Source organism: Lactuca saligna, chromosome 1 (genome assembly GCF_052625555.1).
Source record: "Lactuca saligna cultivar CGN05327 chromosome 1, ASM5262555v1, whole genome shotgun sequence".
NCBI classification, from domain to species: Eukaryota; Viridiplantae; Streptophyta; class Magnoliopsida; order Asterales; family Asteraceae; genus Lactuca; species Lactuca saligna.
Window position 1 is genome coordinate 162668214 of NC_136417.1, and position 72089 is coordinate 162740302.

Sequence of the window (72089 nt, forward strand, 5' to 3'; positions counted from 1 at the left end):
CCAACGAATCTTTCATGGTTTATGGCAAGCCAACTAGTTTTGTTTCAGGAGGAGTTATTAATGCTGAAAGTTCTAACGTTTCTACTTCCCCTTAAGATCAATCCTTAGATCAGTTAAAGCACGGAGTTGAAGGATCTGTTTCTGATAACAAAACTGAGTCTGAACCTGAAGTTTTTGTTTCAAATAAAGAATTTATTGTTTCTGATGTTAAAAATGAAAATGTTTTTCATGATACTTCTGCATCTGCTGATACTGAATTAAACTTTTTTGAAGTGTTTGATGAATTGTTTGATAATTCTGATGTTTGTAATGCTTCTGATGAAAAAACACCAATTCCACAAGTTACAACATCTGATGCACCCTCACTTATCTCACAACCTGCTTCTTGTACATGTTTTGTGGGAAAATTAAAGATGTCAGGAAAGAAAATAAATCTGAGAAAACAATGCCAGTTTTAATAATAAACAGATTTGTTTTAATTGTGGTATTTGTGGACATATATATAGGAATTGTCCAAATAGGAGTTTTGTACATTATATGTCTCCAAGAGGAGAGGACGAATCTAGAGGAAGGTATTTAAATAGAAAGTCCTCCAGAACTCGTTCTCAGGATGATGATTGGAAGGATGATCGAAGTTGAAAAGGGAAGTTTTTCAAAAGAACAAAAAGGTTTTTCATGACAAAACCTCACAAACAGTTTGCCAAAACCGAACAAGGCTTCGCCAAGATCGGTTTCGTCGAAGAGCAGTTTCGGATCTTCAACCAATTCTGGTATAACATCTAAATGCTCAATGTAAACTGATAAGAAACCTATTTCAAAACCACCTATGACTATTAAGAAACCCAAATATCAGTGGATGCCCAAATTAACTGTCAATCAATCATTAGCATCCTCTGAAAAACTTAAAAATGATGACTTAAATTTAAAAATTTTAAAAGATCATTCAGAGAAAGTGAAGGGTCAACCAAGGAAAGTGATAACCTAGGTTCCCAAATCTAAATGATCGCACTCATTTTGCAGGGAAAGTTGCAGAGGAATGTCGTCAGACCTTGGTTCATCGACAGCGGCTGCTCCCGACATATGACAGGAGACATCTCCCAACTAAGCAACATCCAATCATTTAATGGGGGATATGTTTCCTTTTGCGGGTAGAGAAGGTGAATCACTCAGAGAGGAACTGTTACAAATGTAGTGCTAAGCTTTGAAAATGTCAACTTTACTCTCGAGTTAAAACACAGCTTGTTCAGTGTTTCACAATTTGTGACAAAGGATATTCTACTCATTTCACCGACAAAGAGTGTATGATTCTCAAGCCAGACATTTTCATCCCAGAAGAGTGGATTCTTGTCAAATCAAAGCGGGATGGAAATGCTTACATTATTGATGTGAACAACAACATTCGCGAACAAGTCACCTGCCCTTTTTCAAAGCTCTAGGAACAGAACGCAATGTTGTGGCACTAAAGACTCGGTCATGCTAATGCTAAGAACCTAAATCGTCTTGCACAGAATGAGATGGTTCGTGGTTTACCTGTCATAGATTTTGTAACCTTTGGAAAGTGTATGTCATGCACCCAGGGTAAACATCATAGAAAACCACACTTGCCAAAACAGGTTAACTCAATCAGTCAGGTGCTCCAATTATTACATATGGATTTATTTGGTCCAATCAACATCCTCAGCATCAACATAAATTCGTATTGTCTGGTCGTGATTGATGACTTCTCTCGTTTTACGTAGGTTTTCTTCTTATCCAACAAAGATAGGGTTGCTGATCTGATAAAGAAATTGATAGTGTTGATTGAGAACCAAACCAAAAAACAGCTGAAGGTGCTTTGCACTGATAATGGAACAGAATTCAAGAATGCTGTTCTTGATCATTTTTGCACAGAAAAGGCAATTATACGTCAATACAAATCGTCTCACACACCTCAACAAAATGGTGTTGCTGAGAGAAGAAATAGAACATTGAAAGACGCTGCGAGGACGATGCTATGTGACTCCTAGTTACCTGTTTTCTTTTGGGCTGAGGCGATTAACACTACTTTCTATGTTCAGAATCGTGTTTTAATCAACAATGCTTAGATGAAGACTCCGTACGAAATTCTATATGGTCATAAGCCTTCTATCAGTTATTTTCGCATATTTGGCTGCCCTTGCACCTTTCTTCACCTAGAGTCCAACCTAAAGTTCAATGCCAAAGCCGATGATTGTTATTTCGTAGGATATGCTGCATGCACCGCGTATAGGGTTTACAATAAGAAGACGAAGCAAATTGTAGAATCCTTCGACGTACGCTGGCTGGAGGAGAATGAAACGGATGCAACAGTGGGCACTGATTGGTTATTTGATTACACATCGCTCTTCAAGTCCGTTAATGTGTCTTCAGATGGTTCATCTGGGTCTTCCTCTGGTTCGAAGATTGTTTCTAAAGATGAAGATGAAGAAGTTGTTTACAGACCTCCAACAGAATCCTCCTCACCACTTGAGGGGGAGTCCTCTTCACGACCCGAGGGGGAGTCATCTACTTCACTTGAGTGGGAGTCATCTGTTCCACTTGGTAGTCCAAAATCTCCAGTTCAAAATGATACTTCTGATGCTGATGCTACACCACTTACTCCTGTTGAAAGAGAGTTCATGTCTAAAGATGCTTCCGCTGTCACTTCAACTTTTATGGAACTACTCTTTCCTGAAGAAATTGCTAATAATTTTGTAGCAGATTCATCTAATGTGGAACAATCAGCAAATGATGGAGGTTTCAACATTCACAATTTTCCTGTTTCACCCAATGATATCATCCAGGAGATACCCTCAAGAATTCAATGCGATCATCCGATCGAAAACGTCATTGGTCAGCTGGGCGATGGAGTTAAAAATAGAAGTCAGAATGGAGATTTTAATGCATGTTTCTATTCTTGCTTTATATCTCAAATAGAGACTAAGAAGATTGAAATGCATTTAATGAGCCCAGCTGGGTAGATGCTATGCATGAGGAGCTTAATCAATTTGAGAAGCTCAGGGTTTGGAAATTGGTTGAGTTACCGAAGGGCAAAAAGTCTCTTGACACACGCTGGGTTTATCGAAATAAGCAAGACGATTCCAGAGTCATAGTGCGGAATAAGGCAAGATTGGTGGTTCGTGGGTTTAGACAGATCGAGGGTCTTGACTACACTGAGGTTTATGCTCCAGTAGCTCGCTTGGAGGCTATTTGTATCTTCCTTGCATATGCTTCCTACATGAACTTCACGGTCTACCAAATGGACGTCAAGACAACCTTCTTGTATGGCAAGGTGAAGGAAGAAATCTACGTTGATTAGCCCCCTGGGTTCGTTAACTTGAAGTTTCCTAATCATGTCTACAAGTTGGACAAGGATTTGTATGGGTTGCATCAAGCTCCTCGAGCATGGTATACGACTCTCACAAAGCATTTTCTCGAGCATGGATACTCTCGTGGCACTATCGATCAAACTTTGTTCATAAAGCATGTGGGTAATGATCAGATTCTAGTACAGATCTACGTTGACAAGATTGTCTTTGGGTATACCAGTTCGTAGCTATGCAAAGAGTTTGAAGATGTTATGAAAAAGAAGTTTGAGATGAGTTCATCGGGTGAGATGACCATGTTTCTAGGGCTTCAGGTCAAACAAAATTCAACCGAAATCCTGCTACATCAAGCTAAGTATGTGGAGGATATTCTTGAAAAGTTCGGGCTTCAAGACGCAAAACCTACATCGATGCTGATGGTCGAAAGACCCCTACTGAATCCATATACAAATGGCGAATCCGTAGATCAGGCTCACTACAGATCGATAATCAGATCATTGATGTATCTGACTGCAAGTCGTCAAGAGATCATGTTTGCAGTGTGTCAATGTGCATGTTATCAGGCTAATCCTAATCTTTCACATCTTATTGTTGTCAAAAGAATCTTTCAATATATCAAAGGCAGCCCAAAATTGGGACTTTGGTATCCGAAAAATTTTGAATTTGATTTATATGCATTTGCTGATAGTAATTATGGAGGCTGTAAGCTTGACAAGAAATCTACTTTAGAGGGTGTTAATTCCTTGGAGACAGGCTAGTGTCGTGGCAGTGGAAGAAACAACACACTGTCTTAACCTCAACAGCAGAAGTGGAATACGTTGCTACCTTTGCTTGTTGCTTTCAAGTTATCTGGATCCAATATCAGCTGTTGGAATACGGTTTGAATTATCTAGAAACCCTATTTACTGTGATAATGAGGCTGCGATTCAAATTGCTAAAAATCCTGTCCAACATTACAAAACCAAGCACATCGATATCAAGATTCATTTTATTAGAGATTATTATGAGCGTTCGCTCATCCGACTAGAACAGGTTCCCACTGCTAATAATGTGGCGGATCTGTTCACCAGGCGTTTTAACAAAGCTCGATTCGATTTGCTTGTGGGATTTTCGAAAATGATTCGTTTTGAGGATTAACTTTTTGTTTTAGGTTAGGATAGTTTAAATTTGTGCATTTTAGTTTTTTCATTCTCTCCTATGCACAAATTTGGGGGGAGAAATAAACAAAAACCAAACAAAAAAAAAAATGAAATTTTCAAAAAATCAAAAAACATAAAAATCAGATAATCAAAAATATGTTGCTAATAGTTTTGGTTGTAGGTGATGTGCTGGGAAGTGATATTGTCAGGTGATAATAGGCAATCTGAATCCGCATAACATACCAAAATTAAATTGTCTACGCTCTGTGTTCGATGCGCTGGTAGGCACGAAAGTTTCTAAATGGACTTGACTAGGAAGAGTTGAACTTAAGAAATTCAAGGACTTGACAAATCTTGAACTAGTTAGATCCGTTTAGCTTGACAATACGACGCTCGAATAGGTTGAGCAGGGAGATATATATGGGAATCTACTGGTTACATTAAAAGAACCCGTATCTAGAACTTTGGATTAACTTTTCCTCGATGTGAGGATTCTATCCTTAATTCTGGTATTGATGGGGTTACTGGGAATTCCGATAAAATAGGTTTGTAAAAGGTTATTTGCTTTCTTTCTGTTTGTTAGTCATATGTTGCCTCCTCTGCGTGATCGAGAGATATGACCTGGACTGTAACATATGCAGCTCTATCTCTCTACATTTTCTTTCTATTCAATTCTTCCTATCTGTTATCCATATATTGTCTCATTTGCATTACTTAAAATCTGACCTGGTACACCGTATATGCATCATTCTTCTTCTCAATCCTTCTAAAACTTCAGTTAGTCATATGTTTCACCCTCTGCGTGATTGGAAGAGATCCGACCTGGGTGTATAGCATATGAATTCTAAATCTATCTTCTCTCTCAATAATTGTCTGCTCACCCAATGTAAGGAGTATTCTGGAAGTTCTTGATTAGTGGACCATATCAGGAAGCAGGAAACATGTTCTAGTACAATTAAAATTGAATAATTTTAGATTGTCTGTAGATCTCGCTGCTCAATTTTGGTGGACAACAATATCCCTGGGTCTCATCAGCTATTTGGTCTCTAGAAAATTTATCTAAGAATATAGGATCAAAACTGCCTTTTCTTTATTAGCTTGTCCAAATTTATCACAATTTTTTGTGTTTAAGTGGATCACAATACCAACGATCGACCAGACATAGACATGAAGGTGAAGGTACTGACAAGTGGATTAAGGTTGTCCAACAACTTTGATCCCTGTGTCACAAAATTATATTCAGTGATTGTTGATGTAAGTTTAGTCTTCTTGTACTTGTTTTATTTATTTATTTATATTTATTTATTTATTTTTATAATTGTCAAAATTTTAAATTTTAATTTTTTAGAAATTATTTTATTTTTGTTTTTATTTTTATTTTTAGCTTTTGTTATTTTTAATTTTAATTTTTTAAATCCTCAAAAAGTTTTATATTTTAAATATTTGGGATTTGGATTGTGCATTATACTGTGTGGAAGACAAGTAAAATTGAATAGGGTATAAATTAAGAGTTTACAGCTGGAATCTCCTCCATTCCTCATTATTCTATTTCCGGCCGCAAACCCTCCCTCTTTTTTCTCATCTTCGAATTATTTTTTCTTGTTTTTGTGAAATTGCTTAGTGAATCTCGAAGATAGGTCAAAACCGACCATGAATATGTGATTATCTCATCAAATCGATGGATTTTGGGGCTTTAATCGAAGAAAAACTGATTGTCGGAGCTTACGGCTAGGGAGCTTACGACCGTAAACTTCATTTGCAGCCCTGAGCATACGACCATGGGTTTAGGGCCGTAAACCCTAGGTTGACCGTAAACTCCAGTTTGGTCAAAATGATTTTTAGGGCCAAAATTAAATCGATTAATTAAGAAAACTTAAAACATTAATTGCTCAAATATCTTTGTTTTCTTGCTTGGCTCGTTTTAGTGCAGATTAAATGGCAAACTTGAAATTTGCAGATAGATATAACTTGGCTATCGTGCTGGTTGATCCGCCTGCAACACATGGAGAATTCAAGTCAATGATCCATAGGCTGAGAGAATGCTGCTTGACTTATGCTATCACTCTGAATCCCGTGGTTTATCAGAATATAATCAGGGAATTCTGGCAGACCGCTAAAATGAAAATAGATGATAATGGAGCAGCCACTGTTGACGCAGTTGTGAAAGGATGCAAGATTGTGATTACTAAACAATTTATCAGACAAGCGCTACTAATTGATGACCAACCTAATTTTCCTACTGAAATTGGGATAGAAGTTGCCCAGAAGGTACTTAAGAAGATGGGTTACGAAGGCAATTTTCCTCCTACAATGAAGAAGCTTCTGCCACCATATTGGAGATTCTTGGCTCATGTCTTTGTTAGCTGCATTTCTGGCAGGAGGTCTGGCGCTGATGAGATCTATCTAAGGAACAATGGAGCCATTGTGTTGCTCACTACAGGGATAAACTTCAACTTTTCGAGGTTTATCCAGGATAAGTTCGTGCTGAACATTAATGTAATAACCCGAGATACTTTTTTTGATGTATCCGAGGTTCATCCAAATGTTTATTAACATTCAATTTCCTGAGATGGTCAAGGAGGGTGAAACCCTAGATATGAAGTCACTAGGCCCTCACACTGTTGGAATTATAAAGCAAAACCGTAAGGGTAAAGTCATTTTCTAAGGATTGCACCTGCTTGTAAAGTTTGGAAAATTTTAGAAATTAAACGAAAGCTCTAAGTCTCATGGATCGTCTGATAAAATATCCTCTGAGCCTGCTTCTTCAGAAAGGATGATTTCAGAAGATGAAGTTATCACAATGTCAGAACATCACGAAGAAAGAGAAGATACAACAGTCCCCATTGCAGCTGTGGCTGAGGAACATGACCTGACATCAGTTCCAGTACAAAGTGATTACAATGAAGGGTCTTCAAAGAGTGTGACTGAAACTGACTTGTATGAAGATCTTGATCTCACTGGCTTCGATAAGGATGAAATTCCAGTGAATTTTGAAAGCAATGAAGATTACTTGTCAACTGAAAATCTCAACTCGCTACTTGACACTATCAATGATGTTGCTCATCCAACAACGGAGATACGGGACTCCGATGATGTTCTTGAATCAAAGCCTCCTACTACCAAAGAAGTGGTTAAAACAACAACTCCTATGGTGACGGTGTCAAGGAATCCTCCCCTTGATATTGTTTCTCCTACTATAGAACCACATCAAAGTGATCATACAACAACCCAATCCTCTCAACCTCCTCTGAAAAGAAGAAGACGTGATCCCATGTAGGGAATTCTTGATTCTAATATAGTTCAAGACCTCTAAATTCATCCAACCACTACTCCTGTTATTGTCTCATTAGAACCTATCAGTGAAGGCCCTAGCACCACACATGAAGCTGGCGGATCTTCTGCTCCAACAATATCCTCTCCTTCCCGGCCAGATCTTGATGCTGCCTCCTTGAGGTTGGCCTTGCATTTGGCTTAGGAACAAGGTTTAGTGCCTTCTCCTAGAGCCAAAGGAATTTCTTTTAGGGAAGGTATCACAGGAGAAGACAATCCTTCTATTGTTGAGATTTAAAAGGAAATAAGTGTGCTAAATCAAAAGAACATTGAGGTTGACATTAAGGGGACTGATCTTATCAGTGAAAATATCATGCTCAAGTCTCAAGTGTTTGATCTTGAAGAAGATAAGAATTTAAAGACTAATCAGATCTCCAATTTTCAGACTCACTTTGGTCTCCTCACAACTTGTTATTTTGACTTGAAAAAGAAACTGACAGAAGAACTTGGTGACAAGTTTAAGTCCACTGTTGATGAATCGAGTATGTTTCTACCATATCAAGATCCTCCGGTCATTCCACCATATTCTTAATCATCCCACATTGTAGATCATTTTGAGGTAGAGCCTGTTCAAGCTCCTAATGTCGTGGCTCTTAAATATGCTAGACTTGTTGAATCTGCTGAGAAGGGACAACTTTTGTTTAAGAAGAGCTCGAATCTAAAATGCACCTGGGAATCAACCAAAAATCATTGTTACTGATCTCGAAGAAAAACGTTTTAGAGATACATACGGTGATAGGTCCGTAATTATCTCTTGGGGGTTTCATGACACGTTAAACATGTGGATTGTGAGAAGAAAGAGTGGCAACACAGAACTGTACAAAGACTATCATGACTTCCATTGCTGGAATAGGGTTGATCTTTTAGAGTTATCTCAAGCTTCTTTTGCTAATCCCCCACAAGATCTAAAGGCAACTCACTTCAATCTCTTCTTGGAAGACCAAGTGAAGAAAGGCTTTCCGGCAATGAAGATTGCAGAGTCTATTATCAAGGAATATCCTGATGTGATTGATCTTAAGACTGGCCATCCACTTCAAGTTGTGATGTGGCCTGCTACCAGTCAGGTTAAGAAAATCCCGGTGCTTCAAAACTATCCAGATGGATGCTTAAGAAAATCCCGATGCTTCAAAACTATCTATATGGATCCTTAAGCTCCATACTTTACTAGGTGTTTGACGAAACAACAACGTCCGCTGTCATCAAGCTTAAAGATGGATGCATTCATCTATATGACCGGAGAGATCTGTTCAAGTTTGGGAAATGGGATATCCATCAACTGAGTATTCATCAGGTTAAATTTGCCGTGGAAATTTTTGAGCAAGCTGCCAAAGAGTATACCTCAATGGTTGTTGATATTATCAAAAAACGAATTTGGAACAGACCAATGGGAAAGTCAGGCGTGCTGGTGGTCGACAAAGATTGAATCCAAGCTAGCTCCAAACCTAGGGGGAGATTGAAGGGCTTAATTAATGGTTTGGTCTAGGCTTTCTATTGTAATAGTTCTTTTGAGTATTTTTGGTGTAATATTAGGTCAAATTAGGGTTCACGGTTTTGTGGTGAGTTTAAGGCCGTAAATTAGTTTACGACCGTAAACCCTGTTTTCGGCCCTTGTCCTATTTGCGGTCATTGTCTATTATAAATAGAGGTTGTGTAGGTCATTATCGGTTGTTGATACCACAAAGAGTTCATGGCTATAGAGAAAAAGTTGTACTAGACGTTTTAAGCAATAAAAGCATGTGCAAGCTTGTTTCAGTTCTGTTTCTACTCTGATTCTTATTCTATTTGATTGTTTGTTTGCTTGATCATTGGTAAAGATTCGTTTTAGGACCTTACACCAACCTTGTTAAGTCCAAGTTAGTGTGTCGATTAACCACACACACTCCACTAACGACTTAATCAAAGTGCAAAGTGTAATTTCATGGATTAGCACATTGTTCACATTTTACCCAAAGTAACTAAGATTGGGAATTAATAAAACATTTAATTACTTTATAATAATAATTATACTTTTAGTGAGAATTTTTAAGTCATTGTCCTACCTGTTCAGCTTAAGACGCTCCACCAGTCAAGGAAGCAGTGGGTGAGAGTGGACACCCGGCTTCGTGAATGAGGCCTACTAACGGTAAAATGACTTGATCTTATATATGTATATATTATTAAATTATAATATTATAAAATATAAGGGTTGAATTTTAACTTTTGAAATGCCAAGGGTTGGAACTAAAGTTTATTAGATGACTTTATATATTCTGAAACTTGAGGGCAAGTTTTGTAACATTACAAAACCTTTCAATTCATAACTTATGAGTTATTAAAAATGAATACTCTTTATTTTTGTAACTTATGTGTTCTTTTAATGGATTTAATACTAAGTGAATTTTGGTTATCCATAACTTGAGGACAAGTTATGGACTCCATTAAAACACATAAAGATCATGAATTAAGCATTAAACAAGTAATTCCTATGATCTATCAAGAACTCATAAGAACGTGAATATACATATCAAAATTTCAAGAACATATGAACACATATAAACATGTAATTTTTATATTAGCCATTTTAAAAGGATTATAACTACCATTACACCATCTAAAACAAGTTTTAAAACACCAAAACAGTTTAGGGTAATGTTTCTAGTCCATTTCCAGCAGCAAAAATCGAAAAACTGCACTCTACATGGCCAACTTGCCGAGTGCGATAACCCTCTCGCCGAGTTGGTTGAAGAATCACTTGGACTCGTCGAGTCCCCCCATGGACTCGGCTAGTCCCCTATGCAGAAAGCAAGATAATCGATTTTTTCCACTATTTTGCATCAAGTATCAAACAAACTAGCCTAGTCTCTAATACCACTGTAGGGTTTTGAGCATTCTAACACTCCTAGGTGTACATGCAACCCTAGAAAACCTTGGATCTATGTTTGTCTAAAATACATGCAAAATACTTTTTCCAAGGTTCATAATCCTATCTAGCATACATAGGGAACTTTAAACATAAGACATGGCTAGAATTACATACCTTGTAGTTGATTTGGTTCCTTGAAAACCTTGTGAGCCTAGCACCCCAAGTGTGATGCCTCAAATGTCTCACACAACACCAAGTACACTTGGAAATACTTTGAAAGAATGTATAACACTTCTAAAATCGGCTAGCCCTCATTTGTTCTTCTAGTGGCCGATTTTGGTGAGCTTCATATCCTTTATATAGTGTGTTACATCTAGGGTTACACCATGTAAACCCTAATGTGACATGACTCTTCATTTCCATGACCCATGGGTTTGTAACTCCGATGGAGCATCTTATGAGCCTTAGCCCAACTTGATAATCCATGGAGCATTAAGCCCACTATACAAGTATGAGTGATTTACTAAATCAACCCATATATTTAATTAGTCACCTTTTTGATCACTTAATTAATACTAGATTAATTCTTGATCAATACTAAATAAATAATATTATTAATATGTTAGAACTTATAATATATTAATAAGCCCTAAGTGTTATTTCTCTCATTTTGGTCTATCCAAATGCGTAATGCCGTGCAACCTAAATGGACCATGCCAAACCGGGTTAAGTACATACCGGAAATAGTTATGGACTTAAACACCTTATCCAACACTTGAAGGTTGAGGCATTGGAAACATATGAACTTCGTGTGTTGAGGACCACGCCAAATCATGAAGAATGATAGAAATGGACTCTTTACTGAACAAAACTTAAGCCGATTTGAAAGAAACGTTTGTTATGTGATGATGTATCTCGAGTGTGTTCGAAAATGTACTCTTTGTATCTTTTCTAGCGTTTTCTGTTTTTCCCTAGATGTTAACACTTCTACGTATCATACCGCAATGAGTGAGTACATACAGTGAAAGTGCTTTGATAACTAGTGTCGATAATTTATACTAAAATCCTTCTCGGTACCACTATGATCGCCTATCATATACAAGTCATGAATAATCAAGATGAATTAGACAGTCGACTGAGTAACTCTGCCTCAAATCCACAACCGAATAAGGAACAAGAATTAAGGAGGAATCATTCACTCTAAGTCTGTAAAATCTTAGTTAAGCACAACCCTGATGTACATACTAAGCCATCATAGCTTCTCTGAACGGATCTTTTAGTTTTTTTGAATACTTTGACTTGTTTCAATAAGTGAGTTATTATAGTTACTTTTAAGTGTTTTCCCGATGTTTTAATCTTATATAAATATAAATTAGGGATAATGACTTACAGGGTAATATATTTTTCGATTTGTGCACATTAGGTCAGTGAGTTTTTTCCATCCACATTTACCCCTTTAACGTGTTAAACTGTACACATCCAGTCCTTATGACCGGTTACTCTAGGTTAGCCGGGAAAAATGACTTACTAAGGTAATATATCTCTCATTTTATACACATTTAGTCCTTAATATTTTTGTACACATTTAGTCCTTAATATTTTTTTTGTTTCAAAATAAGTCAATTTTTGGTTTTGTACAAATTCAGTACTTATAAATTATTTATTTAGGGTTTTTCTCATGACATCTAACATGAGACTATCATTGATGATAGGGACGGTTCTCTTTGGGTGCCCGCAGTGGCACCGACAACCCATGCTTTGTCTATACACAGTGTAAATTTTTCGATATTTTTTTTCTTGTTTCTACTTACCGGTAACACCTACTACAGACCGGCAACACCTACGACCAAATCCTGCGCCCGTCCCTGCTTGATGAGGTGTTTGGGTCTATTGATGCTTATGTCCATCGTAATCTCGACGGATTGGTTACATAGGTCTTGTGGTTTGGCTTAGGTTTTGAATTCCAAATGTCGTAAATTCTTCATATGATATCTGATTTTAACGATCATTATATCTCGTGTTCGTTTTTTAAGTCTGCTATAACTTTCGTTAAGATTACTCTCGTTAAATTATAATATGTTTTTACTTACGATTTTATAAAAAAAACACCCATACATGCATTCAGAAAAAATGTATGGATATAAAGATTGTAATTAAAAAATATATTAATTTTTAACAGGAGTAATATAAATGAAAGTTATAGTAGACTGAAATACAAACACATAGATATAAAGATCGTTAAAATCCGAGATAGTATGAAAAAGTTATGACGTTCAAAATACATGACCAAAGCAACCAAGTAGTCGATATCGCGATGGACATAAGCATCAAAAGCCTAAAACAAAAAAATTAAGGACTAAATGTGTACAAAAATATTAAGGACTAAATGGGTACACAATGAGAAATATATTACCCTATTAAGACATTTTTACTGGTTAACCTGAAATAACTGGTCATATGGACTGAATGTGTATAGTTTAACAAGTTAAAGGGGTAAATGTGAACAAAAAATAAACCCAGTGACCAAATGTGTACAAATCGAAGAATATATTATCCTTTTAAGTCATTATCCCTGTAAATTAATTTTTAAAGTTATTACTATTTCACAAACGAACCGCTGCTTGCTGGCGACTCCAGGGTTGATTCTCCTACGGTGATCATCAGAATTCGTCCATCCGCTCCTGAGTTCTTTGTTATCGGGCAGTCCCTCTGGTAGTGTCCAGTATCACCACAACCATAGCAGGCTTGGTTTTATTCTACTTCGGGGACTTGGGAGATCGGTTAAGCCGGTGCCTTGCAGAAACGGACTGTGTGTCCCTTTCTGTGGTAGTTCAGATAATGCATCTCCTGACATATTCCAGTGTGGTGATGGTTGCAATTTCCACACTTCAAGAGGGTTCTAGCATACCGACTGGTAGGTGATGGAGCAGCAGGCATTGTAACGGCGTACATAGTACTCGTTTGTTGCTCTTACGGGGATTCTTGTGTTGTTCACTTCTTCTTCCTCTTGTTCCCCAACTTTAGTTTATAGTCCTCTCCCATTGATGGCTCGGGTACGGGGACTTCTACACCATGGTGGACTCCATGGTCAATGAATCTCTGAGCCAGGCGTTTGGCGCTATCGAATGTGGTTGGGTTAGAAGACATCACATCTCCTTGGATCGGGGTAGATAAACCCCATATGTACCTTTCTATATTCTTACTCTATGGAGTAACCATCTCAAGGCATAGTGCTTCCAGGTCGCTAAACTTGTTAGTGTAGGTCAGTATGTCTGAGGTAACCATGGTATGCTTCGATAGTTCTTGTTCTTGTTTTTGAACTTCGCCCCTCGGGCAGTATTCTTCCAGCATCGTGTCTTTTAGGTTCTCCCAACCTATTGAGTTAGCCATTGATACGGTCAGTGACTTAACATGGCTATTCCACCATGTTAGGGCACAAATAGATTGTGAAGACTGAATATGTTTTCTTGAACCATCGCATTAGAGCGATGATCCACTACTTCCATTAAAGGATTTGGGTTTGCAGCTCATGAAGTCCTTGTACGAACACTCCCTGGGGTGTTCGTGGGTAAGTGTTCGTGGGTAACTCCAGGGTTGGCTAAGTAGGTACCGCTACCAGATCTGAAGGTACCACTTTCGCCGAAGTGAGCTAGAGCAGTTGCCACTGCGGAAGATATCGTTGCTTGGAGAGAAGCAGTGTTGATTGTGGCGGAGGTAGTGGCGGTTAAGTTGGAGTTATCGGAGTAGTGCATCTTTTCGATCTGCGAGGAGGCATCTTTGCTAAAAGAATACAAAGATGACATGGAATAAGTCTATAACAATGGATAAAAGCCGAAAGTTGAAAGACAAAGTTATCCTAGTTCTAAGTTTATCAAGTCCTGACTTTATAGGGTTCTGGAAACGATTCATAAAACAGTCTATTCCTAATAAACTTTATGAATTAGAAGTGGCTATCCTCAAATGAATATCTGTGACCTGAATAACTGTTACCAGTTGCATGTAAAGAAAGTAATCCTAACACATAGGTTGAGCAATATTTCCACTAACTCATTAATTTAACCAAGATTATTATTTATTAGTGTGACGCATAAGATGTTTTGGTTACTTTGGTTGATCCTTCTTTGAGAACTTCTCATGAACTTGCTCTTGTTCCTCCTTGACTCTTCTGTTGACCGCTCTGGGGAAGTGGTTACATCATCTCACCCTCTCATGGTCGGGGCGCAGGGCACAACTCCTCACAAGACACTAAAATAGACAAGTTAATGGGTGTCGTTAGTCATTTGGCAACCACAATCAAGCATTTTAAAAAGAAAATTGACAGATAGGAAAACTAAAGACAATTTGGTGTGCATGATTTCGGTTATGTGGATGGCCAGGATGAAAAATTTTTGGTGGTTTGGATAAAGAGTCACCCAATACGTATGTGTAGACACCACCATTTGTTGTTGATATTAACAATAACACAAAACACCGGTTAAGGTTACACCGAAAAAGAGGGGGGAGATGAATTCGAAGTATTATAAGGAGTCTTACGTATAGGTATTAAGTAAATTAATTTATATTTATGAATTATATCGTCTAAAAAAATTAATTAACATTTTGATTTTATAGGTTCCGTCCACAGAACTAGTGAAGAAAAAAAGGAAGAAAACCGAAGACGGGTGATACTTTGGAGAGTGTACAATTGCTATTGGACCGTTACATGCCTACTGATGAAGATTTTTGGAAATTATGAGGGAAAGAACAAGACAACACTTTTTTGGGAAGATAAGTGTTATAAAGGTTTTTTGATAAACTGGTTATTTAGGGAAACTTTACTTGGCATGTATAGGTCTGGATGGTTGGACTCTGAGGTAAGATTTATCCCTAATTTTAATTCACAAACCATTTTGGATAATTAATTGTACAAAATTTATGTTTTGATCTTATAACACGCAACATTTGGTAATATGGGCAGAGTTGCTCAATGAAATTAATCCCACGACTGCTAGGTGGACGATTATTAATCCTCATGGCACCGTTTTGGAAGCTGGGAAGAATCTTTATTCGAGGTGAATAGCATCAGGAAGTTTGGCAGACCTCATTGGAAGGATATTGATCGGGTTAGTATATATATATATATATATATATATATATATATATATATGTATGTATATATCATATAATTATATATATATATATATATATATATATATATATGTATATATCATATAATTATATATATATATATATAATTTTATATATACAATTTAACTTATTATGCGGGTTTTAATTCCTATCAACGTCTCACAAATTCATTGGTTTTTGACGAAGTTAAATCTCATTACATGGATAGTGGTCATATAGGATTCAGCTAAATGGTGTGGTTGCTTCAAAGAATATAAGGAAAACGGTTGTTTTTGCAACCATGGGTGATAGTATTCTAAGTGAACTACACAAAATTTCATATTGGAAGCATTTTCCCGATAGATAGAAACCTACTTCGGTGGAATTCGTTGAAGATGAAAACGTCCCGCAGCATGAAAATGGGGATAGAGGAGATTATGGAGTATATGTGTGCATGTTCATGGAAATGCTTGCATCGGGTGTGGAAGTGGAGATAGACAAGCCTGCTCGAGATATGACATTTAATTATCATAGTAGTATGGCAGAAATTATTTGGGCAACTAGAGGTTGATTGTGTTGTTGGACAGTGTTATTTTATTACTTTTTTAAAACTAACCGATTGTTTTATGATTAAATTAGTGGTTCATTTCTAGTAGAGTGAATTTCATAAAATAACTTAAAGTCGACAATAATAGGTATAACAAACCAAAAACACAAAATAAACGTATAACAACATTAATTAACTTATGGGAACTGTAACAGCCTGGAATTTCAGGTATTGTCATAATATTGTTTTTGGGGTGTTTTAGGAGGGGACTCGGCGAGTTGGAGCCAGACTCGCCGAGTAGGACCACAGACTTGGTCGCGGGTTCGCGACTGGACTCGACGAGTCCAGATAGGACTCGGCGAGTCTGCGCTGTTCAGCGGAAACCCTAGCCGTTTGGTTTTGGAACGTATATAATGAACTTATAGGCCGTCATTGTCCGTCTTTAGCCTACTGAGAAGAACCCTAATCGGTTGTGTGCATCTGGAGCAAGGATTGAAGGCCATTGGTGATCTTGAAGAAGTTATTGTGTAAGGAAGAGAAGGGTTGGTTAAAGGAACAGCAAGGGAATCAAGTTCTGAGGATTGGGGACACAGAGAGTGCATTATTTAGGTAACAATTCGGATTATAATCTGCTGTGTTGATGTGTGCATGGATTTAGGGTTTATGGAACCCTTTTGTGACTAGATTGATTGTTATCTTTGTTTCCCAAACGATTATAACCATGTATTAGGACCTTTAGAGGTCCAGAATGTCCCATGCCTGTGTATTTCGGGAATTAAGAGAGGTTTTGGATTGGAATCCTTATGCATTAGGTCAAAATGTAAATTATAGGCCTTGGGGTGTAGCATGAGCACCTAAATGAAGGCCTTACGTGTTATACCAGCTTAGGAGGACCAAACCTATGAATGGTCGGGACAATACTGATCTCAGGAAGCAGTTTGATCGACTGCATGGCATGGACTCGGCGAGTAGCTTGAAGATTAACTGGGACTCGTCGAGCTGTTCTTCAGACTCGGCGAGTGGAGTCGGGGTGGCCCCGCGATTCTTCCACGAGGAACTCGTCGAGTCAAGAGGGATACTCGACGAGTAGAAAGGGAACATCAGGATTTGGTGAGGACGTCTAGACTCGCCGAGTCGCCTTAGCACTCGCCGAGTCCGGTCAAGTTGACCGTTGACCAGAGTTGACCTACAAGTGATTTCTTAGGGTCAGTTGTCTTGAAAGATAAAATTATTAATAAGAGATATATGATATTATAGGGAGTCTGCAGCTCGGCGGATCGAGTGCGAGTGATTTCAGGAGTCGCTAGCTTTCATTACCCACGAGGTGAGTCTTCTCACTATACTGTACCCGGAAGGGTTTGACTGTGTGACCGGAAGGTCGGATATGATATGTGTTATAAGTGCTATAAATGGAAAGGTAATTGCTATGCATGCTATGTATGTTTATATGGGCCGGAAGGCAATGTGTTATGTGACCGAAAGGTCGGATATGATATATGATATATGTGCTAAATGTGCTAGGATAAATGTATTATGTGCTGTGTATGTTTATGGGCCGGAAGGCAATATGTTATGGGCCGGAAGGCAATATGTTATGGGCCGGAAGGCGAATATGTTATGGGCCGGAAGGCGATTATGTTACGGGCCGGAAGGCGTTGTGTTGTAGACCGGAAGGTTAGGGCCTGGAAAGGCGTATATGTGTAAGTAGTATACTGGGGAACTCACTAAGCATTTATGCTTACAGTTGTTATGTATGTGTTTCAGGTACTAGCGAGGACCGTGGGAAGGCACCGGCGTGATGTGTACACACTGTTGTTATTTTGAGATCTTGGGGATTTTATGATTGTATTTTGATATGAAACTTGGAATAATTATATTTAGTTGAATAAAATCACTTTATTTTAAATGAAAATTTTGTTTGAAAATTTGCATTGTTACAATTGGTATCAGAGCCTTGGTTTGAGGGATTCGGGTGTACCTTCGGGTGTAACTGAACTCAAACCGAGGATTTGAGGAAAATCTTTTAAAAATAACAAAGGCATAAACTTTTATAAATGGTAAAGTGGTAAACAAGAAAGAAGCAGTGTGTACGATCAGCCAACGCCCGAACGGTAAAGATCCCCAGAATACCTTACAGTGTTATGTTATGCAATGAATTATGAATTGTTATGCATGCTAGAAGACTAGGTATTCATGATAGGACTAGAGTGGCCTGATTTGTGATGCCTTAGTCTATGGAGTTTGCCGATATGAGATATTTGGTAGCGTGCAGGTAGATAGTGCATATCAAAAGTAGAGTACTCACTATTCGGGGTTTGGGGAGGAAGATTTGGGACGAATGCTGATACGGTGTGGTCGGTAGTATTGGGCCCGTACTACCGAAGACACCGGGTCGGTGGAAGACCCAAGTAAGAATTCCTGGATATCGGAGACTGAGTAGGGTTGCGTTATCGAGTACAATTGTACTTGATGGAGTCTCTGGTAATTTTATGTTGTATTTCAGAGACATCATGGTTACCACACGCCACGGGGCGAGTTCGAGCAGTGTGAGCGACGAGGATATTCGTCAGATGATTCAGGAGGAGGTAGCTGCAGCGATCCGGGCTGAGATCCCGGAGATGTTTGGGTCTATTAAGACCACTCTGATGGAGACGTTCGAAGAACGGTACGCCGCACTGACTGAGGCTGCAGCCGCTGCCGCTACCGCAGCCGTGGCCGCTGCCAGGCCGCAAGGGGGCGATTCGCTGCTATTCCGGGAATTCAGCAACACGAAACCCCCTGAGTTCGATGGGACGCAGGATCCGATTGCTGCGATGAGGTGGATCGCCGACATTGAAGGGTGCTTCTACACTTGCTCATGCCCGGAGCACCTGAGGGAACGGTTCGCTTTGAACCAGCTCCGTCTGGGAGCGAAGGATTGGTGGAAGTTCGTGACGGCGAACTTCACTCTGGCGGAGATTACAGCAGTGACATGGGAGAGGTTTACTGACATGTTCAGGGACGAGTACGTTCCCCCAGTGGAGAGGGAACGATTGATTCAGGAGTTCTTGACCCTTAAGCAGGGTACTGATTCGGTTGCGGTGGTCACACGGAAGTTTCATGAGAGGGCGATGTTCTGCCCCGAGCTGGTGTCTACAGAGCAGTCACGGATGAGCTGGTACTTAGGCGTTTTGAGGAGGGGTATCCGGGAGTTTGTGTCAAACTCCACCTATCGTACTTTCACTGAGCTTAAGGCGAATGCCAGGAAGCGCGAGATCGAGTTGGAGACCCAGGCCAGGGAGGAGGCCGAGTCTCGGTGGGTGGACCGGCGGCCGGCTCAGTCTCAGCCGGCAGCCAAGCGGACCAAGTCCGCTGATTTGAGGACGGGAGGTCCGAAGGGCCGCACTTGCGGAAAGTGCGGCAAGGGTCATGAGGGGGCGTGCCGAGCTGGTGGTGCTACAAGTGTGGCAAGGAAGGACACATTGCCAGGGATTGTCCTAAGGGGTTTATGGTTTGTTTTCATTGCAACCAGACAGGCCATCGGAAGGCCGAGTGCCCGCAGCTTCGTCAGGGATCTACACCTACTACCAGGACTACTGAGACTCGACCAGCGAAGGTTGAGGCCCCGAGGGCTCGCGGGAGAGCCTTTCAGCTGACTGCGGAGGAGGTCCGCACTGCGCCTGATGTTGTGGCAGGTATGCTGTAATTAATGTATTTATTTAAAGTCGAAATGTTATGCTTATGTTAATATATGTGTAGGTACTTTTCTTGTGAACTCTATGCCTGCTCTAGTGTTATTTGACTCGGGTGCGAGTAGGTCCTTTGTATCTTTAGCTTTTAGTCAGCATATCAGCAGTAGTCGTGAGCTGTTAAGTCGGCCTCTGAGCGTTTCTATAGCGGCCGAGAAGGTGATTGGTGCCATGGAGGCTCTTCGGGGGTGCGTACTAGAGATTTTCGGGGTTGAGTTTCCGATTGACCTAATTCATATTGCGATGGGTGATGTCTGTGTCATCGTGAGCATGGATTGGTTGAGTCGATTCAGCGCTGTCATCGACTATGAGCGCCAGCTGGTGACTATACGAGACCCTAGTGAGGGAGTTCTTACGGTGTACGGCGAGGGTACCCGTTCGGGATCAGCTTTTTGTTCGGCCGCTAGGGCGAGGCAATGTCTACAGCAGGGATGTAAGGGTTTTGTGGCATATGTGATGGATACGCGGGAGGCTTCCGAGAGACCGAGGTCAGTGGAAGAGGTCCCAGTGGTGCGCGAGTTTCCAGATGTTTTTCCCGAGGAGCTACCGGGAGTACCTCCTGCGAGGCAAGTAGAGTTTGGTATCGACTTGATTCCGGGGGCTGCGCCTATTGCGAAGGTGCCTTATCGTCTCGCACCTCCAGAGATGCAAGAGTTGTCCTCGCAACTCCAGGAGCTGCTGGGGAAGGGATTTATTCGGCCGAGCAGCTCGCCGTGGGGAGCACCGATCCTGTTCGTCAAGAAGAAGGATGGTTCACACCGGATGTGCATTGATTAGCGGGAGTTGAACAAAGTGACGGTCAAGAACCGCTATCCGTTACCAAGGATCGATGATTTATTCGATCAGTTGCAAGGGGCATCTTGGTTCTCCAAGATCGATCTGAGGTCAGGGTACCATCAGGTAAGAGTGCGGGATGAGGACGTCCAGAAGACAGCATTTAGGACGCGATATGGACATTACGAGTTTGTGGTGATGCCTTTCGGGCTCGCCAATGCCCCGACGGTGTTCATGGACCTCATGAACAGGGTATGCAGGCCGATGTTAGATCGGTCAGTGATTGTATTTATCGACGACATCTTAGTGTATTCGCGATCTAGAGAGCAGCATGAGGGACATTTGAGGGAGGTCCTTGAGGTACTGAGGTCGGAGAAGCTATATGCAAAATTCTCCAAATGTGACTTCTGGTTGCGGGAGGTCCAATTCCTTGGACATGTTGTTAATCAGGCAGGGATATTGGTCGATCAGGCCAAGGTTGAGGCAGTGATGAGTTGGGAGGTACCGAAGTCACCTTCCGAGATCAGGAGTTTCCTTGGGTTGGCAGGGTACTATCGGAGGTTTATTAGGGACTTCTCCAAGATCGCAGTACCGCTCACCAGATTGACCCGGAAGGGTGTTGCATTCTCATGGGGACCCGAGCAACAAACTTCTTTCGAGACACTTCGCCAGAAGTTGTGCGATGCCCCGGTATTAGCTCTCCCGGAAGGGATGGAAGATTTTGTCGTATATTGCGACGCATCGATTTCGGGACTGGGTGCAGTGTTGATGCAGAGAGGTCATGTGATAGCTTATGCATCGAGGCAGCTAAAGCCTCACGAGGCGAGATATCCCACGCATGACCTAGAGTTGGGGGCAGTAGTGTTCGCTCTCAAGATTTGGCGTCACTACCTGTATGGGGTTCGATGCACGATATACACGGACCATAAGAGTTTGAAGTATTTGATGGATCAACCCAACCTAAATATGCGCCAGAGGAGATGGTTGGATGTGGTCAAGGATTTGTTGGATTAATGTCTAAGTCCATAACTATAATTGGTAAGATTTGACCCGACCCGGCATGGTCCATTTGGGTTGCATGGCATCATGCACTTGGATAGACTATAATGAGAGAAATAAGACACTTATGGTTATTAATATATTATAAGTTCTAGTATATTAATAATAAGAATAATAAGATTATTTAATTAGTATTGATCAAGAATTAATCTAGGATTAATTAAGTGATCAAATGAAGACTAATTAAATATATGGGTTGATTGTGTAAATCATCCATACTTGTATAGTGGGCTAATGCTCCATGGATTATCTAGTTGGGCCAAAACCCATATGATGCTCCTTGGATGCTCCATGGTGTATTTGTACCCATGGATCCAAGGAAATGGAAAGTCATGACAATTAGGGTTTGCCCTAATTGTAACACTATATAAAGATCTTATTCTTGACAAAAATCGGCCACTAGATTATTCTAGAGAGGGCTAGCCGATTTTATGAAGTGTAGAATTCTCTCAAGTTATTCCAAGTGTATTTGGTGTTGTGTGAACCATTTGAGGTGTCACACTTGGGGCACTAGGCACTCAAGCTTCATGAAGACATTCTACATCAAAGAGGTATGTATTCTATCTTGTTATATTGATAGTTTTGTATGCTAGATTAGGATAATACCTTGGATGTTCATATTTGCATGTATAATAGAGAAAACATAGATCCAAGGTATTTAGGGTTGCATGTACACTTAGGAGTGTTAGAATGCTCATAACCCAACAGTGGTATCAGAGCCTAGGCTTGTTTTCTTGTTATACCTGCAATAGAAGCTGAAAAATCGAGTTTTGATGCTGTCAGCCCAGCTGACTCGCCGAGTCCATGAAGGGACTCGACGAGTCCAAGGCAAAATGCATCCAACTCGCCGAGTTGTGTTCATGAACTCGACGAGTTGGACCCCAGACAGCATACTTTCGAGGTTTTTGGCTAGAAATGGACTAGGAACATTACCCTAAGTTGTTTTTGAACTTATAAACTTGTTTTTAATGTGGTAATGTTCATGCTAATCCATTTTCAAAGATAATTGTCAATAGATTCATGTTTTGTATTAGTTTAAAGGTTAGACTAATTACATGAAAATTTTTGATTTGAATTATCTTGTTCTTATGAGTTGCTTAGATTAATAGAAAAGTTGAGTGGAAAAGTTGTTTTCAATCCAAATTAATCTAAGAGTTGAGTATAAAATGTGTTTGTGTAACTTATCCTCAAGTTACATGAAGAGTCACATTAAAGACTCATAAAACTCATAAAGTTGGCAAAGGTTACAAAAAATGAAGAGTCTAGTTCTAATTAATTGGAGTTATGACTCCATAATTTGTCCTCAAGTTATGGAGGACCAAGAGTCTTTTCATTAAATAAATATATAAAAAAAAATAATAATAATAATGTAACCTTAATTAATTTCATAAGTTATAAAATAAAGAAAAAGTTAATTCTTTATTAGTTTAAAGTCTTCCATAATTTGTCCTCAGGTTATGGAACTTGAAGAGTTTTTGGATTAAAACTACTTTAAACACATAAGTTATGAAATTAATTAGTTTTGAATAGTTTCAAAACTTGCCCTCAAGTTTTGGAATTTGTAAAGTTTTCTCTTATGAATACTTTAATTCCAAGTTAGCCCTTAGAATTTTAAAAGTTAAAATTCAACCCTTATACTTTATAATATTATATGTTAATAATATTTATATATATGTATAAGATTAAAGTCGGTCTTACCGCTAGTACGCCTCATTCACGAAGCCGGTCTATAAGGTGGGTATAAGGTTGTTGCCTATAAAATGGCAACTTAATGGGTGTCCACTCTCACCCACCGCTTGCTTGACTGGTGGAGGGTCGTTAGCCGAACGGGTTTGACAGGACTATAATTTTCCCTTCATTAAAAGTATTAATGATAAATACTAAGTAACTAAACTTTTAATAATACCCAATCTTAGTTACTTAGGAAAATGTGAATAAGGTGCTAATCCATGAAATTTCACTTTGCACTTTGTTTAAGTCGGTTAGTGGAGCGTGTGTGGTTAACCGGCACACTAACTCATATTTAACAAGGTAGGCAAAGGGTAACTTAATGTTTATCATAGTATCGATGGAGCGTGTGTGGTTAACCGGCACATCGATTGAGGGGTAAACACTTAAGGGTACCAAGAAATTTGCATGGTTACTTCACACCTTGTTTTGTGATCCTCGGCATCCCAGTCACAAAACCTGAAGGGCACACTCGAGATTGAAACATGCCATTGAACAGTTCAATGAATCTCAAAAGATCTAGGAGTTTCAAAACCAATTAAAACCTAATAATACATTTCGTTTATCTTGGTGGAAATTGGTGAATCGTCATTCACCTACCTTCAAATTGTTTTATAGCTTGGATTACGGCATACCTCTTCTAAGTTATAAAATAGTTTGTTGGGTCCTAGCCTTAATATTTCATATTGGGTGTCATATTAAGGACTTTAAGATCAACTATCTTGAATATCTCCCATAACATGTCTGTTTTAGACATTTATGATCTTCCCAAATCTCTTGAAACAAGCATTCCTAATGAAGATGATGTCCCATGGATATCATACTTCTTTCTCCTCCTCCAATTATTCTCCCTAACCCACAAGTTCTTGAAAAGTTTAAGATCACTCAAGCCCCATTGCCAAGGCAAGGTCTAGGTGTGATCACATCTTGGAGACGTAGTCACATATTGACAAGCCGGGAGAGAAGGGTGTCAAAGTCTTGAGAAAGTTGGTGGTTCAATCACTTTCTAAGTCACATAGTGAGTTCTTTTGGGACACCTATGAAATAGACTATGACAAGACCCTTAATGATCTTATCTATTGTTAAGATCAACTTCCTGAAACTTTATGGACATTGACAATGGTGACACTGGAATACAGAAAAAGCATTCTCTTCCCAATGGAAAGGGATCGGCCATAGTCAACTCGGTTGAACAAATGGTAAAGAGAAAAGCTAAGTCTGTGATAGTCCTGTGTACCATTATCAAAGGGTCCATATGTTTATATTGCCAAAGAAAGGGTCATTATTTGCGAAGCTGCCAAATTTACCTAAGGGTGTTAAAGTCAATAAGGTTGACTCTACTTCAGGTAAAGTCCACTACTCTAACTCTATTAAGTTTCTATTCTGAGATTCTTGATGCATGATGTGACTGGGTCACATGGTGATGTTTTAAGAGTCAAAGAAAAGTGAAGAAACTTAAAGAAAGAATATGCTGAATCTGATCGCGTAGATGGATTTCTATTGCGTAGTTTGAAAATCGGATTCTTGAGCTACTTCTTAGGAGTTATGAGATATTGCTAAGGAATAGATAACAACAGGTTTTCATATGGATTGTAAGGATAAGTTTTTTCCGCATAGTTTTAAAATAAAAGAAAATTTTTTATTTTAGTTATTTTAAAATATCCTTACAATGGCATTTCAGGAAAAATTGTTGCTTATATGATTCCATTAATAGCAAGAGTGGAAGTATGAAATTGATTCTTTCATCTGTGGTAATGTCTAAATTTATCAAATAAAGGAAACATTCTCATCACCCAAGTCTCAATTGGACCGGGACTTGGAATCATGCAAGTTGTATAGCATGATGAATGAGAACTTCCAAGTATTGGAAAAATTAAGACTAATTACTTGTTCACATGGATGTGTGAGTCAAGTAATGGACTAAGGGATCGAGTACATAGTCATGTGCACTGATTAAGTCCACCACAAAAGATGTAAGGCTATTCGTCATAGTTTACTAAAGCTCAGTAAATATGATTATACTTACAAGCTTAAGTGTAACTCTGAGACATTGGAAAAGGTTCCAATGCATGGCAGAGCGAATAAAAGGAATCAAATTAGGCAGAAGGATAAAAGTTTCTCAAATCTGAAAAGATGGGAGAGTACTTTAGTATCAGTTTTGTGATCATCTTAATGATTAAGAAACCATATCAAAATTAGTTCTCTAAGGAAGTCTTAGTTCATTCTTATGACTAAGAAGAAGGGATCTTGAATTGTTGAAATGGTTAAATCAAGAAGATGAGTCATACTTCGTTCCAATACAAGTCTTAGAGTCATACTCCAAGATTGTAATTTGAGTGACATGTCTTAAAGAAGGTTTAAAACACTTGACAAATGTAAGAGTAAAAGTTTTCTACTCTTGTACATTTGAAATTGGTAAGTTGTGATGTTTTGGATAAAACAAAGACCAACTTCGGCCAATTTTGTGAAGTGTTTGTCTTGATTAGAATCCACACTATCTCTTGGATGTTTGACAAGGGAGTCTTATAGGTCAAGAGGACAGTGGGAGTCTTAAAGGTCTTGAAAGTCTCAAGAACTAATCAAGAATGAAACCTGAAGTTCTTCACTAGCACACGACTTGAGGTTTATAACCTATCGTGTTGACATATTCTGTGCCCATTCTAGTTAAAGTTGGCTTTGCATATGAGTTCTTAGAGTTCTCAATGTGTTGCACAACAACTTGGAAGCAATGGTAGGCCCTTGAGCTGCCAGGTGGCAAGAAGTTAAGATTGAGTTTAATCCATATGAGTTTGGATTTGTCATAATTCTTGTCTTGTGATTATGGTTTTGACAAATTCATATGGGTAGGAACTCATACACCAATAAATCTAAGTGTCATAAGGTTTCTCTCTGATTCATGAAAATGATGGTGAGGAAACACTTCCACTAAGTAGATTTTAGCTAGATAGCAATTAGGATATTTGCATTCTCAAAGTCGTTAGTGGAGCGTGTGTGGTTTACCGGCACACTAACTTGGACTTGTGAGAAGTGGAAAAAAGGTCTAACCATTATGATTACGGCATCCCTCTTCATAATTGTTTAGACACACAAATGTGCTATCTAAGGGAAGGCGTATGTTTTTTGATAAAGTCTTATCAAAACAATCTAGTATCAAAAATCTGAACTTTGGTCAGAAAGTCAATAAAGTATTGATTTCTAGAAGTCGAGCTTTCTGAGTACATGTCAAAGCTAGTGGGAGCATAAGTGTTATGCTAATAATCATATGTTAGTGGGAGCATGATAATTATGATAAGTATTGAAAGTTATCAATATTAATTATAGAAAACAAAAGGTTTTAATTGGGAAAAAGTTGTTTTGCTATAATTAAGGGAGAGGAAATTATACTTCATCTCAAATCTATAAGCTTAGATCGTGAGGTTTTAATCATTTAGTCAAGGATATATATGAATTTCATGTTGGAATGGCTCAACATAAGGAAATTCTGTATATGGTTCCATTATTTGCGTTCTAAAATTCGATTATGATTACGGCATCCCTTTTCATAATATGAATTATGAGAACTTGGCAAATAGAAATGGAAATGTTATAGCAAAAGACTGGTTTAGTCTTTATGTGAGACATCATGAATCGTGTCCCATATGCTTTGGATATAGGATCGATTACATGCGCTATATTCATCCTTTCTAAAATTTTCCGAATGCCTAGGGCATTAAGAAGGGAAAAGGTTTAGAACTGGATATGACTAAAAGGATTAAACAATTGTCGAGGAAAATCTAAGGTTTACCAAAGATTGGTTGCTCAAGGACATTTGGAAGTATAGTGATAATTTTGGAAGGACCATATTGACATAATCTGTAAGGAGGCAACTCTTGTTCAGAAGTGATAGTCAAAATGGAATCTGGAAATGTTTCAAAGTTAGAATTTTCAATCTGTGTAAGATTAAGGAAACTTAATGCAAGAAGGATGTTTCCAAGGAATTGATCTCCTTTGGAATACTCTGTAATGATTGTTTCCAAGTCTTTTTGACTTTGTGCATAATCATTACAAGAGGATCAATGCATATAAGTTTAGAATCTAACAGATTTCAGTAAATGACATGAATTTGGAATTCTTGTATTTACAGTAAGGATTTGAGAGTGTGAAAAGAGAATCATTGAAGTTATGTTCAATTGATCTAGTTCACAAAGTTAAGATCATAGACAAACATAGTATGCATACTTGGTGTATGGCATGACTAGTGTTTAGAAACATAGTGTACATGCTTGGAGTATGGGACAACTATTGTTTTAAATTCAAGAATAAAGTTGATAGCTGAAACAGTATACAATGCATAATGTGTAATCATATGGTGATAAATAAAAGGTGTTTTATTTATGATCATAGGTTTTGATACCATATTGGATTCAGTTATTATTGTGTTTCACTTTGCATGTTTTAACTTCCCGAATAAACTAGGTTATTCTTCCGGAATGACTAAGTTATTCAAACCATCCACAGTCGGTCATATGTTCGAAGTAGATATGAATTAAGACTGTCATGGGTTGGCTTGTAGAGGTCTAAGGTGTTGGACAAATGGCTACAACACTCATGAGTGCTCATAAGTTCTGAGTATTGGATTCAACCCGCGCTCATTGGAATCACTTCATGGGTTTTATTACGAGTGATCATGAGACGATAATATCTTATATTCTTCAAACCTAGAGATATGAGTTGTTACTATGAGTTGATAGTACATTGATTACACGAAACGCATTGGTAACTCGATGTTATAAAACGTGTCTTTGTGTATGATTCAACAAGTAGTAGAACAAGCCATATGAGTCGAAGTTTATCCATTCCTTTTACCTTCGGGATAAAAGCGATATCTGTGGGCCCCTCGATGATTTGATGATGACAAATGGAAGTGCTCGGTCGGGCCAGGACTGATTTGATTTGTTCAATTAGTCAGTCGTCATAAATCGGAAATCAGGAAACAACAAATGGACAGAGAGAATGATTATAATCCATGTCTCAGTCCATACGATATCTAGAATGGAGGAATATATGATCCCTTATCTAATGGACAAGTCATTGACAAGATCAGAGTTCATCTACAAGGTCAGAGTTCGACAGAAGCTTTTGAGAGCTACGATTGCCAGTTGGTTCCTGAAGTCATACGCAAAATAGTTTTAGACTTATCCAAGTGGGAGACTGTTGGATTAATGTCTAAGTCCATAACTATAATTGGTAAGACTTGACCCGACCCTGTATGGTCCATTTGGGTTGCATGGCATAATGCACTTGGATAGACTATAATGAGAGAAATAAGACACTTATGGTTATTAATATATTATAAGTTCTAGTATATTAATAATAAGAATAATAAGATTATTTAATTAGTATTGATCAAGAATTAATCTAGGATTAATTAAGTGATCAAAAGAAGACTAATTAAATATATGGGTTGATTGTGTAAATCATCCATACTTGTATAGTGGGCTAATGCTCCATGGATTATCTAGTTGGGCCAAAACCCATATGATGCTCCTTGGATGCTCCATGGTGTATTTGTACCCATGGATCCAAGGAAATGGAAAGTCATGACAATTAGGGTTTGCCTTAATTGTAACACTATATAAAGATCTTATTCTTGACAAAAATCGGCCACTAGATTATTCTAGAGAGGGCTAGCCGATTTTATGAAGTGTAGAATTCTCTCAAGTTATTCCAAGTGTATTTGGTGTTATGTGAACCATTTGAGGTGTCACACTTGGGGCACTAGGCACTCAAGCTTCATGAAGACATTCTACATCAAAGAGGTATGTATTCTATCTTGTTATATTGATAGTTTTGTATGCTAGATTAGGATAATACCTTGGATGTTCATATTTGCATGTATAATAGAGAAAACATAGATCCAAGGTATTTAGGGTTGCATGTACACTTAGGAGTGTTAGAATGCTCATAACCCAACAGGATTATGACTGTGAAATCCTATACCACCCGGGCAAGGCTAATGTGGTAGCCGATGCATTGAGCCGCAGGGCGGAGAGCACTCCATTGCGAGATGTATGTCTGAGACTAACGGTGATGACTCCGGTATTGGATGCTATTCGTGGGGCGGAGGCCGAGGCTGTGAGATCCGAGATGCAGAAGAAAGAGCGGGTCATTGGGTTAATCTTAGAGTTCGTTAAGGATGGACGAGGACTTCTGACGTTTCAGGGTCGGATTTGGGTACCGTTCATGGGCGGTACGCGTGCTACTTTGATGGAAGAGGCTCACAGATCGAAATTCTCGATTCATCCCGGTGCTACAAAGATGTATTTGGACTTGAGGAAGGAATACTGGTGACCTTGTATGAAGAGAGACGTCGCCTGGTTCGTTGAGAGGTGTTTGACCTGCCGTAGGGTTAAGGCCGAGCACCAGAGACCGCATGGCAAGTTGCAGCCTTTGGAGATTCCTGAGTGGAAGTGGGAACAGATTACTATGGATTTCATCACCAAATTGCCGAGAACTGCCAGGGGAGTCGATGCAATTTGGGTGATTGTGGATAGGTTGACGAAGAGTGCACATTTCCTTGCCATCAGCGAGAGTTCATCAGCGGAGAAGCTGGCGGAGATATACGTGAGGGAAGTAGTATCTCAGCATGGAGTGCTGATCTCGATTGTTTCGGACCGTGATGTACGCTTCACTTCCAGGTTCTGGAAGAAATTCCATGAGGAGCTGGGTACTAAACTGCATTTTAGTACCGCATACCATCCCCAGACAGACGGTCAGAGCGAGCGGACGATTCAGACATTGGAGGACATGCTTCGAGCGTGTGTGTTAGACTTCGGGGGTAGCTGGGATGCGCATTTACCCTTGCCAGAGTTTTCCTACAACAACAGCCATCATTCGAGCATTGGTATGCCACCTTTTGAGTTGTTGTATGGTAGGAGGTGTCGGACCCCCATTTGCTGGGGAGAGGTGGGACAGAGAGTGATGGGCAGTATGGAGATCGTACTTTAGACGACAGAGCAGATTCAGCAGGTTAGACAGAGGTTATTGACCGCCCAGAGCCGACAGAAGAGTTATGCGGACAGATGCCGGTCCGAGCTTGAATTTCAGGTTGGCGACTTCGTTCTCCTGAAGGTTTCTCCTTGGAAGGGAGTGATCCGGTTCAGGAAGAGGGGCAAGTTGGGGCCCCGGTTTATAGGCCCATTTCGTGTGATTGCAAGGGTAGGCCGGGTAGCTTATCGGTTGGAGTTGCCAGCAGAGTTGGGACAGATCCACAATACTTTTCACGTATCGCAGTTGAGGAAGTGTATAGCTGATGAATCGGCAGTGGTTCCATTAGAGGATATTCAGGTGGATGCGAGCTTGAATTACGCCGAGAGACCAGTAGCCATCAGGGATCGGAAGATCAAGGTTCTGAGGAACAAGGAGGTACCTCTGGTGTTGGTTCAGTAGCAACACCGGAAAGGATCGGAGATGACTTGGGAGCCGGAGCGTGAGATGCGGGAGCAACATCCGGAGTTATTTGCAGAGTGAGACTTCGAGGGCGAAGTCTCGTCCTAGTGGAGGAGAGTTGTAACAGCTTGGAATTTCAGGTATTGTCATAATATTGTTTTTGGGGTGTTTTAGGAGGGGACTCGGCGAGTTGGAGCCAGACTCGCCGAGTAGGACCACAGACTTGGTCGCGGGTTCGCGACTGGACTCGACGAGTCCAGATAGGACTCGGCGAGTCTGCGTTGTTCAGCGGAAACCCTAGCCGTTTGGTTTTGGAACGTATATAATGAACTTATAGGCCGTCATTGTCCGTCTTTAGCCTACTGAGAAGAACCCTAATCGGTTGTGTGCATCTGGAGCAAGGATTGAAGGCCATTGGTGATCTTGAAGAAGTTATTGTGCAAGGAAGAGAAGGTTTGGTTAAAGGAATAGCAAGGGAATCAAGTTCTGAGGATTGGGGACACAGAGAGTGCATTATTCAGGTAACAATTTGGATTATAATCTGCTGTGTTGATGTGTGCATGGATTTAGGGTTTATGGAACCCTTTTGTGACTAGATTGATTGTTATCCTTGTTTCCCAAACGATTATAACCCTGTATTAGGACCTTTAGAGGTCCATAATGTCCCATGCCTGTGTATTTCGGGAATTAAGAGAGGTTTTGGATTGGAATCCTTATGCCTTAGGTCAAAATGTAAATTATAGGCCTTGGGGTGTAGCATGAGCACCTAAATGAAGGCCTTACGTGTTATACCAGCTTAGGAGGACCAAACCTATGAATGGTCGGGACAATACTGATCTCAGGAAGCAGTTTGATCGACTGCATGGCATGGACTCGCCGAGTCCAATGAACAGACTCGGCGAGTAGCTTGAAGATTAACTGGGACTCGTCGAGCTGTTCTTTAGACTCGGCGAGTGGAGTCGGGGTGGCCCCGCGATTCTTCCACGAGGAACTCATCGAGTCAAGAGGGATACTCGACGAGTAGAAAGGGAACATCAGGATTTGGTGAGGACGTCTAGACTCGCCGAGTCGCCTTAGCACTCGCCGAGTCCGGTCAAGTTGACCGTTGACCAGAGTTGACCTACAAGTGATTTCTTAGGGTCAGTTGTCTTGAAAGATAAAATTATTAATAAGAGATATATGATATTATAGGGAGTCTGCAGCTCGGCGGATCGAGTGCGAGTGATTTCAGGAGTCGCTAGCTTTCATTACCCACGAGGTGAGTCTTCTCACTATACTGTACCCGGAAGGGTTTGACTGTGTGACCGGAAGGTCGGATATGATATGTGTTATAAGTGCTATAAATGGAAAGGTAATTGCTATGCATATTTATATGGGCCGGAAGGCAATGTGTTATGTAACTGAAAGGTTGGATATGATGTATGATATATGTGCTAAATGTGCTAGGATAAATGTATTATGTGCTGTGTATGTTTATGGGCCGGAAGGCAATATGTTATGGGCCGGAAGGCAATATGTTATGGGCCGGAAGGCGAATATGTTATGGGCCGGAAGGCGATTATGTTACGGGCCGGAAGGCGTTGTGTTGTAGACCGGAAGGTCAGGGCCTGGAAAGGCGTATATGTGTAAGTAGTATACTGGGGAACTCACTAAGCATTTATGCTTACAGTTGTTATGTATGTGTTTCAGGTACTAGCGAGGACCGTGGGAAGGCGCCGGCGTGATGTGTACACACTGTTGTTATTTTGAGATCTTGGGGATTTTATGATTGTATTTTGATATGAAACTTGGAATAATTATATTTAGTTGAATAAAATCACTTTATTTTAAATGAAAATTTTGTTTGAAAATTTGCGTTGTTACAGGAACTACAATGGATAGTTATCTTTCTTCATTGTTATATAGTTGTCCCTAATTCTTATGTTATCTTCAAAATGATCCTTTTGCCACCCAAGATCTATCATTTCTGCATCCTTCTTGGCAAGCCATTTTCAATTATTTTCATACTCTTCTTAGTCTCTTTTATTCATTCTTCATGTTCTTTGATATTATTTTATTAATCTGCATCCTTTTCTCAGCCTCTTTGCACTCTGCGGAAATGACGTCATGAAGTTCAGTGAAAGCCTGAGATGACTCTTTATCTTTTTTTTGTTGTTCTTCAGCCCATTGCAATTGCTGCAAAGTATCATCAAACATATATGGCCCTCTCATGTTTGGTGACGGTGCAAGAAAAGGGTCTATCGGATCACAATAGTAACAATCAACTTTGTCGCACGAGCAAATATTGAAATTTGAAGATCAACTCATTAAAATTCTAAAAAAATGTAACTCTTTACGAAAAATTCAACAATCATCTATGACTATTTATACACGCTTAAGGTCCGCAGTGTAGTTTGTTAGTCTGCAGAGCTGTTTGTTAATCTGCGGAGCTGTTTGTTAGTACGTAGAGGTTTTTGTCAGTCCGCAGAGCTGTGTTTAACCAATAATTTTCATTCATATATTACACTTATTTATTAAAAGATAAATGTTCTTTATTAAAAGATAACTTCGCCAACATACCAAAACTAAGGTTAACATAGAACTAAATACAAACTAATATTTGTTGTGATCCATACATTACAATTCAACTAACTTGTCGTGGAGGTAAGGCGACAACACTTTCAACTGGTATTTACCAATACATAAGGTTTGGAATAGGATTCGTTGTCTCAGTTTGATAAGCATTTCGATACACAACAGTAGTTAACATTAAATTTACCATAAGTTGGATTTCTTCAATTTCAAGCCTTTATAGTGATGCTATAGCGTGATGACAAGGTATACCTCACTTTTTCCATTTCCCGCAACTACAAATGTCACGTTCTAATTGCACGGACTCGGTGGTTAAATACTTACTCACTTCATATCAGTCGCCAACATTATGTCTGACCATACGATGAAAATCCACTGTGAAATTAACTGCATCATCAAATAAAAATTATGATTCGATAATTTAGATTAAAACATTTCATTATTACCTCCGAGTTCATCATGTTGAACATACACTCCTTGCATGGAGTCATGGACCATCTGAATGATTGTTGTAATTGGTAACTCATTCCCGTTTGTTCTTAGCCAATTGACGACATCAGGAATGTCAATGAATTTCACATTGAAACGTACTTTAGGGAAAAAAGCCCTTACCCATTTTGCAATGGCAATATTGTCAAGCTAGTGAAGATCATTCTCATTCACCCCATTTTGTAAGTTGTTCAAACTCACATAAAAATCAGATACATTATACATTTTGCATGTCTTCCAAAACAACTGCTCCACAACTGTATCGTTTCCGGTGGAAGCCCATATTTTCTCAGCTATATTTTTACAATGATAGTTATGATATGAATCAGGGTAGACTCTCTGCACTGCAAAGTCTATGGAGCAGACATATGGCTTATGAAACCAACTTCCATACTGTCACCTACACATTCTTTCAGCCTCCTCATGAACCATACCCATAACTAGTCAGAGTTTATGGTTCCCAAAGAAAATGCTATGAGTAGGGGCTCATGATTATCATCTAAAGCAACCACAATGTACATGGATGTTATGTAAGTCCCAATTCGAGGTATTTGACCAATGAATATGATTGGTATCGTAGACGAGATAAAATTACGAATCCGCAAGAAAATATAAGAATATTAGCCATTTAACAACTTCAAATAACAAAAAATTTAGTATAAAGAATTTCATACCACACATCCCAATGCCACAAAACAAAATTGGAAATGATAGTACGAATCTTTTTTAATGCACGTGAAGGTGTTAGGATTGGCTCTTTGCAGATTATAAAAGAAAATCGGTACGTTGGAGAAACTTTTTTAGACACCTCATTGAATGAACTCATTTTCACAACTTCCACAACTTCTAAAAATTAAAATGGTTATCCAATTTAAACGGAATCTGTATTCGTTATTCCAATGAACTATTTACGAATCCGCAGAGTTGTTTTGTCAGTCTGCAGAGCTATTTCTCAGCCTACAAAGCTTGTTGTCAATCCACATAACTATTTGTTGGATTAGTGTCTAAGACTGTAACTATATTTGGTAAGTACTTGACCCGGTTGTGAATGGTCCTTTTGGGTTGCCATCACCATAGCAACTTGACAGGATGATTTGTAAAGAGAGAAGAGATATTATTGTTAATATATTATGAGAATAATATATTAAAGGAATAATAATATTATTTGATTAATATAAGTCATATATTAATTAAGAATTAATTTGGTGACTTAAAGAGATTAATTGAATAAAGGGGCATAAACTGCCAAATGTGTGATAACTGTGTTTTGGGCTATGAATCCTTATGGATATAAGGGTGGACGATTTTTAGGATTTGGATATCTTAAAATCATCCAAGCCTAATATCTAGGAGGATCTTTGGATTGCTTAGGGCCTAAGTTATTCGATTAGGGTTAAGGGTGAAACCCTAATAGCTCATAGTATAAATAGATCCCTTGGGTGAGGGAAATCTGCACTCATGAAAGGCAAGAAACCCTAGGGCTGATTTCCCACCCTCCCCACTCTCTCTCAATATCATCCTCTTGCTAGTTAGTGTTTGTAATCCATTAGAGGAGTGACAATTGTGAATCTAAGTTCCAAGAACAAGAAGTTTCAAGCAAGCAACTTAAGGTCCAGAGTTTAGTGATGGTACACTAATAAATCTAGATGAACCTAATAGTTATAAGGAAGCCATGGCAGGCCCAGAGTCTGCAAAATGGAAAGAGGCAATGGACAGCGAGATTCAGTCCATGTATGACAACCAAGTTTAGAATTTGGTTGACAATGTGCCCGGACGTAAGACGTTGGGTGCAACTAGATCTTCAAGAAGAAACCCAAAGTGGATGGGAATGTGCACAAGTATAAGGCACGATTGGTGGCGAAGGGCTTTACTCAAACTCCCAGAGTTGACTATGATGAGACCTTCTCACTAGTTGCTAAAATAAAGTCTATTAGGGTAATGCTAGCCATTGCTGCATTTCATGATTATGAGATATGGCAAATGGATGTAAAGACCTCTTTCCTTAATGAGAAGTTGGCTGAGGATGTTAACATGGCTCAGCCAGAAGGTTTTGTCGATCCGAAGCATCCCAATAGAGTGTACAAGCTTGAGAAGTCCATTTATGGATTTAAGCAAGCATCTCGTACATGGAATCTTTGATTTGATGAGAAAGTCAAAGAGTTTGGATTTGTACGAATTAAAGATGAATCATGTGTGTATGTCAAGGTCAATGGGAGTATATTTAGCTTCCTCGTTTTGTATGTCGATGACATACTGCTCATAGGAAACGACATCCCGACTCTACAGGAGGTTAAATCCTGGCTCGGGAAGTGCTTCGCTATGAAGGACCTCGGAGAGGCTTCCTATATTTTGGGAATAAGGATAGTGAGAGAACGAAGTAAGAGACTAATATGACTTAGTTAGAATAATTATTTGGATAAGGTACTAAAATGTTTTAGTATGGAAAACTCGAAGAAGGGAGAACTACTGATACAGAGTAATGTCAAATTGAGTAAGACTCAAAGTCCAAGTACAGAAGCCGAGATAGCTGAGATGAGTCGAGTACCCTACGCTTCCGCATTTGGCTCAATCATGTACGGTATGACTTGTACTCGCCCTGATGTGGCCTTTGCTTTGAGCATGGTCAGTTGATATCAAGGGAACCCTGGCCGAGCTCATTGGATTGCGGTCAAGAATATACTTAAGTACCTTCGCAGGACCAAGGAAAGGTTTTTGGTCCTCGGAGGGAGTGATGACTTAAAGGTACAACGGTATAGTGATGCAAGCTTCCAGACCAATAGGGACAACTACCGTTCGCAGTCGGGCTGGGTCTTTACCCTTAATGGAGGAGTAGTGACTTGGAAAAGTTCCAAGCAAGTGACCATAGCTGATTCAACGTGCCAATCAGAGTACATTGCAGTGAGCGAAGCGTCAAAGGAGGCAATGTGGTTGAAGAACTTCATTGGTGACCTTGGAGTTGTGCCTGCCATAAAGGAGCCTATAGAAATTTTCTGTGATAATGAAGGATCGATTGCCTTGACCAAGGAACCTAGGGATCATGGTAGATCTCGGCATATCGAGAGAAAATATCACTTTATTAGACATCAAGTAGAAGAAGGACACCTCATAGTAAAGAGGGTATCGTTAGAGGATAACCCAGCAGATCCGCTTACGAAGGGACTGAGTAGGGTTAAGTATTTGCAGCACGCTAGGTGCATTGGGCTGAGAGACGATATTAGTTTAGATTAGATAGTTTGGAAACATGTAATAGATAAATGTGATTGACATTTGATGATTAAATAAAAGGAGTATTATTTATAAGTAAAGCTACTGTCTTATGTTAATTGTTTAACTATTATTTCACTTTGCATGTTTTGACTTCCTGAAAAATTGAGTTATTAAGAATAATCAAATCATTCGAATGGTCCACAATCATTCATATGTTGGAAGTAGGTATGAATGAAGATTGTCATGAATTGGTGTGTAGATTGTCTAAAAGGTATTAGACATAGAAAAAGGTTTACTGCAACGTTCATGAGTGCTTATGAACAAGTTTTGAGGATTGGAATAAACCCGCACTTGCTAGAATCACTTTATGGAACGTAACACAAGTGATCGCAAGACAATAATATCATATGGTCTTAAAACCAAGATATATGGTTTATTGTTTATTAATTGGTTGTACATTGACAATGCGAAACCGCATCAGTAAATTGGTGTCATAAAACGCATTGTTGTGTATAATTGATTAGTAAATAGTAAATGCATATAAGTCGAAGTTTATTTGTTACTTTTATCCTACGAGGGTAAAAGCGATATCAGGGCCCCTCGATGATTTGATTTGACTTATGTGCGGGGTCCGGTCAGGACTGAACTGATGTGTTCAATTAAGTTCTATGTCAAATGAATCTGAGATCGAGAAACCAACTGTTGGACAAAAGGTTCCATGAGATTGTCCGCATTATATCTAAACAGAGGATTATACAATCCCTTATCTAAAGGACAAGATAATGAGAAGATCAGAGTTTGACAACGTCTTTGAAGAGCTACGATTGCTAATCGGATTGTCTTTGCATATATAGTTACTAGACTTATCCAAGTGGGAGACTGTTAGATTAGTGTCTAAGGTTGTAACTATATTTGGTAAGTACTTGACCCGGTTGTGCATGGTCCTTTTTGGTTGCCTTCACCATAGCAACTTAACAGGATGATTTGTAAAGAGAGAAGAGATATTATTGCTAATATATTATGAGAATAATATATTAAAGGAATAATAATATTATTTGATTAATATAAGTCACATATTAATTAAGAATTAATTTGGTGACTTAAAGAGATTAATTGAATAAAGGGTCATAAACTGTCAAATGTGTGATAGTTGTGTTTTGGGCTATGAATCCTTATGGATATAAGGGTGGATGATTTTTAGGATTTGGATATCTTAAAATCATCCAAGCCTAATATCTAGGAGGATCTTTGGATTGCATAGGGCCTAAGTTATTCAATTAGGGCTAAGGGTGAAACCCAAATCACTCATAGTATAAATAGATCCCTTGGGTGAGGGAAATCGACACTCATGGAAGGCAAGAAACCCTAGGGCCGATTTCTCGCCCTCCCCACTCTCTCACAATATCACCCTCTTGCTAGTTGGTGTTTGTAAGCCATTAGAGGAGTGACAATTGTGACACTAAGCTCCAAGAACAAGAACTTTCAAGCAAGCAACTTAAGGTATTCTTATAGATCTGTTTTATACGATATGATTCAATTGTTTACACTAGATCTAGAATTGTAAGCCTTGGATACATTGCATGTTCAGTTAGAGAAACCTAGATCCAAGCATTAGGGTTTGCATGCACACATAGGAAAGTTCTTATGGCTCAAACCCATCACTATTTACGAATCCACAAAGTTGTTTTTCATTTCACAGAGATATTTTGTCAGTCAGTAGAGCTGTTTCTTAGTCTGCAGTGTTTTTTGTCAGTCCGTAGAGATGTTTCTCATTCCACAGAGCTGTTTATCAATTCCGCAGAGTTGTTTCAATAGTCATTTTTCTGATTTAAGTAATCATTCATTCTTCAATAAACTCACACCTTTAATCGGAAATGGGCACTAATGTACCAACTTCTTCAAATGCAGTGACATCGGCCGATGCTCCACATCCATGGATGAAAATTGTGACATCCCCATTTTCACGACCAGAAAAGACCGATTTTGTTTATGCTTTATAAAAATCAGAGTACCTCTTTTAATAAAAATGTTGCGGAATTTGTTCCCAATAAAACATGATAAATACATTATCAAGGCATTTCCGAAAAAAAGTATTTTTATTCATTTTAAAACATTTAGGATGTCATCATCAATACAGAAACATAAGCATAAACAGAACTTACATTCATTATCACTAGCTATTTATATCTCCTTAATCTCTCAGTGTAATGTGACTTCATATCAACACCTGTGATATAAATAAACTGAGGGGGTCGGGTTGGGAAACCTAGTGAGTACATAGGATTTTCAACCCACAATAATATAATTATTATGTTTAATCTTTAAACAATTAATCAACCCAATTACCCATCCCCATTATATTCTTTACTCTTAAGGATGTACCTTCAAAATCAGCTATTCGTCGTTAATTTATTCCTAAGGATTATCCTAAGGAATTGGCATCAAGTCCACTATCACCGGGTTTAGGCACTAAGTCTGCATAGTCGCCAGGGTTGATACAACAGGCACTAAGTCCGCATAGTCGCTAGGGTTGGGGTACTAAGTCTGCATAGTCACCAGGGTTTAGGCATCAAGTCTGCATGATCGCCAAGGTTTAGGCACTAAGTCTGCATAGTCGCCAAGGTTGAGAGTACACCGGGTGAGCAAGTCGTTCACAACACCTACAAGTTGCGAGCCCGCTAGTGTTCCACTGGACAGTCTAGAATAGTCTGTGGTTGTCATCCATACTCTGCTAGATGACGGGTCCATCATTTGGGTAAAAGGCTTCTCTCATTGTTCACCTCTCACCCTTATCTCATGGTCTATATCACCTCTCATCTCATCACCCGACTCATATTTCATCTACCCATGTTTTACTCAACATATTTTGTAGATATAACATACATATACTGTTTAATTCATTTGAAGAATGTATAAAATCGTTCATCCAGCATAGACAACAAGTATTCAGATAATATGCACACATAGTGCGTAATTTATATATAATATTTTGTATCTATGTGTAAGATGAAAGTAACTATGTACTGACCTAATAAGGTGGTGATGTGGTTCTCGGACAACACTTTGTTTACTTTAAAACAATTTCCTTCAACAAAACCTAGTACCATTACCACTAGAGTTTAGTCTAAAGTTTTACCAAGACTAATTAATAGTCTAGCTATTATTACTATTATATAAGCGTTAAACAATACTCTTCACCCACTATATACAGATAGGGGCCATACATGAAACATTGGAGTGCATGATCATTTTGGCATATAACAATTCTGAATCCAGCAACCCAAGCGGCCCTCCAAACCAGATTCCTGGTACCACGAGTGGTTAAAAAGATATTACAAAAACACTTATATAACCCATAATAATAGCCCAAATAATTACCATAAGGTCCTAATACTGTTACTATAATTAATTAAAAGCTATAATAAAAATAGCGTAGGCGTAACTCAATTACAGCAGGATTTCTCGAAAACCGGGCTTCGCTTGGACTAGCGTTTCCGAACCTAAAGACCCTTTTTCTCGGGACTAGCCTCGTGGCTTCATTCGGGTGCTAGGGGTTTACCAAGGCTTAGGGGGATAAGGTCTTAGAGAGAGAAAGTAGAGATAGAAAGAGAGGCTGAAAGGTGTGAGAAATATGAATGATTCACCCTTTATTTATAAGGCTTTTATCGTAGAGTATTCTCTAAGTTTCATCCGTATCTTCCGTGTACAACCTCCATTTTCTACGTTCTTTATATCCATGCATTGGTATTTACAAATACTACAACTTTCATTTAGACCCCATCGGCTAATTCTCATTGTAGCTCAGATTTACAAAACTGCATTGAATTCGCCGCGCTTGAAGAGTAGAGACTAAGTTTCATCCATATCTTTCACATATGAGTTCTATTTTCGATGTTCTTTATATCCATACATTGGTATTTATGAGTACTACAAGTTTCATTTAGACCTCGTCGGCCAATTCTTATTCTATCTAAGATTTACAAATCTGCATCGAATTCGCCGCGCGTGAAGAGTAAAGACTAAGCTTCGTCCATATCTTTTGCATACGGGCTCTATTTTTGACCGTCTTTTTATCCTTTAACTCCTATTAACAGTATCATCATTTCTCGTTTAGATTATTTTAGCTAAAAATCGACCGATCAAAAATTCGAATTTCCAGGCTGTTTACTATTATGCTAAATCTTAGAAAGATCATAACTTCCTCATACGAAGTCAGATTTGGACGTTCTTTTTATGCACGCCATCATTTTAACATATACTGCGACTTTCGTCTAGATCTATAAAGCCAGAAAGTATTTTATCGTAAATTCACTTTTTACGATTCCGAGTGTCGTGCCAATTTTGTCGTATAACTTCGACGGGTCATAACTTCTTCGTTATAACTCGGATTTCGGTGTTCTTTATATGTACTATAACTTGGTTAAGATTATTTATTCCAAATAATCTTCTCTAAATAATATTCTATTAAAAAGTCATTTTTGATACTTATTGTCACTAAATTAACTAGCCCGAATCTGCACGCGTTACAAAAATAGAGGTGATGGTCCTAACACGATGTTGGATGAACATTTACGAGGGTGTAACACCAATAGCCCCCCATCATTTCCTTGTATGTGATGAATGAACCTGCATAACAGGTTTGTTCAACCATGAGATGGGAGAAGGACAACACTGGTTTAAAGAAGAAAATGTTACTATGTGGATGGAATTAAAGGAAAAAATCACATGGTTCAATCGATTGTATAATAATGTTAATAGTATGCCACAGTTTTACTCAAACGGTGAAGAAATTTTACAAGTTGTTAAAGAGTATTACATGATGGAGCGTGATCGTAGCGAGTTCGGATATGAGGAGGTTTGGAATGTGGTTAAAAAATCCCAGTATTTCATGTAGACGATAATGGTTTATGTGTAATGTTTGCTACTATTTTATCTTATTATTTGCAAGTTTTTTCTTTTTGTTTCCACGTATTTGTAGAGTTTGTAGTCCCTATTCCCTAGAATAAAGTAGAAAACAACTAAACGTATTTATATTTCTATTTGTATTTGTAATGTTTGTAGTTTCTTACACATACGATGAAAACAACTTAATAAAAACCAATTACTTAAAAATAACATGATACAGAGTAGTACATATAAATAACCTTAAAATAACCAAATACATCTAAATGAACTAATAAAAACCAAATACATCAAAATAACCTACTACAAAAGCAATACGACTTAAAAATAATAGAGATCTTTTATAAGATTCCAAGGGGCTTCATACTCAAATTCTGACCCATCGCTAATGGATTTTTATTCCTCTTTCACCGCCTCCAAGTTCACTTCCTCATCTTCATTCGGTCGTGTGTCATTGACTTTGTTATAAAGATTGTTGAATAACAAAATTTTTGTTTTTACTTCATACCATTTCGTTGTGACAACAATGATGTTACCATAGTTATCTGCAGTGGTTTGAGGATCGACGTTGTAGGTATCAGTTAAACGGGTCTGAAAACTTGGATCATTCACACAGATGCTCTCGTACATAGTAATATATGAACTTGTTAGACGTAGGATCTCCTCATCACTCCATGGTCTGGAACCCATGGTGAGTGAAAATATGAGGGGTAATTTTTCAAAAAATTGAATCGAAGAAAGGGTGAAAGTAGATGAAATCATATGCATAGTAAAGTGAAATTATAGTAAAATCCTTATGATGAAACTCTGATTATTTTTTATAATAAAATATTACTACTGCGGGCCGAACACTATTTGATACAGAGTAGAGGAAATAGTATTGTGGAGTTAATGAAATAGTAATGCAAAAACTTTGTTGGAATACTACATTTTTTTCTTATACAAACTTCAGAAAAAACACATTTTAAAGTAAACATCATTCATTCAAATTGAACCACAAAAAGTATGTTCCGTCTTCATATTTACACCATTGGTTTTGTAAGTCGTGCATCCCTTGGTTTTCTGTTTCTTGAGTTCCTAGGTTTTCTGTCTCATGCATCCCTTGGATTTTTGCCTCCTGCTTCCATTATTTTTCTGTTGCTTGAGTCCCTTCGTATTCTCTCGCTTTTGTCCCACTTCCTGAAGTCCAAGTATGTGTTCTGCTTTTATTTTTCTTCTTTAATACAATTTCCCTACACGTCTTTGCATTATGTGTTGTACTATGACATCTACTACATCTTTTTATTTTCGGTTCCTCACCTTGTAAGGGGATATTGTTGGAGTTTTTTGGTCTACTTGCTTGATGTAATTCCATTATTGGAGGGTTAACAACCTTAAGGTCATGACCACAAGGCAAACTAGCTAGTTACCAATAACTACAAGAACAAGTCTTTTGCGTCAAGTCAACTATGCCACTACTTTGGAGTTATGGACTTGATATGTTGCATTGTCAACACCAAATACCAACCATCCTCTTATCCCATCTTTATTTTTTTAACCATAGCTTCAATCCACTTTGTAAGTATTGTTGTACTTTTTTCTTTTAAAACAATGATATATCATTATATATGAAATTTATCGTTCAATTTGACAAAATTTGTAATACCTGTAGCCAGCCGACGTTGATAAAGCCATTTCTACATAAGAGCGCAGAAGAACTCAAGAAGTGGTAATAATGGAAACTTCCTAGCATTTTTTGATACAACATTCATGGGCTCTGCACTGTTTGAGGTCAAATAATTGTACCTCATTGTAGGCAATGCGATCTAGTCCATTTATCACGAGAAATTTGACTAAGGTATGCCGCTACATCTTGTCTAATAGTACAAAGTCTCCTCCAATATTGTTCAAACTCACTAGTCTTGTAAGCTCTTACAAGCTTCCGAAATAAAATTGTTGTTTTTTGATTTTTTTTTTCCAAAGGTATGCACTATGTTTCCTATTAGATGAAAACCACACAAGCCATGTTGACCATGTGAGAAAACATTTTGAATACTTACAGCAATTGATGCAGCCCTATCCGTTACCAACGTCAAACCCTCCAAATCACAAATGCATTCATGCAGTTTTTCAACGAAACATGTCCAAGAATCCATTGTATCTCTTGGGAAAATTCCATACCCAATAAGTTTTATCTGAATGTTGCCATCCATGGCAACTGCATGAAATATGGTGCCTTTATATTTTCCCTTCAAATAGGCACTATCCATAATAATAACTTTTTCTACAAACCCGTCTGAAAGCACATATCTATTGGATTAGTGTCTAAGTCCATAACTATTTTTGGTATGTACTTGACCCGATTGGCATGGTCCATTTGGGTTGCATGGCATCATGCATTTGGATAGACTAAAATGATAGAAATAACACTTAAGGTTTATTTATATATTATAAGTTCTAATATATTAATAAGATTATTTAATTAGTATTGATCAAGAATTAATTCGGAATTAATTAAGTGATCAAAAAGGAGACTAATTAAATATATGGGTTAATTGTGTAAATCATCCATACTTGTATAATGGGCTAATGCTCCATGGATTATCAACTTGGGCTAAAACCCATAGGATGCTCTAGGGATGCTCCATGGTGTTTTTGAACCCATGGATCCAAGAAATGAAAAACCATGACAATTAGGGTTTACATGGGGTAACCCTAACTGTTACACACTATATAAGCATCTTATTCTTCCCAAAGATCGGTCATTATGTATGAATGGTGAGGACTAGCCGATTTCATGAAGTGTCTCATTTTTCGAAAGTTATTCTAAGTGTATTTGATGTTGTATGAATCATTTGAGGTGTCACACTTGAGGTACTAGGCTCTTAAGCTCCATGGAATCAAGCTACATCAAAAGGTATGTCTTCTAACTTGCTTTATTACATATGAATCAATGTTTTTTGTATACTAGTTAGGATATTACCTTGGAATATTCATATTTTCATGTATAATAGAGAAAACATAGATCCAAGGTATTTAGGGTTTCATGTACACTTAGGAGTGTTAGAATGCTCTAAAGCCAACACTGGTATCAGAGCCCAGGCTTGTTTTCTTGTTATACTTGCAAAATTGGCTGAAAAATTGAAGTTTGTTGTTGTCTGCTCAGCAGACTCGCCAAGTCCATGAAGGGACTCGACGAGACCAAGGCTAAACTCATCCAACTCACTGAGTTGGTTCATGGATTTGACGAGTTGGACCCCCAGACATCATATCTTCGACTGTTTTGGCTGGAATTGGATTAGGAACATTACCCTACGCTGTTTTTCAACTTACAAACCTATTTTTGATGTGGTAATGTTCATGCTAATCCAATTTCAAAGATAATTGACAATAGATTCATATTTTTTATTAGTTTAATGGTTAGGCTAATTACATGAAAAAGTTTGATTGAATTATCTTGTTCTTATGAGTTGCTTAGATTAATAGAAAAGTTATGTGAAATTGTTTTTTTCAATCCAAATTAATCTAAGAGTTGGTTCTAAAATGTGTTTTTGTAACTTGCCGTTAAGTTATATGAAAAGTCACATTTAAGATTCATAAAACTCATAAATATTTCCATAAGTTATGCATAAAGAAAAGTCACATTCTTTTAATAGTTTAAAGTCTTCCATAACCTGTTCTCAAGTTATGGAACTTGAAGAGTTTTTTGAATTAAAACTACTTTAAACACATAAGTTATGGAATTGAATAGTTTTGAATAGTTTCAAAACTTTCCCTCAAGTTTTGGAATTTGTAAAGTTTTCCATTATGGAGACTTTAATTCCATGTTAAGCCATTAGAATTTTAAAAGTTAAAATTCAACCCTTATACTTTATAGTATTATAACTTAATTATATATATATATATATATATATATATATGTATATATGTATGTATGTATGTATGTATGTATGTATGTATGTATGTATGTATGTATAAGTGAAAGTCAATCTTACCGTTAGTAGGCCTGATTCACGAAGCCGGTCTATAAGGGGGTATAAGGTTGTTTCCTATTAAATGGCAGCTTAATGGGTGTCCACTCTCACCCACCGCTTCCTTGACTTATGGAGGGTCGTTAGCCGAACGGGTAGGACATGGACTATAATTCTCCCTTCATTAAAAGTATTAATGATAAATACTAAGTAACTAAACTCTTATTAATACCCAATCTTAGTTACTTAGGAAAATGTGAATTTGGTGCTAACCCATGAAATTCTATAATTCTCCCTTCATTAAAAGTATTAATGATAAATACTAAGTAACTAAACTCTTATTAATACCCAATCTTAGTTACTTAGGAAAATGTGAATTTGGTGCTAACCCATGAAATTACACTTTGCACTTTTCTTAAGTCGGTTAGTGGAGCGCGTGTGGGTAACCGACACACTAGCTTGATTTAACAAGGTAGGCAAAGGGTAACTTAATGTTTATCATAATATCGGTGGAGCACGTGTGGTTAACTCGTACATCGATTGAGGAGTAAATATTAAGGGTGCCAAGTGTATTTACATGGTTATTCACACCTTGTTTTGTGATCCTCGACATCCTAATCACAAAACCTGAAAGGACACAATCGAGAATGAAACATGCCATTGAAAAGTTGCAATGAATCTCAAAAGATCTAGGAGTTTCAAATCCAACTAAAACCTAATAAATTATTTCGTTTTTCATGGTGGAAATTGGTGAATCGTCATTCGCCTATCTTCAAATATTCTATAGCTTGGATTACGGCATCCCTCTTCCAAGTTATGAAATATTGTGTTGGGTCCTAGCCTTAATATTTTAAATTGGGTGTTATATTAAAGACTTAAATCAACTTACTTGAATATCTCCCATATTAGATGTATAGTTTAGACCTCTATGATCATCCTAAATCTCTTGGAACAAACTTTCCTAATGAAGATGATGTCCCATGGTTGGTTCACGGAAATCATACTTCTTTTCTTTCACCTCCTCTAATTATTCTCCCTAACCCACTAGTTCTTAAAAATTTTAAGGTCATTCAAGCCCTATTGGCAAGCAAGGTCTATGTGTGATCATATCTTGGAGATGAAGTCACATGTTGACAAGCCGAGAGCGTTTGGTGTCAAAGTCTTGAGAAAGTTGGATGTTCAATCACTTTAAAAGTCACATAGTGAGTTCATTTGGGACTACTATGGAACAGACTATGACCCTTAATGCTCTTATCTATTTGCTTGGTTCTTCTGAATTAACCATGATTTAGAGGAATAGTAAAGCAAATTTGATTAGAAGATCAACTTCCTAAACTTTAATAGACATTGAAAATGGTAATATTAGATATCTAGAAAAGGCTTTCTCTTCCCAATGGAAAGGGATCGGCCATAGTCAACTCGTTTGACCAAATGGTAAAGAGAAAGGCTAAGTCTGCGATAGTCCCATGTACCATAACCAAAGAGTTCATATGTTTCTATTGCCAAAAGGAAGGGGTATTAGTTGCGAAGTTTCCAAATTTACCTGAAAGATCATAAGGCTGGTAAATTTAATAACTTTGACGTAAAGTCCATTGTCTGACTCTATTAAGTTCCTATTTGGAGATCCTTATTACATGATGTGACTGGGTCACATGTTGATGTTTTAAGAATCAAAGAAAAAGAGAGGAAGCTTAAAGGAAGTATATGCTGATTCTGATCGCGAAGATGGATTTCGATCGCATGGTTCGGTGATCAAAATTTTGTGCTGTTACTTAGGATTTATGATATATTGCTTAGGAATAGATAACAACATGTCTTTCATATGTATTTGCATTGTAATGATATGTTTTTTCGCAAGTTTTAAAATAAAAGGAAAAATTTTTAATTTTATTTATTTTAAATATCCTTACAGTGGCATTTGTGAAAAAACAGTTGTTTATATGATTCCATTGATAACAATAGTGGAAATAGGAATTTGATTCGGTCGTTTGTGGTAGTGTCTAAATTTATGAAATAAGGAAAGATTCTCATCACCCAAGTTTCAATTGGACTGAAACTTGGAATCATGCAAGTTGTATGATGAATGAGAATTTCCATCTTTGGAAAATTAAGATTGATTCCTTGTTCACATGTATATGTGAGTCAAGTAAAGGACTAAGGGATCGAGTACACATTCTTGTGCATTGGTTAAGTCGATTATTCATCATGATTTACTAAAGTTTAGTAAATATGGTTATACTTACAAGTTTAAGTATAGTTCTGAAGGATTGGAAAAGTTTCGATGTATGGCAGAACGAATGAGAAAAATCAAATTAGGCAGAAAGATAAAAGTTTCTCAAATCTAAAAAGATGGGAGAGTACTTTAGTATCATTTTTTGTGATAATATTAATGATTAAGAAACCATATCACAATTGGTTCTTTAAGGACATCTTAGTGCATTCATATGGCTAAGAAGAGGAATCATGAATTGTTGAAATGGTTAAATCAAGAAGATGAGTCATACTTCGTTTTAAAACAAGTCTTAGAGTCATACTCCAAGATTGTAATTTGAGTGACACACCTTAAAGAAGGTTTATTAACATAAGTCAAATGTAAGAGTAAAATATGTTCTACTCTTGTACATTTGAAATTGGTATGTTGTGATGTTTTGCATAAAACAAAGACCAACTAAGGCCAATTGTGTGAAGTGTTTGTCTTGATAAAGAATTCGCACTATCTATTGAATATTTGATAAGTGAGTCTTATATGTCAAGAGGACAGTGGGAATCTTAAAGGTGTTGAAATTTTTTCAAGAACTAATCAAGAATAAAAACCTATAGTTTATCACTAGCACACGACTTGAGGTTGTAACCTATCGTGTTGACATATTTCTATTTCTATACCCATTTCAATTAAAGTAGGCTTTGCATATGAGTTCCGGAAAGTTCTCAATTGCTTTCATAACAACTTGGAAGCAATGGCAGGCCCTTGTGCTGCCAGGTGGCAAGAAATTAAGATTGAGTTTAGTACATATGAGTTTGGATTTTTCATTATCCTTTTCTTGTGATTATGGGTTTGACGAATTCACATACACCATAAAATCTAAGTGTCATAAGGTTTCTCTCCAATTCATGAAAATGATGGTGAGGAAACACTTTCACTAAGTAGATTTTAAGTAGATAACAGTTGTGATATTTGCATTCTCAAAGTCGTTAGTGGAGCGTGTGTGGTTAACCGGCACACAAACATGGACTTGTGAGAAATGGAAAAGGCCTAAACAATTGAGACTATGATTATGGCATCCCTTTTCATAGTTATAAAAATTGTTTAAACACACATGTGAGCTATCTAAGTAAAGGTGTGTGATTTTGATAAAGTCTTATCAAAACATCTCGTATCAGAAATTTGAACTTTGGTAAGAAAGTCAATAAAGTATTGATTTCTAGAAGTTCAGTTGATTTATAAGTACATATCAAAGCTAGTGGGAGCATAAGTGTTATGCTAATAATTATCATGTTAGTGGGAGCATGATGATTATGATAAGTGTTGCAAGTTAGCAATGTTAATTATAGAAAACAAAAGTTTCAATTGGGAAAAGTTGTTTTGCTATAATTAAGTGAGAGGAAATTATACTTCACTTCAATTCTAAAAGCTTAGATTGAGGTTTTAATCATCTTTAGTGAAGGATATATATATATATATATATATATATATATATATGAATTTTATGTTGGAATGGCTTCACATAAGGAAATTCTATATATGGGTCCATTATTTGCGTTCTAAAATTCGATTATGATTACGGCATCCCTTTTAATAATCTGAATTATGAGAACTTAGAAAATAGAAATAAAAATATTATTGCAAAAGACTGGTCTAGTACCATGTCTTTATGTGAGACATCATGAATCGTGTCCCATATGCTTCTGATACAAAATTGATTGCATGTGTTATAATATTCATCCTTTCTAAATTTTCCAAATGCTCAAGGCATTAAAAGGGGAAAAGTCTAGAGTTGGATATGACTAAAATGATTAAGCAATTTTCGAGGACAATCTAAGGTTTACTAAAGATTGATTGCTCAGGGACATTTGCAAGTATGGTGTAAATTTTTTATAGAAGACCATATTGACATATTCTGAAAAGAGGCAACTCTTGTTCAGAAGTGATAGTCAAAATGTAATGTTTCATAGGTGGAAATTATTCAGTCTGTGTAAGATTAGAAAACTTAATGCAAGAAGGATGTTTCCATGGAGTTGATCTCCATTGAAATACTCTGTAATGTCTGTTGACAAGTCTTTGTGACTTTGTGCATAATCATTACAAGAGGATCTATGCATATAAGTTTAAAATCTAACATATTTCGGTATATGGTAGGAATTTTGAATTCTTGCCTTTGCGATAAGGATTTGGGACTGTGAAATGAGAATCATTGGAATTATGTTCAATCAATCTATTTCACAAAGTAAATATCATAGATAAACTTAGTATGCATACTTGGTGTATGGCATAACTAATGTTTAGATAAACATAGTGTGCATACTTGGTGTATGGTATGAATAGTGTTTAGAAAACATGGTGTACATGATTGGAGCATGGTACAACTATTGTTTTAATTCATGTATAAAGTTGATAGTTTGAAATAGTATGCAATGAATAATGTGTAATCAATATGGTGATAAATAAAATGTGTTTTATTTATATTCATAAGTTCTGAGACCATATTGGATTCGATTATTCTTGTGTTTCACTTTGCATGTTTTGACTTCCATAATAACAAGGTCGTTCTTCCTAAATGACTAAGTTATTCAAACTATCCACAGTTGGTCATATGGTGGAAGTAGATATGAATCAAGACTGTCATGAAGCTGGATTGTAAATGTCCAAGGTATGGGACATAGCAAGTGGTGCTACAACATTCATGATTACTCATAAGTTTTGAGTATTGGATTCAACCCATGCTCATTGGAATCACTTCATGGATTTTATCACGAGTGATCATGAGATGATAATATCTTATATTCTTCAAACCTAGATATATGAGTTGTTTCCTATGAGTTGGTTATACATTGATTGCACGAATACGTATTTGGTAACTTGGTGTTATAAAATGTGCCTTTGTGTATGATCTAACAAGTAGTGGAACAAGTATATGAGTCAAAGTTTATCCATTACTTTTACCCTTAAAGGGATAAAAGTGATATATGTAGGCCCCGAAGTGCTTGGCCAAGCCAGGACTGATTTGATTTGTTCAATTAGTTGGTCATCATAAATCGGAAATCCGGAAACAACAGATGGACAGAGAAAATGATTATAATCCATTTCTCAGTCCATATGATATCCAGAATGGAGGAATATATGATCCTTTATCTGATGGACGCGTCATTGATTTGTTCAAAGTTTGACGACAATGGCTTTTAAGAGCTACGATTGTTAGTCGGGTTTTGAAGTCATACACAATAATAATTTTAGACTTATCCAAGTGGGAGACTGTTGGATTAGTGTCTAAGTTCATAACTATATTTGGTATGTACTTGACCCGATTGGCGTGGCACATTTGGGTTGCATGACATCATGCATTTGAATAGACTAAACTGAGAGAAATAACACTTAAGGTTTATTTATATATTATAAGTTCTAATATATTAATAAGATTATTTAATTAGTATTGATCAAGAACTAATTTGGGATTAATTAAGTGATATAAAAGGAAACTAATTAAATATATGGGTTGATTGTGTAAATCGTCCATACTTGTATAGTGGGCTAATTCTCCGTGGATTATCAAGTTGGGCTAAAACCCATAGGATGCTCCATGGTGTTTTTGAACCTATGGATCCAAGAAATGAAAAACCATGACAATTAGGGTTTACATGGTGTAACCCTAACTGTGACACACCATATAAGCATCTTATTCTTCCCAAAAATCGGTCATTATGTATGAATGGTGAGGACTAGCCGATTTCATGAAGTGTCTCATTTTTCTAAAGTTATTCTAAGTGTATTTGATGTTGTATGAATCATTTGAGGTGTCACACTTGAGGCACTAGGCTCTTAAGCTCCATGGAATCATGCTACTGTTGGAATAGTGTCTAAGGCTGCAACTATATAAGGCAAGTATTTGACCCGATTGTGCATGATCCTTTTGGGTTGCCTTCACCATAACAACTTGATAGAATGATTTCTTATGAGAGAATAGATATTATTAATATATTATGAGAATAATATAAGGAATAATAATATTTTTATTTGATTAATATAAGTCATAGATTAATTAGTATTAATTTGGTGACTTAAAGATATTAATTAAATAAGAGGTTATAAACTGTCAATTGTTTGATAGTTACACTTTGGGCTGTAAATCCTTATAGGATAGAGGGTGGACGATTTCTAGGGCTAAGGATAGCCATAAAATCATCCAAGGCATATCTAAGGAAAGGATTAGGATTGCTTAGAGTCTAAGTTATCCAATCAGGGTTTAAGGGTGAAACCCTAGGAGCCTTACAAGTATAAATAGACCCCTTGGGATAGGGAAATCGGTACCTCTTCTACAACAAGGAAACCCTAGCCGATTTCCTCCTCTCTCCTCTCTCTCAAATCATTCTCTTTTATAGTTGGTGTTTGTAAGCCATTAGAGGAGTGACAACTGTGACTCCAAAGCCGCAAGAACAGGAAGATCAAACAAGTGTTTCAAGGTAAGCTTCTAACTCTGGTTTTGTATTGTTCTTATACCTAATTAGCCATTAGAAGTCTTGGATTCAATGCATGTTTAATTCGAGAAACCTAGATCCAAGCATTAGGCTTTGTATGTGCACATAGGAATGTTCATATGACTAAAACCCATCAGTGGTATCAAAGCCTAAATTGGTTTCTATTAAATTGTTGCTTGATTGTTTGAATCTTACCTGCAAAATTCGAATTTTGTGATTCTGAGTCATGGACTCCGCGAGTCCCATAGTGGACTCGGCGAGTCCAGAGTGGGTACTCGGCGAGTCCGAGCGTCAGGAAGAGCCAAAATCGGGATTTTTCATATTTATCTTATGAAAACTTATCTTTATCATATTAGATCAACCGAAATCCGATTTTATGATATATATGACTATATTTTTTTTATCTAATTGAAGATATTTATCAATTAATAAAATACTTAATTTCCTTATATGATAATTATTAATTATTTTGATTAAATTGGTAAATTGTTTTTCAAGAAATCATAAATAAATCAAATATGGATAATTATGTGATTAATTGTTAATTTGAATTATTTTTTATTTGATCCTTTATGTTTTAAATGTTTAAAAACTTGCCCTCAAGTTTTGAAATTTATGTTTTGTAATTAAAAGTTTAATTTAGACAATTTAAATTTCAAACCCTAGAATTTTACAAGTTTAAAATCCAACCCTATACTAATATAATATTATAAGATTAATATCTATATATGTATAACTTAAAAGCTAGTCTTACCGTTAGTAGGCCTCATTCACGAAGCCGGTCTATAAGGTAGGTATAAGGTTGCGGCCTATAAAATGGCGCTTACTGGGTGTACACTCACACCCACCGCTTGCTTGATCGGTGGAGGGTCGTTAGCCGAACGGGTAGGATAGGGCAACCTCATCCTCTCATTAAAAGTATAATATGAAATACAAAGTAACTACATGTTTTCTTAAAATTTCCCAATCTTAGTTACTTTAGGAAAAGTGAATTGATGCAATCCCATGAAATTACACTTTGCACCTTGCCAAGAAGTTAGTGGAGCGTGTGTGGTTTACCGGCACACTAATTGGTTCTCAGCGAAGGTGGCAAAGGGTGATTCATTGTTTATCATAGTTCGATGGAGCGCGTGTGGTTTACCGGCACATCGAATAAATGATCGTTACAATGAAGACACCATGTGAATTTGCATGGTAATTCACACCCACTTTGTGATCCTCGGTATCCCAGTCACAAACAAGAGGGGCATATCGAGATTTAAACATGCCATTGAAAAGTTTCAATGAATCTCATCCAAACCTAGGAATTCTCAATACATTTAGGACTTAAAGTTATGTTTTTCATGGTGGAGAATTAGTGAATCGTCATTCACTTACCTTCAAATTGTTTGCATATTAGATTACGACATCCCTTTTCTAATGTGTAAATATTGTTGTTGGATCCTAGCCCTAATTTTTCTTATTGGGTGATTATTAGGGATTCATATTCTAATCTATCTTTGTAGATGTCAAACGCTAACAACGCTGCTGCGATTTCATTCACTTTGATGAGCCTTTGTCAAAAGGTCACCTTCGATGGAACGAACTTTAGCGAATGGATAAGATACATTCGCACGATTGCTCGCTATGAGGATAAGGAGTATGTCCTCGATGAGAAGCTCGAGAAAATCAACCCTGAAATCGCTACTCCGTACAAGATGACTGCTTTTGAAACTCACGAGCATGATACAACGAAGGTACATTGCATCATGATCGCCACAATGAACTCCGAATTCCAAAAGTCCTACGAGGACATGTATCCGTACGAAATGCACCAAGACTTGTTGGAGAGATACCACCAAAACGCGAGACAAGAACGTTATGAGATTTTCACTAACATGATTTCCGCTAAAATGGTTCATGGAGAGTCTCTTACCGTGCACCTACAAAAGATGCAAAGGTATGTCGACCGTCTTCGCAAGTTAAATGTTGACTTTGGGGAAGACTTGGCGATCAACATGGTGCTTCACTCTTTGCCTCCAAGTTACAATCAATTTAGGATGACCTATCACATGAACAAAGAAGAGGTCACCCTAAGCAAACTCCAAGGTCTCTTGAGGGTCACTGAGAGCAACTTCAAGGACAAGTCTGTTGCACCAACTCCCAATCCGCCCGCCGCTCCTGTCTTGGCAATTGGACAGGGAAAGGGAAAGAAGAGGAAGGCTTCATCTAAAAACTATCGCAAGGTTAAAGCCCGAGATGGTGCCTCTTCTAGTGGGACCAAAGTTGATCCCGCTAACCCCTGCCCTAACCCGAAGGAGGCAGAGTGCCACCACTACCACAAGATAGGATACTGGAAGAGAAGCTACCCAGAGTAGTTGCAAGCAATCAAGGAAGGAAAGATCAAGCCATCTTTCGCAGGTATATACACAATTAAATTTAACGATTCATCTCATGATATTTCTTGGGTTCTTGATACCGGTTGTGGTTACCACATTTGTTCTAATGTGCAGGGACTAAGAAGAAATAGAGACGTGGAGCATGGAAGAATAAATCTAATCATGGGGAACAGAAGATCATCGCTTGTGACCAAGATTGGAGTGTATTCTTTAGTGCTTAGGATTGGTTTATATTTAGATTTAAACAATTGTTGCTATTCACCAGAAATGGCTAGAAACATCATTTCATTTCATGGTTTGTTTAGACAAGGTTTTAGATTTTCTTTTAATAATGAGAATGGTTCTATTTTGGCTTATCTGAATGGTCTCTTTTATTTTGAAGCTATACCATGTAATGGAATTTATGAAGCTGTTATGATTGTTGATAAATTAGGAAATGATGTTTTATGCATGGATTCTTCCAATAGTATGGATAAGGCATCCTTGTGGCATTGTCGTCTTGGACATGTCAACAAGAAACGCATAGCCCAAATTCAAAAGGATGGAGTGTTGAAATCATTCGACCTTAGGGAAGATGACACATGCGAATCTTGGAAATATGACTAAGTCACCCTTCGCTGGTACGTGCGAAAGGGGTGAGGGTCTATTGGACCTCACACATACCGATGTGATCTACCACGAAGGATGGAAATCGCTTCTACGTGACTTGTACTAATGACTATAGTAGATATGGGTATATCTAGTTAATCAAGAAAAAGTTAGAAACTTTTGAAAAGTTCAAAGAGTTCAAGAATGAAGTGGAGAATCAATTGGGTAGGAAAATCAAGATGCTTCAATCCGATTGAGGAGGAGAGTACCTAAGTCTTAAATTCCACGATTATCTCAAGGAGTGTGGAATAGTTTCACAATTGACGCCACCTACGACACCGCAATTGAATGGTGTGGCAGAAAGGCATAATCGAACCTTGTTGGACATGGTTCGCTCTATGATGAGTCGTGCTTCGCTATCTATCTCTTTTTGGGGGTATGCCTTAGAGACTGCCGCCCAGATCCTTAACCGAGTCCCTACTAAGAAGGTTGCCTAGATACCTCACGAGATGTGGACGGGGAAAGCTCCTTCATTAGCACATATCAAGGTTTGGGGTTGCGATACTTTCGTAAGACGAGATACTCACGACAAGCTCGAACCTCATAGTGAGCGATGCATTTTCATCGGCTACCCGCAGAAATCCTTTGGATATCTCTTTTATAGACCGAAGGACAATGTTGTCTTTGTTGCGAGGAGAGGAGTTTTCCGAGAGCGAGAACTTATAGGCCAAGGAGATAGTGGGAGGCAAATCAAGCTTGAAGAGATTCAAGAATCGATAGATGAAGGAACCTCTACCGTTGGTGCTCAACCCGAGGAGGAAACTCCGGTTGAACTGATTAACACATCATTACCTCTTAGACGTTCCGAAAGAGTTAGAGTTCAACCCCAGTTGTATGGTTTTCATATTACTACCGAAGGGGACACGTATATTAGTGATAGTACACTAATAAACCTTGATGAACCTAATAGCTATAAGGAAGCCATGGCAGGCCCGGAGTCTATGAAATGGAAAGAGGCAATGGATAGCGAGATCCAATCCATGTATGATAACCAAGTTTGGAATTTGGTTGATAATGTACCCGGACGTAAGACCGTTGGGTGCAAATGGATCTTCAAGAAGAAGACCGACATGGATGGAAAAGTACACATGTATAAGGCGCAGTTGGTTGCGAAGGGCTTTACTCAAACTCCCGGAGTTGACTATGATGAGACCATCTCACCAGTTGCGAAGATGAAGTCTATTAGAGTGATGCTAGTTGTTGCCGCATTTCATGATTATGAGATTTGGCAAATGGATGTTAAGACCGCTTTCCTTAACGGGAAGTTTGCTGAGGATGTTTACATGGCTCAACCAGAGGAGTTTGTGGATCCGAAGCATCCGAATAGAGTGTGTAAGCTTGAGATGTCCATTTATGGACTTAAGCAAGCATCTCGCAGATGGAATCTTTGCTTCGATGAGAAATTCAAAGAGTTTGGATTTGTACGAAGCGAAGATGAATCATGTGTATATGTCAAAGCCAGTGGGAGTATAGTAAGCTTCCTCGTTTTATATGTCGATGACATATTACTCATAGGAAACGACATCCCGAATCTGCAAGAAGTTAAGTCCTGGCTCGGGAAGTGCTTCGCTATGAAGGACCTCGGAGAGGCTTCCTATATTTTGGGAATAAGGATAGTAAGAGAAAGAAGTAAGAGACTAATAGGACTTAGTCAGAACACTTACTTAGAAAAGGTACTAAAATGTTTTAGTATGGAAAACTCGAAGAAGGGAGAATTACCAATACAAAGTAATGCCAAGTTGAGTAAGACTCAAAGTCCGAGTATCGAAGCTGAGATAGCTAAAATGAGCCGAGTTCCATACGCTTCCGCAGTTGGCTCAATCATGTACGCTATGACTTGTACTCGCCCTAATGTAGCCTTTTCTTTAAGCATGGTTAGTAGATATCCAGGGAATCCTGGCAGAGCCCATTGGATTGTGGTGAAGAATATCCTTAAGTACCTTCGGAGGACGAAGGAATGGTTCTTAGTCCTCGGAGGGAGTGATGACTTGAAGGTGCAGGGGTATAGTGATGCCAGCTTTCAAACTGACAGGGACAACTACCATTCGCAGTCAGGCTGGGTCTTTACCTTGAATGGAGGAGTAGTGACTTGGAAAAGTTCCAAGCAGGAAACCGTAGCTGATTCAACGTGCGAATCAGAGTACATTGCAGCGAGCGAAGCGTCGAAAGAGGCAATATGGCTGAAGAATTTCATTGGTGATCTTGGAGTTGTACCTGCCATAAAGGAGCCCATGGAGATTTTATGTGATAATGAAGGAGCGGTAGCCTTGACCAAGGAACCGAGAGATCATGGTAGATCACGACATATCGATAGAAAATATCACTTTATTAAAAATCGTGTAGAAGAAGGACAACTCGTAGTGAAGAGGATATCATCAGAAGATAACCCAGCAGATCCGCTTACGAAGGGACTGAGTAGGGCTAAGCACTTGCAGCATGCTATGAGTATTGGGCTGAAGGATGATATTAGCATAGATTAGATAGTATTAGAAACGTATAATAGATAAATGTAATTAACATTTGATGATTAAATAAAGGAGTTTTAGTTATAAGTAATGTTATTGTCTTATGTTAATTGTTTAACTATTGTTTCACTTTGCATGTTTTGACTTCCAGAATAATTGAGTTTATTAAGAATAATCGAATTATTCAAATTGTCCACAATCGTTCATATGTCGGAAGAAGATATGAATGAAGATTGTCATGAATAGGTGTGTAGATTGTCTAAATGGTTTTAGACATAGCAAAAGATTGCTGCAACATTTATGAGTGCTTATGTACTAGTTTTGAGCATTGGAACAAACCCGCGCTTGCTGGAATCACCTAATGGAATGTGATAAAAAGGTGGATCGCAAGACGATAATATCATATAGTCTTAAAACCTAGATATATGGTTTGTTATTTGTTAATTGATTGTACATTGATAATGCGAAAATGCATTGGTAACTCGATGTTATAAAACACATTGTTGTGTGTAGTTGATTAATGAATAAGTAAATGCATATAAGTCGAAGTTTATCTGTAACTTTTATCCTAAGAAGGAAAAAAGTGATATCTCGGCCGCTCGATGATTTGATTTGACTTATGTGTCAGGCCCGGTCAGAATTGAATTGATGTGTTCGATTAAGTTCTATGTCAAATAAATCGGAGATCGAGAAACCAAATGCTAGACTAATTATTCCATAGAATTGTCAGTATGATATCTAATAGAGGACTGTACGATCCCTTATCTAAAGGACAAGATTGATTAGATCAGAGTTTGACAGCATCTTTGAGAGCTACAATTGCAAATCGGATTGTACGTGTACATATAGTTACTAGACTTATCCAAGTGGGAGACCGTTGGAATAGTGTCTAAGGTTGCTACTATATAAGGCAAGTATTTGACCCGATTGTGCATGGTCCTTTTGGGTTGCCTTCACCATAGCAACTTGACAGAATGATTTATTATGAGAGAATAGATATTATTAATATATTATGAGAATAATATAAGGAATAATAATATTGTTATTTGATTAATATAAGTCATAGATTAATTAGTATTAATTTGGTGACTTAAAAAGATTAATTAAATAAGAGGGTATAAACTGTCAATTGTTTGATAGTTACACTTTGGGCTGTAAATCCTTATAGGATAGAGGGTGGACGATTTCTAGGGATAAGGATAGCCATAAAATCGTCCAAGGCATATCTAAGGAAAGGATTAGGATTGCTTAGAGTCTAAGTTATCCAATCAGGGTTTAAGGGTGAAACCTTAGGAGCCTTACAAGTATAAATAGACCCCTTGGGATAGGAAAATTGGCACCTCTTCTACAGCAAGGAAACCCTGGCCGATTTCCTCCTCTCTCCTCTCTCTCAAATCATTCTCTTTGCTAGTTGGTGTTTGTAAGCCATTAGAGGAGTGACAATTGTGACTCTAAAGCTCCAAGAACAAGCAGATCAAACATGTGTTTCAAGGTAAGCTTCTAACTCTTGTTATGTATTGTTCTTATACCTAATTAGCCATTAGAAGTCTTGGATTCAATGCATGTTTAATTATAGAAACCTAGATCCAAGCATTAGGGTTTGTATGTGCGCATAGGAATGTTCATATGACTAAAACCCATCAGCTACATCAAAAGGTATGTCTTCTAACTTGCTTTATTACATATGAATCAATGTTTTTTCTATGCTAGTAAGGATAATACCTTGGAATATTCATATTTGCATATATAATAGAGAAAACATAGATCCAAGATATTTAGGGTTGCATGTACACTTAGAAGTGTTAGAATGCTCTAAACCCAACATTATCTACAACAATTATGTAACAAGCACGAATATATTAAAAATTTGTTATGTTTATAAACACTATATATTTACAAAACTTAAAATTAAATTTATTTATTTACCATGCAACCAATTGCGAAAAAACAATAACAATACTCGAAGCAATCCTCCAAATCAGTTTGTATATACGCCATAGGATTATGTTTCTTCAAGTTGTGAAAATAAAATGGAAGTTTGGAAAAACTTTCTTCGGGGGTCCCCATCATCAATCCCATAGCAAATTCTCTAGCATGAACGTTCGTGAATAATTCAAATTAACTTCCAGCAATGCATTCATATCTCTAATAATATCTTTAGGCCTCCAGACTCTCAAACTACGTTGACCCATAATGTCATGTATTATGGTTCCGACAACTTCACTGGTTTCTTGCCTATGATTTAGGTGTATAAGTAATGAAGAACATGTGTGCTCCTCATTAAAAGTCTTAATTTTAAACATTTTAGTTCCTTTAATGACAACTGCATATGAACGATAATGCTAGTTTTCTTGCAAACAGACTACCTCGTATCGAGATTTGCTTGATTTTTGAACCTTAATCTGAAACTTTTCTTTAACCTCTTTGAACATAACAAAACTTGTTATGTCTTTTTTGGTGTTATAGGTTTGATTCACAAATATTTTATCATTCGGACCTAAATTGTGAAATGGTCCAAGTTCAAGAATATCTTCTAAACAATCAAGTACAAAAGGAATACAATATCAGGGATTAAAAGCAATTTTTCGTTGCATGTACTCATCTTACAACCAATCTTCATTTGATTTTTCATCGCATAATTAATCATCAAAATCAGATACTTCTCCAAACTCAAATAAATTTTGATGTTCTAATTCTGACATGCACAAATTTGCTTCATTATCATCATCTAATACAACGTTATCGTTATCTGATACAAACTTAATAGCAACTGAAGCTTTTTTTTTCATAACCCACTCCAACATCGTTTCCTCATCCCCTGGACCGGTTTCCACCGGATTTTCTATTTCCAATACCTCTAATAGTTTTTGCTCCAATAAACTAATTGTTCACCGTTGCTGGTTGTTCTTCAACTTCTTCATCTCCCACCGATAAATACAAATGCACTTTCCATGTTGTTTCAAACATTACACGTTTCAAGTGATCTACATTTGATTCATCTACAAGCTCCATCACATACCCGCACTCCGGGTGTTTAAAAGACCAAGATATATGACTATTGAACACACCGGCCTTATTTCTAACCATTTGTAATAACATTTGATGGTCAATGTTAGAAGGAAGATTTATACCACAGTTTTTCACATTATTTCTAACGCAAACCTCATTTCCATTAACTGATTGCCAACACCCTCCCATACATGGAATAATAAAACTTATTTTTAAAAAACACTCTCCACAAAGACAAAGAAAAAATGGATTCTACAAACCCTTCAGAAAATTGAAAAAAAAAAGACTCATTTTTGGTGATTAAAAATGATATAAAACGATACTAAGTTAACAAAAATGAAATATATTCAAAATCAGCTCAAGTATGGCTTAAATCTACCATTTCCGTAGAGCATTAACCAAATCCGCAGAGCATTAACCGAATCCGCAGAGAGGGCTCTGCGGATTAGCCAACTACCGGTTCCTCTGTGCAATAATGTAATCCGCAGAGCAAATAAACGATCCGCAAAGACGCCTCTACGGATCCTTAATATCCACAATTTTTTTTTTTTTTTTTTTTTTGTTATTTACGGACTCCACTTAAGATCTGCAGTACTGTTCGCAATCCCCAGAGGGTATAGTGGATCCGTAGAGCTTTTTCTACGGATCTTTTGGTTATTATATAAAACATTGATTTGATGGTTATTTTCTTAAAACACCCCACATTTTATGGTTATTTGACGAAATTTCTCTAAAAAGGTTGTGCTATAAACTTCTTTTACTATTTTTTATCTATAACCTCAATATAATCAAATATTTATCTGATTTTACATTATTTTTTTATTTTTTCTCTCATTTTTCTTGTTGTTTTTTTCTTTTATTTATTAGATTAATCATATTTTTTTTTCGGAATTACACTACAAACACAATTTCATATTGGAAAAATTAAAACTTATTCACATCCGTGATAAATAAAGACAAATTTGCTTTTATTTTATTTTATATTGTCATCCGAATTTTAAAATGATGTCCAAATTTTATATGGTTATCAAAATTTATAATAATAATAATAATAATAATAATAATAATAATAATAAAAGAATTAAAAACAACCAAACAAAAAACAAAATAGAGAAAAACAATAAAGATGAAAAAAAAAAAATCACAACACAAGGTGGAATTGCAAAAGAAAGTATGTAATTATGGTATTAGTCTATAGAAAACCAACCGTTGGAAGGCAATTTTTTTTTTTTGAAATGGAGAATATTATTAAAAGATCCAACGTTTAGAAAGTAATTAGAATTGGCCACAATGGTAGGAGACGGATCACCCTGTTCAAAACATTGTCATTTCTAGCCTTTCATATTTGCCATAAGAGACTATAAATAATAGTTGTAAGAAGCTTGCGATTTTTAAGGCAATTACCCCACCTTGCCCTAAAGTTGAGGAACTCGACCACATAGTAAAGTGCTTACGAGTAATTCTGCACCATCTTAGAATCCATTCATGCACTTTTGAGAGAACAAGCATCCAACTAGAGTATGATCCACTATTTCTACACATGCATTACACATTACAAACATAATAGGTGGTCGATGTGATATGAACACCTCTTTTCATTAGAGCTTCTAGAAGCCAAATTAAACATGATACGTTTAACATGACAATCTTTAGCTACACAATCAGTTCACACCTTTTATTGTGATTTTGGAGTTGATATTTTTCGAGTGACATCTACAATGAACTCACCATCTGGAATTAGAATGCATCTAAGGCTCCTAATATACGAGTTCGGGAGGGTTAGCTCTTGGGGCCGAGGGGCTGATGGTTTGGACTTTGCAAGCCTATGAGAATCATGAGTGAGATGGTTTTCAGCAACATAACAAGATTTTTTGGTATAGGGGAGTATAACAAAGGTTTTTTTTGGCTAGATGATTCCATGGTTTTATTTCTATATTGTGTAGACCATAAATGATCTTACAACACATGAACTATGTTTCAGTTTTGATTCGACGCAACATTTGAGTAACATTGCAACATTTTGTGCTTTGAGTTATCCTACACCAAGACCGCTTTCATTTTTGTTTGCTACCACCTTAGCCCAGTATACGGTATACCTAATTAAATTTTATATACATTTGGATCCGCTCGAAAGAAATCTTCTTCAAATTTTCTCATGGTCATCAATAATGCAAGATGAGGTTTTGACTATCGAGAAATAGTATGTAGCAAGACTTCCAAGTATCGTCTTTAACAATGTCACCGACATGCCAAAAGAAAGTGATTTGGATTTCCAAATCGAAAGTTTAAGTTGAAAACAACCAATGATAGGTTTCCTATGTTTTTTTTTAATGTTATGTTATTGGTATATATTCCAAGGTAGTTGAAAGGAAGGGCTTCAACTAGAAACCCAAGAGAGCTTTCCCTCGTGTTGGTTTCACTTTCTTCAAGACAAATATTGAAGACTTTTGATATGTGAAAACTGAATTTTAGTTAGGATGAGAATTGAAATCACATGAGTATACAAAGAATGCTTGTAAAATTATTTTGTTTCCATTCTTCAACAAATATTGCATCATCAATGTAAAACTAGAAAGGTTACCCACGTTACGCGGAGGCCAGAAGCTTTCAATGTTATTTCTGAATTGATAACTATGACAGACGTAGAAAGTGCAATGATGAAAAACTCAGGTTTTGCCCTGGATCGTTTTTTTTCATGTTTTTATGAAAAAATATAAAAGTTTTGATTGCAAGGATCAGAAATATCAAAATAGCTAAAGAATTAAAGGGGTAGAAATTAGCAACTTTTTTTAAAAGGGATCAAAGTTATCAAACCATTAAAGTTTTGTGATCCAACTTTAAATATTTCATAAAAAATCTAAAATTATTGTTTGCAATAACCAAAAATATCAAATTAGTCAAAGAATTAACAGTAAAGTTGCAAAAAAAAACATAACAAGTTATATATTAATAGATGAGAAATAATGGGGCCAGTTATATGTTAATAAATGAGAAATAATGGGGCCATTATTTGGGTCCTTAATGTCATGAAATATGTACTTGATTCATGTGGTTTTCATAGCAATGTTTGGCCTTCCATAACTATTATAAATAGAAAAGGATATCACCTTGTTGGATGCCTTTTGCGATAAGAATTCTAAAGTGGGTGATCCATTAACAAGTACTAAGGCCCGAGAGGAAGTGAGGTACCCCCAAATCCATGATCTCCATCTACATCCAAATCCCATATAAAACCCTATTAAGTGAGTTGAAATCCTTTCGAAGTTGAATTTTTGTAGAAAAATCTTCTTTTTCAACTTTTTGGGCCAAGAACAAATCTATTTATTATTAAGGGAACGTCAAGAATGTTCATTCCCTGCACATACGTCAATTATACTTCATATATTATCTTTCCAATCACGATTTTTGATCTAGAAGCAAGAAGCTTTGGTTATAATTTTGTACATTCACCCAATAAGACTAATCGGTTTATAGTCTCCGAACGTGATTTGATCTTTGATCTTTGAGATAAGGGTTATAAATGATGAATTGCAGCTTCCCATTTGCTTGAAAATATTTAACGAACTTCATTGCATCGCTTGGATTACATCCCATTGATTTTTAAGTAATTTTAATGTCAAGTCATCCGGGGCAAATGCCATTTTACTTCCACGATAAAAAATGATTTTTCAATTTCTTCAACTATGAAAGCTCGGTTGTAATACTCTATTATGAGTTGTTTCATAATTTTGGGTCGTGGCCGAGGATCAAGTGTGAGAACCCGAAATTTCCGCATTGTAAAGTCAATCAATTCAATCAAATGTCCAACTTGCTTTTGCTACCTTTTAGCCATATTAAAGGACCATTTGAGAGTTTCTAACATTAGTGTAATGTATGAATGGGTGTTAGAAAGTGTTTACTGAAGGTTGGTTAGAGGATTGATTCGGTCCGGAAAACCATTCAAAAGGTGTGTATGGCCGTAGACAAGGTTTACAGCCGTAGACCACCCTCCCTCTCTCTCTCTCTCTCTCTCTCTCTCTCTATATATATATATATATATATATATATATATATATATATATATATATATATATATATAAAGGTTCAATAGAGAACCATAATTAACCAATGAACCAATCTTTTTTTTTTCAAATTTTAGAACTTATTTTAAAAAAAAAAAAACTAAAAATACATAAATTCATAACTTTTTATCATTTTTCCAATGATATCAAATTCGAATAAAAGATAGTAACAAATGGGAAAGCATACTATTTTTTCTAATAAAAGATAGTAACAAATGGGAAAACACACTTTTATACATATATAAAGTACTACTCTATTTTTCAATTCTATTTTAAGTGTATATACAAATATTACATTTTTATACGAGAGAAAACATGTAAACAGTTAGCCCTCGATTAGAAGGCCACATTTCAATATAAGCAGGAAATATAGGATTATTGGGAAAACTTTACAAACATTTCAAGGTTTTAAATACAAAAATTTTGAGGTTTTAATCACAAACAAATGACACTAAACACTTAAGAACTCACCAGCATTTATGCTGATACTCTCTTTCAAAATAACTTGTATTCTCAGGAAACCAGTAGACAGATACACCCACGCAACTTTTGAAGGACATAGTGGACTCAGGACTCGTCATTATTTTGATTATACATTTTTGGCGTCAATTTAACTTTACCAAAGAAAACACATGTATTTAACTATTCTATTAATGTAATGGATGTTGTTGCTTTTTTTACTATTATGCATTGTTATGATACTGTACATGACGTCCTCCACTCCCGAATGTTTCCGCCAATTCGGTTTGGGGGTGTAACAGATTGGTATCAGAGCATTGTCTATAGTGAACTAAGTATGTCAACCCATAAAAGATATACAACTATAAATACAATGGGATTAAAAACACTCTGACTAGGAGTTATACTTTTAAAATATATATATATACAAGTATTTTTACTAAAAATATACATACCTGCATTCATACTAGGATTAGTATCATACTAGAACGGAACAAAACTATTACGATTATTGAACAATACAAGTAGGCTTGGGGATGTATGGTCAGTTCTGGGAAGAGATAGCCTGATCCACTATGTCAGTCTGCGAATAGCATATGCCCAAGAATGGTTGTGATGTTGCAACAAGTTTAAAAGCTTACCAACTATCCACAAAACTCAGTGAGAACATAAAACAAACTTATAATACTATAGGAGTATTTCGTGGTACTATTAACTTATGTGAAAACTAAAGACTCTTATTAGTAGGTCTATGAGTATGGAGTGCATACGCTAAAGTTATATATAATTAAAGATTCTATAGACTTAGAATTTATGACTATCACTTTACTTCCTGTTCCATGTTTGGTTGTGGACTTAGAGTTGGGTCATTTCTTCGAAGGTCTATCTTATCTTAGAAATTATATATAGCTGGTATGCACTACTTAGTTATAGAAAAAACTAATAAGGATCACTCCCCTATAAGTATCATTAGATTAAGACGCCTATAAACTATCTCTTTTATCCTTTTTCTCGCGTAGATTCCATGGCTGGTTTCCATCTTCCGGGAGACCCATACTTTCCCAATCAAGGAAATGAGGGATTGCTAGAGGATGATCCTGAAGAAAACCATGAGATTCCCCTACCCGATGTCTTCACAGAACAATTCTCCGAAGAGGCCGACTTAAAGCTTGAAGTCAAGAACCTACTGCAAGTGGCCCCAATACCAAATCCTAACCCCCAACTTGAATTCAAAGGCCCAACGCCCATGTGGGTCGGGAATCTGGATAGGTCGAGCCACGAGTAAGGCCAACCCTTCCCGTAAAATGGGGATTGTCGCTTCTACAATGTGAACAAAGGAGGCTCCGTAGATAGAGCTCTTCCAATCGTAGTGCGCAAAGTGGTCTGCAATGTTGAGCTAAGTGTCGCGGCCATTCAGTGAACTATAGAGCTTGAGGCAGATTCAGATGCCAACACAAACCGCATTCGCAATCTCGAAGTTGCTTATGCAAGGTCTATGAGAGACAATGAGGCTCTACAGCAAGAGCTAGCTGCAACTCGAGCTCAAGTCACTGAGAACTGAGCCCGTCTGACTGTGTATGAAAAACACCTGCTTGACGTGGAGTGCCAGCTGGCTAACTTAAGGTTCCGTCCGAGGGGTGCCCACCGCCACTAAAAGACGTCCTATCTCCCTTCTCTTTTGGTTTAAGGAATAACCTTAGTAAATGCTCTACATAGCACTCTTTTGTGTAAATATTCCTATCTAGCAAGTATTGTTTCCACTAAACTTTTATGCTGTCAAATTTTCCCCTATTGGTATGTTGTAAGACCTGCTCCAAGGTCGAATTTTTAGAACTCTATGTAACTTATATACCAACTATTATGACGTATATAGTTTCCGCTAAGTGATCATTTCTATCAAAATCTATTCTGACACTATATTCCTCTTGATAACCCTTATGAAGTCTTATCACCATTTTATCTTTTATTGCTAAAAGATGCCGCCTCGCAAGCGTCCAAACAGAATCCCACCCGTAAATCAAACTCCACTAACACCACCCCCTCCACAATTCGATGCGGTAATGTTCCAAGTTGTTGTGACCACAACTATGACGCATATGAATTCTGGTGGCGCCAGTGGAGCTGGAACGAGTGTCAACTCTAACCATGGTGATAGCCAAATGCATACACGAGAGTATACCTATAAAGACTTCATCAACTACAAAACAGTATACTTCAACGGAACCGAAGGAATCATTGCGCTGTCGTAGTGGTTCGAAAGAACGGAGTCGAACTTCGAGATTTTCTCCTGCCCAGAAGGAAGCAATGTAAAGTTTGCTACCTGCACCTTTTTCCGAAAGGGCCTTGACATGGTGGAATGCCCATGTCAAGTCACTCACCCTAGTAGTGGCTAACACAATGGGCTTGGGGACACTAAAGGATTTGATGACAAAGGAGTACTACCCGAGGGGTGAAGTTCAAAAACTCTACGAAGAACTTTGGAGCCTTAAGATGAAAGGCTCCAATATAGTGGCCTATACAACCAGAATCATGCAACTTAGAGCTAACAAATTCGTGAGTTTTGTGTCTGGCCTTGTTAGGTTCAATGATCCAAATGTCAACAATCATTAGATCATGAATTTTGTTTCTATGTCTTTTGTTTTTTAGATGGAAATTCATGAGTTCTTTTCGCCATCGACCACCCACTTTACAGTTCGTTTTTTCTTTAAATCTACATTTGCAATTTTTTTTGACATACTAGAATTCTCTGCCTTCCAGTTCTGTGGTTAGAGATTTCTTGATCAGATAAGAAACATGATTCAACCAACAATTACATCTTACAAACTTTATTTCTTAAGGAAATCATATCTAAGTTTTCTTTCAACTGCTTAACAATCTCCAGTTCTTTAGACAGTTTTTCAGAAACCTCAATTTAGCCGCCAAGAACATGTATGGGGGCACACTAAAATAAATAGATAAATTGATTAAAACAATTGTTAGTATAATAACAAAATAAGAGTTCAATCTTTCATATGCTCTATGCACAATGTTAAAAACGACAAAAAAAATCCAAGTTTGTTGCCTAGATTAGGATCAGACCGTAGGCCTGGCCAAGTTGGGTGACCTTCCAGGCCCCCAAATTCCAGAGGCCTCCTATTTTTTCTTAGTTAAATTTCATTTTATAGTGACAACACATTGTTTTTAAGCTTAATAGACTGTCTCAATAGTCCAATACTGATAACGTGACAAGAAGGAGCAGGAAATGAGATTACCTAGCATGCGTGAGTTGTCACTTTCCTATTTTCAAGGATCATTAACACTAACAGAGTGATAGTAATCGATTTCTATGGAAACTCCAAATGCCATGCTTCCACTTCTCCAACCAACAGTTAGTTCTTCAGTTCTTTTTATTTGTTGTTGGATTTCTTAACATTCTTATTTGATTTCCAAGTTCTATTTCTTCTTATGTTTCCTTTTTTATTTTTGGAACTGGATTTTTATTCATCAACTGGTTTCTTATTCATCCCTTCTTATTTTTCATTTCTTGTATCTTCAAAGCACCTCTACACCAAAGAGAAGCATGAATATTTCTTTCTAAATTTGAACTCAAGGAATCGACAGTTACTAGGATTTCCTTATGAATCGGAAGTTCGATAATCGAGAGTCAGCGACAAAGTTGGTTTATGAATCTGAATATGTGTAAGTTTGAAGCTTCTTTGAAATTTCTTATTCCTCTGAATCTGATTTTGCCATTCTGAATTTCTATTTTTATTCTTACAATGGGAAATTGAATTTTGATTTCTTACACTAAGAAATTTGGCTTGGTTTTCTGTTGTTGTAAAAGTTCTTATCTTCAAAACGTGCACCGAGATGGGGAATTAATGGATAATCTTCGGTGTTAGTGGATTTGTTGCTATATAGTAATTAGTAAACCTTGTTATTTCATGTTTTGTTCCCAAAGTTCAGTGGTTTTTCTTGGTGATGTGAATAAGATTTTAACTGATGAGATCTGCACAATAGCACATTGTTCAAGTTATATGTCTACTGTTTATTTAAAAATTGGGTCAATCTAATTAGACCCTTTAATAATCTTAAAGGATCCCTCTCATCACTACCTTACTTTTTTTCTTTAAATAAACAAATCGTTATATAATAATTACTTTTTAATAACCATCATTACATAATAATTTTATGTCTTTTATTTGTAATTATTAACTACTTAATAAATAATGATGAATTTTTTTACAAATCATAATATCTTTTTATGTAAAAGTATTTTAATAATCTTTTTTAAACTTGTAAAATAAAATAGTATTTTAATAATCTTTTTTAAACTTGAAAAAAAATGGGTTAAATATAATTGTTTTTGTTATGAATTATTATTTAGTGAGTGACTATTGGATTCTCCATATTCCCCCATTACTCTCCATAATTAGTGAACATTATAGCAAACATTATTATGAGTTTTATAAGTGTAGTTATGCACCACTATAATGAGCATTCATATCATACATCACCTTTCATCTTCTTTGTCTAGTATAAATAGTGAATATTATGTATTGTGAAGTTTGAGGATTTCATCACAAGTATTGGAATAAAAGTTCTCTCTACTCTCATGTCTTTCTTTACTTTATAATTGATCTTGTTATTTGATCATATTTTATAACACGTTATCAGCACGACTCTACCATATAACTCTAACTCCTTATTGGTCTTGTCATTTTCAGGTATGTATTTTTTTATAATTTTACATGTACAATGCTTACAACTTATTTTATGGAATTTCTTAACTAACAATTCTTTACATTACAAGTCTTTATTTTGATTTCTATTTTCATTATGGAAAACAATGCTAGAGAAAACTTTCTCTAGTTTTCATACTACATGCTCCTGTAGTAGCAATATCATGAGAAATGTTTCAAATAAATATGAATTAATCTTGTGTCTTCTTGTGGCTAAACAAAACAATGAGTTGTTGATGAAAAATTATCAATCAATCCTGACCGGTTCTAGTACATTCCCTGAAGTGAATGCAACTCATATAATCATAATAGTTATGAGTCTAACCGAGGTCGTGGAGGTTATCATAATTATAATAAAAATAACAAGATTACAAGTAACCACCAGAAGTTGGAAAACAACAAAAATCTACATCCTAATGATAAAAGTGTTCAAGGCAAAAAAAAATGAAAATGTTTATCACTAATGTGGAATGACCGATCATTAGTCTTGTACATGCCGCTTACCAAAGCATTTTGTTGATCTTTATCAAGATTCTCTAAAATATAAAGAAAAATATCGAAACAAATTTTATTCAAAGTGATATCCATGAAGATCAATCAGAAATGATACATTTGGATGTTGTCGATTTTCTTGTCTACCCTGAAGGGACAAGTGGTTATATGGATGGTGATTGATCAGAAAAAATGTGTAGTTTTGTTTCACGATATTTATTATATTTTTATGTCATATTCGTTTCATGAGAAATGATGTCGTCACAATTTTTATGTCATATTCGTTTCATGAGAAATGACGTCGTCACAATCTTCCCAAATTAATAAAATATGAATTTATTTCTCCAAGCCGGATGTTTCTTATGTTTTATTTATTTATTGAAAAGAAATATGGATATTCATAAAAGAAATAATGAAGATATATTTCTTGCAGACAATGCAATAACACATAATATTTTTAATAATGAAAAGTATTTTGCTTACTTATCAATTAGAGAATAAAATGTTAATATAATAACAGGTAATGCAAAAATGATTGAAGGCTCCGGAAGAGCGAATATAATATTACAACAAGGGACACTAATTACAAATTAATGATGCATTATTTTCGTCTAAATCACCAAGATTGAAGGCTCCGGAAGAGCGAATATAGTATTACCACAAGTGACAATAATTACAATTGGTGATGCATTATTTTCATTAAAATCATCAAGAAATTTATTAAGTTTTAAGGATATTCGGTCCAACGGATATCATGTTGAAACAACCAATGATGGTTATAAAGAGTATCTCAATATTACAAAAATGATATCGGGTAAGAAAAGTCTTTTGGAAAAATTACCCGTATTGTCCTCCAGATTGTATTATACAAATATTAGAATGATTAAATCTCATGCTATTGAAAATAAAAGGTATGTTAACATCTACAAAGTTTGGCATGACCGGTTGGGCCATCCCGGATCAGTTATGATGCGCAAAATAATTGAAAGTTCAAGTGGACATTCCTTGAAAAACCAGAAGATTTTTCAAGCTAATGAATTGTC